Genomic DNA, 65,389 nt, shown 5'->3' on the forward strand with positions numbered 1-65,389 from the left:
ATATTTTTTGGCATAACGAACACGCGATTAAATTAAACGAAAATTCACTGACACAGCTGATGAGCTATCGACGGCATATACAATGCTTTGAGCACGCATGTACACGCGCACACGTATCAACCGAAAGCGACGTTGCCAAATTAGGTACTACTAAGGTCAAATTTTTTTTTGACTAGGTGGGTAGTTGCGGTCCATTCTTAAATGAATATGCATTTTTGAAAAAGTGTAATGGTTACAGGAATTATTTCTATTAGTTTGGCATTGTTTTTGATAATTTGTTATAGATCAATTATTGCAAGACGAACTGGCAACAACGTAAATGAAGTGTTTGTTTCTCGACCGCATGAACATCGATCCGGGAAAAAAAATGTCGTTAAAGTAGGGAGCGTTTGTACCGTCTACGCTGTTGCCGTGATTTCAAAGCCTTGCATTTTGTGTGCTCAAGACGATGGATCAGTCGGTAATCACACCTCGAATTTTTGAAATTGAAACTCTTTGACAACGTTCGTCCGATTAAAATAATAAAAATGTCATCGTACGCAGCACGATCGCAAAAATCCGATGACATTTTTATTTTTTCGATCAGACGAACGATGTGGAAAAATTTCCCTTTCAAAATTTGCAGCTATCTCTCTCGCACTCACGTTTGTGATTACCGACTGATCCATCATCTTAAGAGTATGGATCAATCGACTAACCTCACTTGAAATTTTCGAAATCGAAATTCTTTGACACACAGTTTGATCGATTAAAAAAAGGCTCTGTCAGCCTATGCAGAGCGATGGCAAAAATCGACTGACAGAGCCTTTTTTTAATCGGTCAAACTGTGTCAAAGAATTTCGACTTCGAAATTTGCAACTATCTCTCTCGCACTCACGGTTGCGATATACCGAACGATCCATCCTCTTAATTTTTGGAAAAATCCACGATTATAATCATTAATAACTCTGAATCGGTACTGTAAATGATTATTTTCAAGGCACCAAAAGTTAGTGCGATATTCCATTTAACCTTAGCTGTTTTTTTTTCATATCCGTGTCATCGTTTCCTCGGCGGAAAAATGTTGGAAACATTTCCATAAACATAATGTGATGATCACACCAACTAGTCCAACTTTGCGATTTTTTTCTAAATAACTGTACTACGAATCGTTTTGAAATTTGACCGGTTGATTAGTAAAGGGACCTTCACAAAAAATCTCATCTCAGTGACATCGTTTCGTCCTGACCCCACAACAACTTTAAAAATGAATCTTGCATTATCGACAGTTCCAATTTGTCCGCGCGCATACCTTCCCCATAATCAATTAAATTCTGTCAACTTATATTTGAATATTCAAATTGCAAGCAATCTGAAAGCGATCTCGCATGCGACATTTCGATGGACCTACTTCGATACGGGTACCTGCTGCTGCTTATGTTGCACTACGACTTTCGAATACGCTTCATTTTTTCGATCCTCTCGCTCAATTAAAATGTTCAACTTTATTAGATCTGCGCTTTGATTTTTCTCCTTTTACACGCTGACCTTCAAAACTACGATAACGGTTATTAAACGATCCACTCATGCCGTTCCACTATCAGGCAATATATTCATCGCGTGATCGCAAGGAAACGATGTCGAGTGAGATTTTGCCTCATCAACATATTTACAAAATCATTCGTGGTCTGAATACTCGCTCGTAATCGTTGAGACACTTTCTTTTCTCTCGAATATAAGTAACATGAAATTTGTCAATCCCAGCGAATTTAGATTACGAGCGCATTTTTTCGGCGCCCACGTTAACAGCCATTTTTCGACACGTCAAATTTATATCTCCCCCCGGTAACGAGGGATCAATTCATTAAGAGAAATTAAGTCCTGAGCATCGAGTCGCCCGATGGAGAACTAGCCGGAAAAAACTCGAGTGCAACGAACCCTGCGACGTCCTCGTGCCCGGGGACAGAAAAAACTTGGACGAATAAGGCGATTCGATTATATACAGCGATGCGAAGTTGAGATCGCTATACCGCGAATAGTACATGGGCGCGTCTTCGATCCCATCGCAGACGGCAATATACGCAGGGGAGACCGGGGCAAAACGGGATACCTAATAAGAAAATATTGAACTTTCCCGAAGTTTGGCAAGCTCTGTCTATTTTTTACTCCCAAAAACTAAGAAATGTACTGAAATTCTGTTGAAAAAAAATAAATTCTGAGGCAAAACGGGGTACCCCTCAAAGACTCACGAAATTTTTTTTACCATGATTCTAATCGAATGTACCTTGGTTGCATTTCGCACCCGTAACCGAGTGCTTCCGACTCGCCACTGTAAGCGTTGAAAGATTGCCAATGTTTGTTTTGTAAAAATTTGTATTTTTTATCCACTGAAAATCAAAAGACAAAAAAATTTATCCCATTTTTCGTGTATCCCGTTTTGCCCCGGTCTTCCCTATACATGCGCGAAATACCGCGCACATGAATCTTCCCAGTATGTGACGAGTCTTCTGTGTCGGGCTGAATGAGATTGCGAAGCGAGTGGGGCGTCACTACGAAGACGTGTAATGGCTTTAACGACAGGATCTGTGTGTACCTTGGGCTCCGATACTATCGAAAGATCGCGCGCGCGTTAAGTATCACGCACTCTCAAACGATGAAACCGCATAATTTCGACACTTTTTCCTCTACATTGCGGAGCACACAATCTCGTTTAAAACTGACAATGAGTTTCCGGCGAGATGTGCTTTTCGGTGGAATCAGAGCATCTTTCAATTTCCATTCGATTAATTACTGAGCGGGGCAAGTGGATGAAATTTCGAGATTTGAATTCGAGTTGCTGCGATTTCAGAGCAACGGGACGAATCATCATCCTCGAAGTCAACGAAACTTCACGCAGAGATTTCGCTCGTCAAAATCGGTCACGAACAAGACACTGCTGCGGCCACGTTTATGACGAAGCACGCGAAACAATTGATGGAAATCGTTCTAAAATATCTGAAAGAATCTACAAAAAATAAGATCTTGTATTTATCGTAACTTTCACCGATTTAACGCCCGGTAGACTCAAATTGGTGTTGCCGTTCGAAGAGAAATCTCGCGAGCAGCCTCTGTATCAAAGTCGATCATTCACGTTGGAACAAAGTTTGAAATAAAAATTGCATAATCATTTAATAATGGGTTGTGATCGATCGTATAATGCTTGAGCAAACGGCCCGAGCATGTATACAATTAATTTGATAGATATAGAGGGCGAGGCAACAGCGCTAAGCGGGATATGGCAAAAGCGATCCCATCGCGCGTTGCGAGACCGTACAGAAGATTTCCCGCGAGAAAAACTCGCAGGAATATGGCGAGCAAACTCTTCTCGAGAGCACGTACATGGGCGTTCGAATACCAACGATGCGTAGTGTCCCCTGTGTTGGGACTGTTGTGAAGCGAGCGATATGCCGACCCAGTTCGCGAGCCTCAAAGCTGAGAGAATCTTGCGATCGCGTTCCAGCCTCTCTCTCTCTTTCTCTTCCCGAATTAATCGAATTCCTCATTCCTACTCTGTGGCACATGGCGCGGCACCTTTGAAAATCGTTTTATAATTGTTATTATCGCGGAGCAACTACCCGATGGGTCTCGAAGGGAGGGTCAACTGCGGCTGAAATTGTCGTGACAATCGATGCTCCAAATAATCGCTTTTGGGACTTGGCAGAAAAACGTGATTCTAAATTATAAATACATAATAGTGCGCCTTTTTTTGAAAAACTGTTTTAAATTAATCCTGAGATCGTAATGAACCAGTAGGAATTTTTATTTTCATTTTACTAGACCAAAAAGTGTCTTGAAAACTATTTTTTGTTTATGATTTTGAACTTTCGGGCGGAAACGCCACCGCCATGACGTTTCGGCTCGTGACGTCGCTCCGTTGGTGTCTTGTGCCTGAATGCAATAACACAAGTGTAAAAACACCACAAAAATTGTGGATTCATCGCCACCACCGAGGTATTTATCATTGGTAGAATTGTACTTCCTGCTTTCACAAAACCGTCTTCCACGATGCGATTTTAATAAAATCAATGATAAAAGCCCACAAACGTGATAATAACTTTAAAAAATTCAAAATAACACAGAGCGCACGATAAAAATCTAGATTGTTTACTATCGGAGTGACGTCACGGAATCCAATATGGCGGATGGTGCTTTAGACATTTGAAAAACAGATGAAAAAGAAAGAATTTTTAAAAAAGAGTTATAAAATTAACGTTGCATTTTTATGAATAAATACTGGCTTTCTCGTTTACTTTTTACGAAATCTATCATAAATACGCATTTTTATATTTTTTCTTACACGCTGTAAAAAACCATATTGTCAAATCCAAACGATCGATATAAAATTATCGACTCCAAATCATCGATTTCAAAATACTCACTAAAATGAAACTTCAAAGTGATTTCTTCTCCATTCCACGAGTCGCGATTATTCCCCAAAACTCCTGGGATGTTTGATTAGGATCGTCAACAAGATTGGCACGGGAACCAAGTCGAATGAATGTTACTCTCACCTAAATAAACACTTCGGGAATATCAAAGAGAACGTTGAAGCCTGAAAAATACTCGTTTTTCCAAGCAACCAGCCGGAAAGCTATTCGCAATAGAACGATGTCTAAAGAAACGTACAGGTGCGCTTACCGCGGCACGATACATGACGTTGACACCCGCCTGGGACGGCTAGATTAAGGCAACGGGGTCATGTGTGTACCACCCGGTAGCCACATCCGAACAAACTCGAGAGAAAACTTCATCGACCAACTGCGTTTGCATTATGCGCTTATTACGCTGTATTATCCCTATTATATCTACGTTTTATCCTTGTATTACATTTTTTTTTCATTGAAGCCATTCAAGTGCTCGTGGCCTTTTTTCGAACACGTATGTTGGCCGGTGCACGCAGATCGACGTTGCGTATAAGTGCATGGCTAAAAGAAATTCTCCACGCAGATAAATTACAGGCTGGGAGGAACACTAGCATTTGAGGATTCATGAATTTCTCCGGGAATATGGAGAAAATTTAAATAGAATTTAACTTTGTCATTGGAAACTTCATCTTGTAGACGGATCGAAAAACTTCATATTTTGGAGCTGTATTCAAAAGTTTCTCATACGAACGAAATTTCATTTAATTGGCAAGGGAGCATTGCCTTAAATTTTTCGATTTTTCTTTAAAATAAAAAGTTGTTTCATTCTGAACGAAGAATATTGGGGAACTTGATAAAACGAAGGAAACAACAACGTACAGGCAAATAAAACACATTTTTCCCCTTTCCCGTTCACACTTCAACAAAATAAGATTCCACGACGATAATTAAGCGAATCGAATAACTCAAAGAGTACCGCGTGAACAGTGAACAAACGCAGATCATACGAACACTCTTGGCATCAAGTATTTCTTCACATTCGAAATGACAACGGGAGTCCACGCGAGCACTTGAGAAATCCGGTTTTTTCGTACCCGATGGGGGCTCGTAAATATCGCTTTTGGCAACGGGCACGTCTCCGTGCCACATACCATAGGGTGTCTTCTATTTTCGTCATCGCACACTCCACGAAATTCTTTTTCCACTTGTCGAGTCTTACCGTCAGTCGGTACAACCGTGAAGGCAGTACCCGACCGAGAGAATCGGCGCCTAGAAATATTCACGATGATAAAAGGAAGGCCACGTTGAATTGGAAAATAAGTGCCTCCCTGGACCACTTTACGATCTATTTTTTACGAACATTCCTAAACACATTGAATCAGCAAAATGCGTTCTGCTCCAATTAATTCGGAACCGAACTTACTATTGTCTTTCAAAACGAATCTATTTTTCAGGCGATAATCATTACTTTTCTTTTATTTTCAAATACGAGAATTTATTAAATCAAATACTCAGAAGTTTCGATTGAACATTTTCTTCCTTCCTCAAGCATTGCAATCCCAATTCCATGCTCGATGCGATTCCGTTTGAAATGTAATCGCAAGCAATTCGCATCTCGCTGAATCCATTAAGGTCTTGTCACTATTAAATGATTCGTATTAACGTGATCTATCAGTTGTTCAGTCGGTAAAAATCCTGCTGCACGTTTTATTCCGAGTACGTTGATATTTGAAAGAAAATATGAGTTACACGCTATTCTCATTTTATTAGAGAACAAGGTGTAACTTTTATTTTTCTCAAAAAGTCAAGGATGTCCGAGTAAAACGTGTAACCATTTTGCAGCCATCTCTCTCGCACTCACGCAAGCACCACGCAAGTGATAGATCACCTTAAGGAGTTTCGGTACAGGTGATACAATGTTGCCATGCTAAACCATGCTAAAAACATAAAAAATTTCAAAAAGTTTAGAATTTTATAAAATTTGGTGAACATACTCTTTAGTGCCAAATTTGACAATACAAATTTTTTAAGATTTTTCTTCTACACAGTTATCGAGTAATTGATCACTAAAGTTCACGTGTATAAGCATAGCGTTTCCATATATATAAGTATACATTCCGGGCATAAGAAATCTGCTTTAATGCGTAATTACTTGATAACTAGGTAGAAGAAAATTTTGAAAAAAATTGTGTTTTCGCACTTGATGTTGAAGAACATTATCACCAAATTTGATCAATTTCTTAATATTTAGACTTCTGTACCGAAACTCCTTAAATCTTGTCCCTAATGGGCACAAAATTATTGTCAGTAGTTACGGCAGTGGTGCGCGTCGACGAACGAAAATTGAGCCGCGCGTGCGACGTCCACGTACATCTGCCTCGCGCGTCGCCTGTCACTGTGTAGACAAACGAATTACATGTAAATATGTGTTATTACATATACATCGATGGCACACATCGAAGATAACGAAGGGCTCAGATTGTAACTCACACTCGGAGAGCAGGCTGTGTACAACGAGTGTTTTATTCACGAGTGTATGTCGTAGAAGAGCGTGTAGCGAGAGCCATGCTATGGAATAGAACCGCGAGATCCGCGTTCTCATCAAGCGTCAGCTGGTCCGAATGCTGCTGCAGTATCGGCAGGAAAGCCGGATCGACGATGACCGCGTGTCGGATAGCTCGTCTCAAGAATTCTCGGGATTACGCGTTCGGACTACTGTCCCAAAAATTAGCACCCCAAAGCCCTCCAAATTCGCGTTCGATCAGCACGACATTCGCAAAATTGTTCGCTCGGCATGGATCCGCAGTGCACGTTAACGGACGTAAAATATCGCGGGAAAGAATGCGCGAAAATTACGCCAAGATGAAGGAAAAATGCCAATGTGAGTTCAATCTTTTCGTACTTTTTTTTCACCAGCCGAATTCTCAGTGCATAAATCCTTTTGTTTTTGAACCTTCGAAAAGGCGGCGACCCATTTTCTAACGTTAACTCGTCATTAGAATCTTTCCTCAAATAAATTGAAGTCGTGAAACTGAGATGAGGAAAAATCTCGAAGTTTCTATTCCGCGACCTTCCCTCGACGAGCGCAGTGCCATGTCAATTTTTCAACTTTCATTCAAAATCATTATTTACGATTTAGCGCGCTCTCGTCGTTGTTGCTCCTCGCTTCCAAGGCTCCTGAGACTCCTGCTTACGGCACTGTGACGTTTTCCCCCAGCTGCTTTTCCATCTATCTTTTCTCTATGCACGAACTTGTCCGACTGCTCTTCTCACTCTCCGAGCGCGGTTCACTCTTTGAACCGACCGCGCAGCTACGCTCTGGGCTTGTCCACGTGTGGGACTACGCTGTGTACGAGGATACACAGGCGACTCGTCTCTCGCGCCATGGATGTCGAGCACATGGCCATTGATTTCGTCTTGAAAAATAAAAATGCTGAATTTCAACGACCCTGAAGTTCGCAACTTTGGAGTCCAACGAAATGAACGAAAAAAACATTTGTGATTCACCAATTATTTTTTATTTCACGAAGTATCGGTGCAGCTTGAAATACTGCGAATTGCAAATTCGGCAGGTCCCAAAATTGGAGAATACTGGAATTATTGGAGGTTTCTTTACATCATTTCGTTGGACTCGAACGTTGCAAACTTCATTCATTGAAGGAATCTCAAAGAAGTAGTAACGAAACGAAAAACCGAGTTTAATCGAATAAAATAAAAAGTATCACTCGAATTCGTCTGAGCAACGATGATACACGTTTTAATGCAACAAAACGTCGATTTATAATACCGAGATTATGACACTGCGCGTCGAATAAAACTCGAGGTCGATATTCAATTGAGACTCATTGAGCCAGGAATTAATTTCGACCCTGATGACACGAGGGAATAGCACGTTTATGTATTTCATCCCATAATCCCTCTCGAGCGTTCCGTTTTATCTCCCCCTGATCAGTCATCGCTTCTAGCTTTCTATTAATAAAGCGTATACGAAGCATTAAAATATATTTCATCCCGTGACAAAGCTATCGGATGTGTCGATAAATAATTCCCGTATATAAATAGTATAGCAGGTGAGTTATCCCGTAAATATATGATCGCATTTCGGTATTGAACCTCAATTAATTTAATAAGCGGATCCTTTCGAAGGTCCGCACGAGAGCCTCATAAAATATTACGCCCCGCGTACAGCTCGGGTACAATTTCATCCAGTTTCTGTATCGAACAACATTAATCCAAAAATGAGAGACAACCTAATGAATTGGTGAAGATGCGGGATATGCGGGGGACAAAATAACCATGCTGGGAAACAGTGCCGCGCGAGCGACCGGAAATCATGTCTCATCGCCTCGGTAGAATGTTTCGTACACGAACTCAACTGACAGTTCCGCATACGCAGCTTATTTACAAGGCGAGCAAGATGGAAACACGTGGATGCGGAGAAAGAGGAAAATCTAGAACGGTGAAAATCTTCTCGTGTTCCATTATATGGTACAACGGGCGAAACTAGTCCGCTCCTCTACTTTTTCTCTGAGCTGATCGTACGCGATAGATAAACTCGAGAGATCTATATGTGTATACAGATTTGGAGATGTGATCGCTTTTATATGCCGCGGAAAATCCTTTCGTCTGATGAATTCGCTGCTGTGCATTGTACGGTGAAATATATCTTGTGAGGAGACGAGCAATCGACAGCAGATAGGAACCGCTTTTTCGAGCAATACTTTCGTTAAGGTAGTTCATGCACGAAACGATTTTATTAAGAAAGACTTGGAATTTATACAGAGTTTAAATGGGAAATCGACTGACACGCGTATCAAATTTTAAAGGGTTCGTTTTATTGGTTATTGAGATAAACGTGTTTAAATATGAAAAAAAAAATACACAGGGTTATAGAGACTATGGGTAAAAAATAGTTTATTATTCCATATAACGAATGAACGCTTCTTACGAAGTTTATGAAAAAGTAGACAATAACGAAGGTCTGGGAAAAAATTTGAGACAATTGTCTTTCTAGTATTAAAGATATATTACATTAAGGTCGATCCCCTACGACAGCCCCAACCAAAAGTTATGTACCGTCTGCATATTAAAAGTGTTGATAATTTGTTCGGATCGTAATCGATAACTTTGTAAAGACTTTATATACGTACTCGATGCCAATAGATATAGTACAAATATCATTTGCTTTGGTAAAATTTATTCTGAAAGTATTTTTGATCTGACATCGCGAGTAAATTTTTTGACGGAACTATCCGGGCTACGCTTCAACACACAGAAAAGGTTGTCTATACAGACAACATTCGCTCGTTCGCTTGCAAAATATATCGTATGCAGCCTAAACCTTCGTACTTCTCGAGACTGTATCTGTCAAACTAGATGGTCAATCACCTTGATTTTTTTTCACAATATCTGTGATATCCTGCTCTAGCTCCTCCTCGTTTTTTATAAACTTCCTAATTTTAGTACTAGCGGTAGAATTAATAATGTGCCGTTTGCCTATGCATGGTCCATATGTTACGTGCTTAATTGAGTCAACTTCAATTACATATATCTCGGGTTCGGGATGGTGAAACTTGTTAAAATTTTATAGAGGTGTTGTTCATATGTTAAACAATACGTATGCCAAATTTAAATAATTTCCTAATTTAAGGTATAACTGGATGGACAGGCTCGACCAAAAATTATATCTGATCGGAATTTCCGTACTTCGTGATGCAATAAAAATCTGAAAAAATTCAGCAACATTTGGAAAGTTATGAACTACAATTATCAATAATATTATTGCCCAAAAGTTATTAACAAATTGTTTAAATAAATATTTTTTTAACAATTTTACAGTAAACCCTTGTTTTCTTTTTTACGAATCGAATGTGCGTATTTTTCTAAATGCTTATAATTTTTTTCAGAATTTTCGTGGATTTTTGAAATTCCCTTTTTTAAATTTTTTAAGTGGCTCTATTTGTACATTTTTGATCCAGTAACCTTGAGACTTTTCAAAACTGATGGTAAATATGTCTTCTAAAACATATCCAAAATTCAAATTTTTTAAAATTTTTTTCCAAATTTTTCCAAGAAATTTCAAAAATCCACGAAAATTCTGAAAAAATTCATGAGCATTCGGAAAAATACACACATTTGATTCGTAAAAAAAACAATAGGTCACCGCAAAATTATTGAATAATTAATTGTTTACACAATTTGTTATTAACTTTTGGGCAATATTATTATTGATAATTGTTGTTCATAGCTTTCCAAATGTTGTTGAATTTTTTCAGATTTTTATTGCATCACGAAGTACGGAAATTCCAATCAGATATAATTTTTGGTTGAGCCTATTCATCCAGTTATTAACTGTCTCGTGGAGGAACCGCCTTAAAGATTGAACGAAATTGGTAAAATGAGCACTCGTAATCTTACATTTACTTCCTGTCATATCCTTCTGTCTTTTTATTAACAATTTTTTCTTGACCCATTTCCCTTTGTGTTTTGCCTTTGCGCTCTCTAAAGCGTTTTTTAAATATAAAAATAGTATTTTAGCAACTTGTAATTGAATTCACCAAAAAATACATTGAAAAATTTATTTCCAATTTTGAAATCTGACATTAATTTAGGGTGATAATACCTTTAATTAGGAAGTAAAAATCGACCCAAACTAGACACCCATAAAACACGATCTACCTTAAATGAATTCGCTCCGTTATATCGCATGCAACACGATGATGACGCTGAAGTTTGCAACGATGAAGTCCAACGAAATGATCTAAAAAAACTCTCCAATAATTCTCCAATTTCGTTCACTGCTGAATTTGCAATTCATAGTTTCTCAACCTACAACACCGATGCTTCGTAAAATAAACAATTGGTGAATTACAAATGTTTTTTTTTCTTCCTTCCGTTGGACTCCAACGTTGCACTCTTCAGCGTCGTATATAATGACGTTTTCATCTTTATTTTTTTTTCTTATTTCTTTTTCGCCGCAAGAAAAATCTCCTCCGGGAACACGTCTTCAAAGGATTTTTAGATATGATATAATTTTGCGAATAAACGAGTCGTGAACGATTTTCCATAAAAAATGTATGGGATATATTAGATATTTCTGAAGATTTAATAATCTACTGTTGGTTGATGTATCAACCAATCTCATTTTGGCATCGAGACAGGTCACCTGGATAATAATAGCGACTTTTTTTACCAGACGTGTTCTAATTTGCGCACTTTAAAATAAACATACGCGTCTACGTGCTCACACCTACGTATTTATAACGTCATATATATACAGACTTGGACTATGCTAAAGAGCAGCACTTGGCAATCGATTTAATGTCAAGGACGTTCGTACTTCTACAGCAAATTCTCAGGCACAACAAATGAATGAAATAAAATTAAACCAAGGGTTTCGACAGGAAGAATTGCACTTTATCAATTGTCGTAAGAATCACGGTGACGAGGAGGCGACAAGAAATTTTGAGGAACAGTATGGAATGAAAATCACATTTAAATGGAAATTTCTTGCAACTTTTTCCCGTTAATCATTCATAAAAGTAAAATAAGTTCGGACTTTTCGAGATTTTCCCTGCTCGTGTGCTGTACAAATTTGACAAAGAACCTTAAAAAATCGACAAATAAATTCGAAAATTCTTTCAATGCTGCTTTTGTTGTGATAATTTGAAAGCTTCTCCATCAAGTTTTGGAAGGGCTGCAAGAAAAAGTTGCTTTCATGCAAGAAAGAAAGTATTCGATGCTAATTTGTAAAATAAGGTTCACGAGTCCTTTTTCTGACACGAATTATTCAAGCGTCAAATTCTCCCGGATGACAATGCGTAAATAAATTTTCTTCATTCGGCACGAGGAGACGAAAAACAAAAAGTGAAAAGTCGCGCCATGTACCCGCATCGCTTGGTTACTCATCCAAAGTGAAAGTTGCGTGGGTGACACAATGGTAAAAGAAAAAAAAGCATTTCGACAATTCGTTTCGTCGGTTTTTTTCGGAAGACGAGCACGATCTGTCGCGCGCGCTCACTTTCTCATATCCGGCTAGCAAGGAACGAGAGCGCGTAATAAATATTCAATGTCGTATTCTTCCTCGTTGACTCATGGAGAAAGTTCCGATACGTTCGTACTGAGAATATTAATTTCCACTCGATCGAATCACAACGAAACTTATTTGCTGACGTCGATAATGAAATGTTTATCGTTCGTGCATGAAGAACGAATGAGACGTTCATTTATTAAAGCGTTTTTTTGCGCAGCCAAGAAATTGCCACAGGATGTCGACCCGAAGGGCGTTTTTGCTTGCAACGAGCTCGATCTCAAGGAAGTTCAGGTCTACGGCTTCGATTACGATTACACGTTGGCCTGTTACAAACCATCCTTGGATTTTCTCCTTTACAATCTCGGGCGTGACATGCTCATAAAAAAATACAAGGTGCATCTCTTCCGCCACTTTTGGGCTGCTCTTTTTATCCTCATTTTTGTAATTCCTTGATATTCAATAGCTTCTCATATCGAACGACATTTTTTCCAGTATCCCGAAGGAATAGGAAAACTCGAATACCGGCCAGACTTCGCTGTTCGTGGTCTGCACTACGATATCGAAAAAGGACTTCTCCTGAAGCTCGACACATTTTTACAAATTCAACTCGGAGCCGTTTATCGCGGTCTTCATCCAGTACCGGACGACGAAGTACTCAGAATCTACAAAAATCGCATTATACCATTCGCGTACGTCGAGCCACAGCACAAAAATTCACACGTGAGTTTATGAACCTATTCGCTGAATAAATGCCTCGCCTCATCCCTTCTTTTTTCTGTTATCGATCTCATCACTTTTCATTATTTCCAAATGTTCACCCGCACGCTTCATTTGATTGTAAACGAAAGGGATAAGTGCTGGATTTATTGTCGTGAGTCTAGAAAGAAAACGATGGAATTTAAGGAGTTTCGGTACAAAAGTCGAAATGTTAAGAAATTGATCAAATTTGGTGATAATGTTCTTCAACATCAAGTGCGAAAACACAAATTTTTTCAAAATTTTCTTCTACTTAGTTATCGAGTAATTACGCATTAAAGCAGATTTCTTATGCCCGGAATGTATACCTATATATATGGAAACGCTATGCTTATACACGTGAACTTTAGTGATCAATTACTCGATAACTGTGTAGAAGAAAAATCTTAAAAAATTTGTATAGTCAAATTTGGCACTAAAGAATATGTTCACCAAATTTTATAAAATTCTGAACTTTTTGAATTTTTTAATTTTTTTAGCATGGATTAGCATGGCAACATTGTATCGTCTGTACCGAAACTCCTTAAGGAGGGTGGATCGCGACGATACAATGTTGCCATACTAAAGCATGTTAAAAATATTAAGAATTCCATAAAATTCGGTAAATGTATTCTTTAAAAACATATAAGACGATATAATTTTTTTTAGATTTTTCTACCACATAGCTCTCGAGTAATCGAACACTAAAGTTCACGTGTATAAGCATAGAGTTTACGTATATACAGTTATACACCTCGTGCATAAGAACTTCGATTTAACGTTCAATTATGCGATAACCATGTGGTAAAAAAATTTGAAAAAAATCGTATTTGTACACAAGATGCCAAAGAATGTTATCACCAAATTTGATCAAATTCTGATTATTTTGATTTCGTGATCCACCCTCCTTAATCGAACACTTCCACTGCGGATATTTGTTGCTTTGAGCATTCAAAGAACATTCGAGTGGTTGATATCTTTGGTTCAAGACAAAACGAGATCGATTATTTTCTCTAACAAAGCAAAGTAGTTCGGCTGTTCGATAAAGTCCGGTGAAGGTCCACTTTTTTCGCGGTAAATTATAGTTTAAGGTGCCCTGATAACGATAAGCACAGTCCCGGGCCTCTTACGCGGGGCAAAATTTTGAATTATTTCATTTACAATTTGGAGTCTTTAACACGGTACCTTATGGGAGAACTCACAATAATATTAATTGTGGAAAAGTTGTACGGTGTTCGAGCTTCGAAAAAGTTTATATCGTGAAGAAAATTCATCACAGATTCCATTTCTAAAAACATTACCTTACCGGGGCTTTTAAGAAAGAAAACATGAAAAAACTTAAGTTTTCGACGTGTGTCGAAAGCGAATGTCAGTCATTACGTTGGACTGCTGGTAACAGCTGATTGAACTTTAGACAAAGTCGAAAATCGTCAGAATTTCACCAAATTTATTTTTCAGACTGACTCACGTGCTTTGATTCGTCTAGTAACTACGTTTTTTGCTACGAATTGAACATTCTTTTTTCTCGGCGTCATATAACACTGATATAAACTTTCTTTCGCACAAAATGTTGCCCAAGTTGTGTGTATTTAAAGTGTCGGACTCGATCATTAACCAGTCAATTTGAAGTATAAATTTTATCTTTGATGATATTTTTATAGCATTTTATTACATTCTTGTGACAAAAATATTCTCAATGCAAGTGTTTATTAATTTTATTCATAATTTAGACTTGAATTAAATCAACGTAATTTAGTTGCTAACTCGACTCGTCGTAGAAAGGCCGAACTACTTAACAGCAAAAGGAATAAATTTTCTTTTGTTCTAACCGTTGTTTCCTCGTAATGAATTCTCTCTCTTTCTTTGCACGATCACTACACTCTGTTTGGTTTGTCTATTTCTTCCCTCACTCCATGCACCGGGATTGGTTAAAGCAGAAGGTCAGTGTCTTTCGGTTGGTATGAAACAAAATAAATGGCATGAAATTCCTTCTGAAAACTCTCATTCGTTGGTGTTAAAGAAACGTTTGTTTCGTAGGATGGACCTCACCGCACGAAAATGGTCCAACTCGCCGATCTCTTCTCGGTACCAGAAATGGGACTTTTGTGCAACGTAACCGAATACTTTTTGCGCAATCACATTGATTATCATCCGGAGATACTCTTCAGAGATGTGAAGGTTTGAAAGTTTACATAGCGAGAGATTCACTGACTCGTTTGCTCGATAAATCGTCACTAAAATCTGCTCTTCAGAATTCCGTCCAAAGCTGTCATCCAATAATGCATCAGATGGTGGTCAACAACGTCTCGGAATATTTGGAATTGAACAAAGATTTGACGAAATTCTTTGATCGCCTAAAATCCATCGACAAGAAGTTGTTCCTCGTCACGAACAGCCCATTCCATTTCGTGTGAGTTTGGCTAACGTCACTAATATATGTAAATGAAAAATAAAAAAATTCCATGAAACCGAAAATTTGGCTAAACGAGACTCGGCAAATCTTTCCTCCAGGGACAAAGGAATGAAATACCTCGTGGGCGAAGATTGGAGAGATTACTTCGATGTCGTTATCGTACAGGCGAGGAAGCCAAAATTCTTCACCGACGAAACAAGGCCTTTGAGAATTTACGACGTGGCTACAAAAACGCAGCTTTGGGATCGTGTTACGAAGCTCGAAAAGGGCGTAATTTATCAAGAGGTGGGAAAAAATTACTTTGAAATCGTTCATCTTTTGAACTCATTGCCATTAACCCTACACCTCATGTGCCTTTTTTCATACCCTCAACCTCATGACCGGGGTTTGAACGCACCCCACTCTTTTTTTGTTTATAAATCCGGTCCTACGATGCTAAACTGACTTTATCCTACACCATTTTCTTCGTTTTTTTATAACGAAAAGAATGATGTACGATAAAACTAATTTCAATTGAATTTATATATAAAAAAATCCGTCGATAATCAGGCGATAATGTGACTTGTTAGGACGGGAGCGTAGTTTGAAGTTCGCGTGGGGTGTGCTCACACCCCAGTCATACGTTCTAGGGTTAAGGATAGGCTCGACCAAAAATTATATCTGATTGGAATTTCCGTACTTCGTGATGCAATAAAAATCTGAAAAAATTCAACAACATTTGGAAAGCTATGAACAACAATTATCAATAATAATATTGCCCAAAAGTTAATAACAAATTGTTTAAACAATTAATTATTCAATAATTTTGCGGTGACCTATTGTTTTTTTTTTACGAATCAAATGTGTATATTTTTCCGAATGCTCATGAATTTTTTCAGAGTTTTCGTGAATTTTTGAAATTTCTTGAAAAAATTTGGAAAAAAATTTTCAAAAATTTGAATTTTGGATATGTTTTAGAAGACATATTTACCATCAGTTTTGAAAAGTCTTAAGGTTACTGGATCAAAAATGTACAAATAGAGCCACTTAAAAAATTTAAGAAAGGGAATTTCAAAAATCCACGAAAATTCTGAAAAAAATCATGAGCATTCGGAAAAATGCGTACATTCGATTCGTAAAAAAAACAATAAGTCACCGCATAATTATTGAATAATTAATTGATTAAACTATTTGTTATTAACTTTTGGGCAATATTATTATTGATAATTGTTGTTCATAGCTTTCCAAATGTTGTTGAATTTTTTCAGATTTTTATTGCATCACGAAGTAAGGAAATTCCGATCAAGATATAATTTTTGGTCGAGCCTGTCCATCCAGTTATACCTTAAATAAACTAATCTGCTATCGTCTCGACCGAGAGTAAAAAACTTTTTCAAACTCATTTCTCAAAATTCGATTTTTGATGCAAGCTTCGAAAGCCTCTGATGAAGATTACAAGCTTTTTCACCGAAACACACGGTTTGCAGGGCACTGTAAAACAGCTCCAGGACATGACAGGCTGGAGAGGACATCAAGTTCTCTACTTCGGTGATCATCCTTACAGTGATTTAGCTGACGTCACGTTGGAGCATGGTTGGAGGACTGGCGCCATAATCAAAGAATTGACGGTAAAAAAAGAATTTATTCCCGACAATTACAGATCAGATTGATTTCTATCTTGGTTCCTCTAATGACTCAAAAGTCATGGATTCTTTTTAGTTATTGCTGCGAAATGCAAAATCATTTTTTATTCAAACATTTTAGCACGAAATAGCGAATTTAAACGATCGAAGATTCAAGGAGAATGCAAATTGGCTGCAAATGTTGACGACGCTTATCGAGGATCACCAAGATTACGAGGGTGCCGAAGTGCAAAGTCAACTTGACGAATGGATGGAAGAGAGGGACAAACTACGAAACGAAATAAAACGCGTTTTCAACCAACAATTTGGTTCGGTGTTCCGAACGTATCACAATCCTTCGTACTTCTCGAGACGCCTCTTTCGCTTTGCTGACATTTACATGAGCTCGATCACGAATCTTCTCGGTTATTCGACTTCTCACACTTTTTATCCGAGACGAGGAGTAATGCCTCACGAGTATATAAGTTACTTTATGTAAATACAACACTGGAAAAAGGTTTTTTTGATCCTTATCAAGTGTTGAGAGCGTCGCAAACCGAAGTAGAGACACGGAATCCAAACTTTTGATGTTTTTTTACCACCAAAAAGAGATTTGCCACAACAGTTTCATTTCCAAATGGAAATTGTTTCATTTGGAAGTTTCAGGAAACTCAACTTGTTTCACTCATATTACAAAAGTATTCGACTCTTTCGACTAAATTTCTTTTTTGTTACCAGAGGAAAATAAAGTCAGAACATCATCTGCCACCTTTTTCCCACGCAAATGGAGCGTGAAATTGATTGAACAAAAAGATTTTCTCTATGGGAAAATGTAGATAGAAAATGTAGATGTCGGAAATCTGATTTTCGTCAAAAACGAGAAAACCCTTGTAAATAGATGTCAAGTCGTCGAAGAAAAATCGTTGCGAGTATAAAAAGCATCGATTGTGCGCATGATTGATTCGATTTGGAAGGACCGAGGTGGGCAATGCGAGGGATGCTTTTTTTCGGACGATGTGTCCAAAAAATAGTCTAGAAGTACAAACGTCTAAACTTGTTGACGACAAACGAGATTATTAAATATAATTAATAGGAGGAAAATGTAAACGGATGTATCGAGTTGATACGAAGGCGTGATTCAAAGCAACCCAGCAACTGTCATTTACGAAAATTCCGTTCGTAAAATGCGATTCGATGAAATTTATCTCATCAGTTGGATCTGATATAAAGAAACGTTCAATCCTGGTCTCGCTTACTTCAGAAATAAGTAGAAATTGCTTTTAACCCGCCTCAAGTGCCATTTTGACGAGACCCAGGTTCAAAACATTTTCGCATTGACATCCGAAAATAAAAGTTTCATTTTCGACTTCTTCCATGGAGTAAAACGAATTGTTTTTTGGAATTGAGCAAAGTGAGTGTTAACTCGCTTAGCAAAGAAGTAGTATCGACGTGCTTATAGATACAAAAGTGTTCATTAGGTTCTAGCCTCGGCGCCACAAACGTGTATTTTCATTTTTTTTTCTTCCAATGCGGCGATCGATAAAATAGCTTGCTGTTCAATTGTTTAGAGCCATGTCGAATGTTGAGGTGATGAAATAAATTGTTTTTTTTTTCGAATTGATAACTTGTTTTTGTACTGATGATGATAAGAGTGCGTTCGGGGAATCATTATCAACGCTAAAAACCCAAACGCTGCCAATGCTGTTCGTCGAGCCAATCGCGTGTCAGCGATAGCAAGCTCCACGAACGCTTTTTGCGTTCGTATTCATCCGCCATTTTCTATCAGACCCGCGCAAAACTTGTGCTGGATCAATATAGGTTAAGAGTGTGGATCAGTCACATAACACTTGGAATTTTCAAAATGGAAATTCTTCGACACGGTTTGACCGATTAAAAAAAGGCTCTGTCAGCCTGCGCAGAACGATGGCAAAAATCGACTGACAGAGCCTTTTTTTAATTGGTCAAACTGTGTCAAAGAATTCCGATTTCGAAATTTGCAACTTTGTCACACTCACGCTTGCGATATACCGGCTGATCCATCCTCTTAAGATGATGGATCAGTCGGTAATCACAACCGTGAGTGCGAGAGAGGTAGCTGCAAATTTTGAAAAGGAAATTTTTCCACATCGTTTGTCTGATCGAAAAAATAAAAATGTCATCGGATTTTTGCGATCGTGCTGCGTACGATGACATTTTTATTATTTTAATCGGACGAACGATGTCAAAGAGTTTCAATTTCAAAAATTCGAGGTGTGATTACCGACTGATCCGTCATCTTAAGGTAACTCCTGTACTGCATACTAGTCAAATGAGTGCAAAATTTTCAAAACGCTTTTAGAACAAGTTTAACGTACCGATTACATGTATTGTTAGTGAATTTGTATTACAACATATCTCATTAAGATGCAAAAATATTAAAAACGCTAGTTTTGCAAAACCATCAACTGATAAATGCAAATTTCCACGCTGACACATTTTCACTGGTATTTTTCAAAGAATTATCTGCGTTTTTTTATCGATTTTATTGCAACAAGTCTCATTTTGTTCGTCAACCGGTCCTCTATGAATCCAACATGTAGTTGTTATTTTAACTTGATCGTTTCACTGTTGCAGCTAATTGTTCATTAAATAAAAAAACTTTTTCATTCATAATTTCTGAAGGAATGAGTTTAAAGGAAAATCTACGTGGTGAATTCTCAGAGGATCAGTTGAGGAACAAAATGAGACTTGGTGCAATAAAATCGGTTAAAAAATACAGATGATTCTTTGAAAAATGCCTGTGAAAATGTGTCGTCATGGAAATTTGCATCGATCAGTTGATAGTTTTGCAAAACTATCATTTTAAATATTTTTTCACGTTAATAAGATATGCTTGAATACATATCTACTAACAATAAGTTTAATCGGTACGTTGAACTTGGTCTAAAAGCTTTTTGAAAATTTAGCACTCATTTGACTAGCATGCAGTACAGGAGTTACTTTAAGGAAGTTGAGGCTGTACAGTCATTTTTTTTTACCCAAAAGTGATGACCTGTACCTTTCAAAAGTTATAGGCCAGTTTACAGTTTGGCAATGTTGCATACACTTTAAAGAAAAGTTGGGGAAAAAAAGACGAAAAACTGGTGAAAGCTCAGTCGAAAACACGAACAGTGACGATCCTAGCCTCAAAAAACTGCACGGAAAATAGATTATTATTAATATAATCTCAGCAAATCTCCTAATAAATCTGAAAAAAATTGACATTATTCGGCAAGCCTTGCTCATGTTGCCCAAATTGTTATTGATTTTTCTCAGCAACGACGCTCCTAAACTGTCTGAAAATTTAACTGATTTTTTTTACACTTCACTTTATAAGATGCAATCGGTTTAAAAGCGGTGACATCATTTTCATTCTAATGCCTCAACTTCCTTAATGTTCTTACTACTATACCGAATCGGTCTTGCAGCTCGCTTCAAGCGGCGAATTTCGATGACAGAACATCGAAAACGTAAACTCTCGTTTCAACACCAAATGAACATTATAAATAATCATGGAAGCCGAAAAAACAGTTCGTCGAATAAATTTATTGAGGATAATTAAACGAGAATATCAGTGATCGACAATTTATTTATCATTGGATATTAATCATGAATTTTGTGAAGGTGACCCTTCCTGGCGATGCTGAAACGCCTTACGAAATAGAAGAGGAAAAATTAACATCTGAAATATTGAAAGGGGCCAGCTCTCGGAAAAATGTAAGCATAATGGTGTCAGAGTCAAAGAGAAATCGGAGAAAAACGTCCGAAGGTCCGAGAGTGGTATTCGCCGATCAGGAACGTGAGTAACCAATGAAAGGACACCCAACCGCGGTGAGTGTTTCATTCGTGTAGAGTCTAGAGAGCTCTCCGGAAACACCAGAAATCCCTTCGTGCGAGCGAATTTACCGGAACGAATCGATAAAACGTTGACAGTAGCGGTGAGCGTATCGTCGGAGGAAGAATTGCTCCAAGAAACCAACGATTCGGAGCTCAAAGCTGTTGCAACGATATCCACGTCACAAGTCGATGATGAAATTTGGGCAAGTTTCTATTCAATATTTATCAACTCGAAAACCACCCAAATTTTTTATCGAAAACCTCGTTCTTTACCTTTTTCCAAACGTTTTTTAACTTTATATAGGATTTCAGTTGTCAAGCATCGACCGAACATGCAAGGCAATGTCAATCATTCTATTCGTAGCGAAAAAATAAAGAGTGTACGCAATTGCACCTGATTAACGCGTACAATGTACGGTTTAACGACTCTAGAGAAAATTGGGAAGATTTTCGATCTCCTTATTAAGGATATTTGGTACAGGCTCACAATGTCGCCATGCTAAACCATGCTAAAAACATAAAAAATTTGAAAATGATCAGAATTTTATAAAATTTGATGAAAATATTCTTTAGTGCCAAATTTGACAATACAATTTTTTTTAATTTTTCTTCTGTACAGTTATCGAGTAATTGATCACTAAAGTTCACGTGTATAAGCATATCGTTTCCAGGTATACATTCCGGGCATAAGAAATCTGCTTTGATGCGTAATTACTCGATAACTAAGCAGAAGAAAATTTTGAAAAAAATTGTGTTTTCGCACTTGATGTTGAAGAACATTATCACGAAATTTGATAAATTTCTAATTATTTAGACTTTTGTACCATACGTCGTTTATACATTTAGTTAACCGGTTGACTGGTGAGCCAGTCAACCAGTTTTTGTGCCAAAACTGGGACGAGCCAATATGTTACCGAAAATCACGATAATTTATTTCTGAGGGTTTTCAAGGTTGCTGATTCCATTTCCATGTGATAAAGCATGAAATTTTCGCAGTGAAAAATTACCAAATTTCACCCTGAACCCTTATTTTTCACACTTTTCGGGGGTAGCGAATTTTGTTTGATTTCGATGAAAGAGTCGAGTGTGATAAAAAACTAAAAATTTTCATGTCATATAGCATGAAAATCCATTGAAAAAACGAAAAATTTCACCCTCGACCTTCGATTTTCCCCATTTCCAAGGGTAGTGAGGTGAAAATTAAGTTCAAAAATCGACTCAGCGACCCAAAAAACCATTGTATACCAATTTTTGTCCAAATCGGTTGAAAATTGAAAAAGTTATTTCAGTATGTACACATACGATACAAAACCAGAACGGGCCCGACTTTTTTTGTACATATATGATCCAATACCAGTCAACCGGTTAAGAGGATGGATCAGTCGGTATATCGCAACCGTAAGTGTGAGAGAGATATAGCTGCAAATTTCGAAATCGAAATTCGTTGACACACAGTTTGACCGATTAAAAAAAGGCTCTGTCAATCGATTTTTGCCATCGTCCTGCGCAGGCTGACAGAGCCTTTTTTTAATCGGTCAAACCGTGTCGAAGAATTTCGATTTCGAAAATTCCAAGTGAGGTTAGTCGACTGATCCATATTAAATATAGTTTGTGTTGAGAAGAGTAGGTCGCCCGTACTCAAGGTTAAGTAGAGTCAAAAAAAATGGAGTCTTTGGCTCGACTTGTAACTATTTATAATGAACAGACGACGGACAGCCATGACGCTTTGCGCGAAATTCAAGTCCGAACGAAAAAGCATTTGGACTCGCAGCCAGAGATGTCCGGTGGTTCCTTGGCCGTTCCATCGAAAGCCGACGAGAGCGAAGGTTTCGCAAGCCGGAGACGCAGTACGATTTTTCTCGGTTACACGATCGACGAAATGTTTGCCCAGCATGCTCAAACTCCTCGGAACAGCGTAAAATACAAAGCAAATAAAAATAATGAGCCTCGTTCAAGGACGATGTTGGAATCGTGGAAATGGAAGAATTGCGTAAATGCGATAGGTTTTCTATGGGCAAGACGAGTCCGAGTCCTTTTCCTCAATGACTACGGAAATAGGGTCTCCGGTAATGCCTGGTGGACGCGCAAGATTCTCCGAAAACGTTGGAGTCAGAAGCATGATTTTTGACGTTCCATCAACGGACTCCCTCCCCCACATCGAAGCCAGAGCTTTTGCGGTCGTCCTTCAGGAAGCTTTGGACCGATTGGGGATTCTCGAACGAGTCATTCCTGCCAAGGTAGATCCGCGATGGGACGAGAGCTACAAAACCATCGATGAAAAGTACGGAATCCCCGAGGAACCCCAAATAATGTTCAGAAGTGATATGGGATTGTTGCCACTCGTTCCTACGGTTTCTGAAAAACTTCAACGTGACAGGCAAGTCTTACTTTTTTCGTAATTTTTTTTATTGTCATTTTTTAACCCTTTGATGAGCAAAACGACCATTTTGGACACGCTATTTCAAGTACACAGTTTTAACTGAGGAACAAAAGAGAAATTATTCAAAATCTCATGTAGGGGGTTTTTGAGGGTGCTCTTTCATAATCTGGCATTTATTTTGTAAAATCAAATCAAAATCTTTATTGTTTTTGCGTTTTGAATGAAAAATTCAAGAATTTTTCACGTTTTTTTCCTTTCAAATCGATTTTCGTTATTGTTGCTGCACTTAAATAACCGTATTATCATTAGCAAAGGGGTCCTCAATGTCTGATCTTTCCAGAACACTGGTTATGAACTCTTTTTTCCCTCCCAGTTTTTTCAGGATGGCGGTTTTTGTAAAACAGCATGATGTAAACCTTCATGTTTTTTTTTCTCGAAAAGTATCAACTTAACAAAAAATTTTATGCAACATAAAGTGTTCAGAATCATGCAAAGAATACGTGTGATTTTTTTCAAAAATTTTCTAGCCATTTTTGAATGTTTCAAATTTGTCAATTTTTTGAAACATTTCAAAAACTCTGAAAAAATTAATCGTGCAACATTGTCCAATTATAAATACTTTCCCGTAACTTCGAGGTGTCTCCATTTTTTCCATAAATGAAAAATTAAAACTTCATCAGTAGATAGAAGCCTTCGAATCTTGAAAATTAGTTCGACGCCGTTTTTTGAAAAGTTGTTAAGGTATTACTGGATGGACAGCCCAGCCGATAAATTGTACCTGATTGGAATTTCCGTACTTCGTGATGCAATAAAAATCTGAAAAAATTCAGCAACATTTGGAAAGTTATGAACTACAATTATCAACAATAATATTGCCCAAAGGTTATTAATAAATTGTTCAAATAAATAATTTTTTAACAATTTTACAGTAAACCCTTGTTTTTTTTTACGAATCGAATGTGCGCATTTTTCTGAATGCTCATGATTTTTTTCAGAATTTTCGTGGATTTTTGAAATTCCCTTTTTTAAATTTTTTAAGTGGCTCTATTTGTACATTTTTGATCCAGTAACCTTGAGACTTTTCAAAACTGATGGTAAATATGAATTCTAAAACATCTCTAAAATTCAAATTTTTGAAAATTTTTTCAAGAAATTTCAAAAATCCATGATAATTCTGAAAAAATTCATGAGCATTCGGAAAAATACACAAATTTGATTCGTAAAAAAAAAACAATAGCTCACCGCACAATTATTCAATAATTATTTGTTTAAACAATTTGTTATTAACTTTTGGGCAATATTATTATTGATAATTGTTGTTCACAGCTTTCCAAATGTTGTTGAATTTTTTCAGATTTTTATTCCATCACGAAGTACGGAAATTCCAATCAGATATAATTTTTGGTCGAGCTATCCATCCAGTTATACCTTAAAAACCCTTTCAACCTTTTTCCGGAGTATAGTTTCCGTCGGAACCAGTAAAAAAAATAATCATTTTCGCTGAAAAAACCTCAGTTTGCAAATGTTTGACAAAATCGCAACAAAAAAAGTGCGCAACCAGGAGACAACCCTTGTTTCACCAAGAAAATGGTTAATGTAGCACTCCCTTGACTCGCAGAACTTACATGTACAATGTCCTGAAGAGCACGATTCGAGACATTCAATGTGTGCGACGATACGATCGCTTGGAAACAGAGGTCGACGACATAACTCGAACCCTCGAAGGTGAACACAATCTCGAAGTCAATAACGAAATTTGGACCAATCAAGTGACGCAACTTCGGGAACTCATCGAATCTGAGCGATTAAAAAACGACGAAGAAGTTAAAAATCTGCTCCTCATGGCTCAAGACATGAACGCCGAAATCGACAATGCCATTTTTTCCAATAAATCGAAACTGGGTATGAAAATTCATTGATTATTTTATCACTACCGTTTCCATTCATTATTATTATTATTATTATTATTATTATAAAAGATGAAATATAAATAAACTTCATTTGTGCACGAGAATAAAATTTTATGTCGTAGAGAGAAAACTCGAGTTTTTCGAGCTCGGTGCAGCCTTTGGGTTTTTATTCAATCAAATAATTGAATGGTAATTTACTAGAAATAAAATGAATTATTAGAATACGTTGAACGCTGGGAAGCAGCGCGTCTTGATCAGCAAAAATTACGGCTTGAGATAAAAGAGCAAGAAATTAACGATGCCCTCGAAAAATTGGCGACGTTGGAAAGAGACGATCAAATAATATCGAACGAGGTGAGTACTTTTCTGGAGTCAAATACGCTTGACCTTGAAGAGAGCATAACCGCGTGGAGCACTCGATACAATGAGGAGACCGAGCGTCTCGTACGTCAAATGAACGATACTAAGGTTCGTCTCCTAAACAATTTATTTATTTAAATTATCACGCTCAATTCTAAATCAAATTTCAAAAGCGATTTCGTTTTGTGGATCTAAATTTGTTAGGAAAAAATTGAACTACAAAAAATACAGCTGGTGAATCTTCGAGAATTGAAGGATGAGCAGCAAATATTTCTCCACAAATGTTACGAGGCACGAAGACAGGCTGAACGAGAGGTGGCGTATTGGGAAGCCGTAAACGGCGCTGCTACTTTGATACAAAGCCTGTGGCGAGGCTACATGGTTAGACACAAATTGGGCAAATACGAAAAACTCTGGGCGAGTCTCAGGAAACGAAAGAATAAAAAGAAGAAGAAAAAGAAAGGAAAAAAATGAATAAGAAATAATTGTAGAGAAATTCAATAAATGCCTGTTTTTATATAATCAGTAGTTGTAGAGTCGATCAATCCATCTTTCGAAACCTATAATGAAACGAAGCATTATGAAACTGGAAAATTCAATTCCGAATCATTTTTGAACTTTAGAGAGGTCAACTGTAAAGTGCTTTCAGAAAACTTCAGTTTTGAGAACATCAAGTTTTAAACCAGTTTACATCAAGCTTGTTCGAAAACTCGAAAATTCTGTGATATTTATTCAAAATCTCGTAACAACTCAACCGAAAAGATTGGAAAAGTTTCAAAGAAAAGGTGTGGTCAGTGTCGCCATTTACGGTCGACCAGTGAACTATTTTTCTACATCGTCGGAGTTCCAAAGTTCCGGAATCAGTCGCGCATTCCACATTCCACGTTCGTCATTTCAGTAGCCAGCTTTGAGAACGAATCCGACACGGCAACAACGGCAATCCAGTTGCCAGTTGACCCTACAGACTTTGTAACGACTTGTCACAAACATTCTGGACCACAAAATTCGGATTAAACGCATAAATCTCTCGCAACAAATTTGTCTCAAAAATGGTAAGAGCTTCCAAAAATAAATCTTCATAAAAAAGCTAATATTACATCAAAACCTTATGAAAACCCGCACTTTTTTGCTCATCGTCATTGTCGTTCGTTATCAATATAACCTACGGTTGACCTTCAATCTACAAATCAGTTAATAAATGCTCGCAATTCTGATCTTTTAGGACGACCACTTGTTCTTATGCTGCCGTTTCATATATTATCTATTTTCACACCAAAATTAGACGATGACATTCTAACCTATATTTTCCACTATTTCTATTATTTTTAATCATAATTGCGTTGCGATTTATATACGTGGCGGAGACTTCGATATTTAGCATTTTTTTCCCAAGGCGTCTTCTAAAATCATGACAAAAAAAAATTGCATCATTGATTCGTGCCTGTTAAGAATACTTCGAAATTATTTTTACCTCTGGCTTTTTTTGTAGATGGTGAATATTGCAGTGATAGAGTTATCAGAAGATAACACTTTTTCACTGGTTCCAAATTTTCCATGATTATTACTATATTACTCCTCTCTTAAGAGCATGGATCAGTCGACGAACCTCACTTGAAATTTTCGAAATCGAAATTCTTTGACACAGTTTGATCGATGAAAAAAAGGCTCTGTCAGCCTACGCAGAACGATGGCAAAAATCTACTGACAGAGCCTTTTTTTAATCGGTCAAACTGTCTCAAAGAATTTCGATTTCGAAATTTGCAGCTATCTCTCTCGCACTCACGGTTGCGATATACCGACTGATCCATCCTCTTAAAATATACTTTTCAATATTTCTTCAAAGCTTGGATATTCATTTGTCCTAGATAAATTATTCAATCTACCAAATATTTTGGGGGTCACATATATCCCAGGCAAACTTATACTTTTTTCCTGCACTATGATCATTTCATTTATGAATACATATAAACAAATTGTTCTCATAGAAATTCCCTTAGAGGAAAAATATACAAACTTTTCAAGCTTTATTTTATAAAAGCTGTTTATAAACGATGTTGAAGTTTGCAACGCTGGAGTCCAACGAATTTAACAAAAAAAACGTTTGTAATTCACTAGTTTTTTATTTCACAAAATCATTGGTGCGGGTTGAAAAACTACAAATTACAAATTCAATAGGTAACAAAATTGGAGAAATGCTGAAATTGTTGGGAAGTTTTTTTTAGATCATTTCGTTGGACTCCAACGTTGCAAACTTTCAACATCATGTTTGTAATGTTCCAAAAAACATTTTTAGTGACTGAAGATACTGCCAGGCAACCCACAATTTTTATTGTTAATATACAACAATGTATTTTCTGTAGGTTGAAAGATATTTTTGGAAAGATAAAAACTGTAAAAATTATCAAAATTCTCACAACTCCGAATCTTCAGTCCTAGAAATTTTTATCCTATTCTTTTCCATATTTTTGTAATAACCCAAGAATGAAGCATTCTATAGATTATGAGTAACTTGGGTATTTCAATTTTGATGAGAATATCTAGTTTAAAAAAAGATTTGGCTTTTCAGGCTCAACCCATAAACGTTGTAGTAACCGGAGCAGCTGGTCAAATTGCGTATTCTCTTCTGTACCAACTTGCAGCTGGCAGTGTATTTGGACCTGACCAGCCGATTAATCTGAGACTTCTTGACATTCCACCCATGATGGGTGTTCTCAAAGGTGTATTAATGGAACTTGAGGATTTGGCTCTACCCCTTCTCCGAGGTAAACAAAATACAATATGAAGTCTATGTTCTTCATGTGCACCCCATATTTTATTAATTCAGATAGTTTGAAAAATTGGGTAAATAAACGAGACAATAAAGGATAAAAATAAGAATATTAAACCTTTATCACCTATTCGAAAACCTTTTTGAAACAAAAAAACCATTAGTTATTTTCTTCAATGAGTACTTTAAGGCGTATATTTTGTTTCCATTTCGGCACTGCTCTGTGACCATCATTATCACTATCTAAATTCAATTTAAATTTCTAAGTGCATACAATCTACTCTTGTATAATATGAAAATGACAAGTTTCTGAAACGAAAAATAAAATTTAACAACGATCTTCCATCTGCCCAGAAATTCTTCCAACCGCCGACCCAGCAATCGCGTTCGAAGACGCAGCTTCCGTATTTCTCGTTGGAGCGATGCCCAGGAAACAAGGAATGGAGCGAAAAGATCTTCTTGCTGCGAACGTGAAAATCTTCAAAGTTCAGGGAGAAGCGATTGATAAATACGCTCGTAAAGACGTGAAAGTTTTGGTTGTCGGAAATCCAGCGAATACCAATGCTCTGATTTGCTCTCATTATGCACCTTCAATTCCAAAGGAAAATTTTACGGCAATGACGAGACTCGATCAGAATCGTGCGCAAGCAGCCTTGGCTTCTCGGTTAGGCGTCCAGGCAAGGATTTAAAATCATTTTAATCAAGCTTGAAAAAGTTTCTAACCATTTTCATTTTAACTGTTGTAAATTGTTCCCATTGAACGTATGTATTTCAAGAAGCGTTTCACATTCTTGGACCAATTTGTTGACCTTCACCTAGTTTGAAACGCTCTACAAATGTACCTCATATCAATTATTTTTGGAAGCTAACGAGTAACATGTACAGTAGTTTGGCTAACTAAACATTTTACGAGTATTTTCTGTGAACGCAAACATTTTCTCCAATTTAAAAATTTTCCAAGAAATATTCAAATTTATTTGCAAAAGTGCAGTGAAATTAAAAAATTGGATTTCTTTTTAATTTTCTCTCGTTAATATTTTTTATTATAACATTTTATCTCTTGTTGTCACCAGGTCGATAAAGTTCGGAACGTGATAATCTGGGGCAATCACAGTTCCACCCAATATCCGGATGCAGCTCATGCAAAGGTCAATCTTCCAAGTGGTGAAAAACCTGTGCCAGCTGCAGTCAACGACGAAGGTTGGTTGAATGGATCATTCTTGGAAACGATCCAAAAACGTGGAGCTGCTGTTATAGCTGCGAGACAAATGTCCTCGGCAATGTCAGCCGCGAAAGCGGCCGGAGACCATATGAGAGATTGGTGGGTCGGTACAAAGCCTGGTCAATGGGTCAGCATGGGGGTCGTGTCCGACGGGAGTTATGGCATTCCGAACGATATCGTTTTTTCATTCCCCGTAACCATAAAAGACAAGCAGTTCAAGATTGTTCAGGTAATGTACCAATTTTCCCTCGAAACGTAATAAAATAAAAAGCGAAAGATGTTTCGGGGTTTTTTTCCAATTATAGAAAACGTGTGAAAACTCTTATCGTCGTTCGACTAATGAAATGTGAAATTATCCTCTCTGCAGGGTCTTTCGATAAACGATTTTGCAAGAAGTAAACTGAAGGTAACTGCGAGCGAATTAGAGGAAGAACGTGCTGAGGCAAATTCGGTTCTTCAGCAGTGACTAGACAGCGACAGAAATTATAATCGTCGTAACCGACCAAACATTTCAGCTAGGCTGTAAATGCACTTGTTACATACATTATCGGGGGGGTCTTTTTGGACGTAGGCACACCTGTATATAGCACGACCGAATTGTGTCGTTTTGTTATCCCAAATAATAAGATCATGTACACAACATGTAAATTACAACGACAACTTGTGGCTATTGATACATGAAAAAAAATAAACTTCTCCATCCCTAAATGGGCATCTAGAATGAGTACATTTTTTTCAATCTTTTTATTCTTCTCCCCAAGAATCAATAATAATTTATAATACAGTAATAGTAACTATTCTTCGTTATTTTTTTCCTTTTTTCGATATCATTAATCTTTTCTCACATTTATATTATCTTTTATATCTCTCGTCTAAACACTATTACAGGTATACTTTTTTTTTTCCATGTTTCTATAATTATAATTATCTTGTGAGCATTAAGTAGCGTATCGTACAAATATGCATAGTGCCGGACTCACCAATTTTTCTTTATTATTTTTGTTCTCTCTTCTTTTCTCCGTTAGAGCAAAATAAAATCATGTTTTGGTTTCGATTCTTTGCCAAACCCGATTACACACATTTCTTCCTTCCACTACTGAACCGCAAGTGCGTAAGGACACTCGAACGAACGGTAATTTTTAATCTTAATCAGTTTTTGCTATGTCAAAAGTACGACGGGTGATTGGTCATAGAAGCATTTTTCATCATTGTTTACGAAGAATACAAATTTTATGGCGTTTTACGGTGGACGCCCAACTGTTTAATTGATCATAATTCTTGAAAATTTAAATCACTCGTCGCGTCTACTTTTTATGATGAAATAACATCATTACGATGGAGGTATCCCTGTCGTTAAAAATATAATTATTCATCGATCTCCGTTTCTCAGTCGCTCGTTATACATCGCGATGAACAATTTCTAAGCAGCCGGTACTCAGATTTTTTCCTTTATTTATAAAAAGTCAATCGTTGAACGAGGGGAGATCCTCGAATTTCTATTGACTTTTGGATTAGAGAGAAAACGCGTGGATCTTTGACATACCGAATCTCGAAAGTAATGCGACATTTATATTCATTTTTTTTCGTTTAATCTCTGCCACAAAGATTGACTGTTGTAACGTAGACAAAAAGTTTCCAACTGGAATGAGCAGTACTTGAATGTCTCACGAAGATACGACGAAGTAATTATGAAAAGACAAATAAAATATTTCAGTTTTCGTTTCAACAATTATTAATCGTTATTATAATTCAAACAATATTCACAATGATTATTTCACGACGATTATCGAATATACATTCTGAATTATTTCGTTAAGTATCGCGAATGATTTCCGCTCGCAAATGCCATCATCATGCGAAAAATTATTCTTTTCTTTTAATAGACCATCCACCGTGTTTGTTCCTTCATCAATCCTTGAACATCTGACCGGAGATTGAAAAAAAAATAGATGACATATAGAACATCATACGATTGACTTCTGGAGCGATGAAAAAAAAAAACAAAACAAAACAAAAGACAAATAGTTTTACAAAGTACCAGCAACGCCGTAGCAGGAAAATAAATGTGCATCGTGAGTAAAGAAAAGTCTGGTCGCAGAAACAAAGTGGCAGAGAGATCTTATAGGTAGAGAAAAAAATAGAATTGGAAAGAGAGGAAGAGAAAGAGAGTGACGAGAGAGCCTGTGAAATTCATGTCAAGCACCTACGAAGGATTGAAGCTGAACTTACGATTATCTCTCCTGAATAAATTTAGGAAAGACACGCGAAATTGTATTTCGCCGTACATGAATAGCGTTTAATTTTTTTGCCCTTCATCCTTGTCTTTGCATGTAGTAGTATGCATATCGCGAGTCTCTAAATTCTAAAGTTCCCGGAACTCGTAAAACAGGGATTTTCTCAGCTTCAAGCTAAACCAGAACATTGTTGTTTTTTAGCCCTTGTACTCTCTCGATTGCTTCAATGTTAATTGATTTCTCCTAATAAAACATACGGATTCGTAGGAGTTTGGTCGTCTAGTGCCCGGTTACCACTGTGAGTCATGTCAGAGTAAATTCCTTCGCAGATCCTCGAATTCTTAAAAATTAGAGCACTGAAGGCCGTGTACTAAACTTCTTACGTGGATTAATATCGTTCGCTCCTCTTCGTCAAGCAACGATTCTTTCATTCCCGTTAACCATGATTTCGTTGCGGGATTTATATCGACGTGCTTGAATTATTATTATTATTCATGTATTTTCCGTTCCTCCTCTTTTTCCCTTTCAACGGTTACCGTAAATGAACTTTTCTATTTTTCGATTTCTCTTCTGTCTACGATCAAAGGAGACCTTAGTTCAGATGAAAACCTCTTTCTCGCGTCGCAGCCAAGAGTCTCTCTTTTAAAATATCTTCGGTAGGATACTCTGGTAGCTTCAAATAATGAACGCATGTATTCACAGACGGATAACCACCTGAGCCCGCATCGACTTTACGCACAACCGTCAGTCTTGGATGCAAATTACATAAGCCACCGGGTGGCAGGGCCGAACAACCAGTGGCAAATTGTAGAAAAGCCTTACGCTCGGGTCCCGTGAGTGATACGAGAACGTTGACGAATCTCTGGAATCCGGGACTGTAAAAAGAAAAACACATTGTTAGAGTCACAAGAAAATATATTATATTATTGGATCAGTCAAAATTTACATCACGGCTTTGAAAATAGACGAGAAGAAAATATCGTTTCATTGGTAAATGATAAAAGTAAAGATAACTGAAATGTACATACCTCTCTCTCGTATAACCGAGTTTCGGCTCGGTATAATTGAGCAAATCCTCTCTGGTCCACTGTGGGTTTTGTTCGCCGCAGAGCATAGCCCTAATCTCTTCGGGACTGAACGCATGTAGTTTTTCCATAGGGAAAACTTTGGAGAAACCTGCACGAAAAGCTTCCATCTGTTTGGCTATACCGCGATCGAGGCAATAACTAATAGTTGATTCGGCATATTCTCGGGCATTTTCGATCGTGACGGGAATATCAGCACCGTCTTCAAGAAGCTCAATGTGCTCGTGATCGAAAATCTTTGAGCCTGGTGAATAGGTCATCGTTAGAGCCAAATCTTCGATCGTAACTTGGGCACCGGACGGATGGTTTATGAGAAGAAGATTGCTGTCCTCTTGATCGATGTTACAACCATCGGAGAGAGTTCTGTCACGTCGATTTGTAAGAGCTTGTATTTCACGAAGGAATTCGCCCCTTACGTTGTCAACTTGAACAAGATCATCCAGATCCAATATACCCTCGTACCACGGACTTGGTTCTAGAGAAGAATAAGTTCCTTCGGTTTCACCCTCTTCGGAAATAAAACTACTAGCCATACTCGATGATATACTCTCTTGAGTCACGCCCGTTAAGCCGATACGTTCATTCACATTGTTCGTGATATCACCTCTGCACATGAGCTTGAGGAAAGGTCGTGACAGCGGCAAATCAACAAGTCTATTATCTTGCAAAACTTTGGCAAGAAAAACGCCCAAGAACCAAAAGTATTTGACAGCGCGAGCGCAAGCTGCCGACTCCTGGGGTAATGGTGCCGGGAATAAACCCGAAGGACGGTTCACGTAGTAACCCGGTGGACGTACTTGCTCGTCCGATGGACAAGAGTGTGTATGATCGGTCGGATCTTCGTCGTCGCACAGCCATAGACCCAAATCTTTTCGCTGTAGCTCCGCTGCTACGAGTGCGAAAAATTCAAGGGTCGGCCCGAGACCGGTGCCTTCTTCACCAACAAACTCAACCTCCAGTATACTTTTTCGACTCGCGTGTACCTGAAACAATTAACGCTTCTTGGTTATTTCTACTCTTTCGTTCACCAAATTTTACCTATACACGTACACACACAATCCAAGGATGGAAAAATATGCAAGTCTTGTCTCACGTTAAATCAATCAATCGTGTTTCACTGCAACTCCCGAGAAATTTTTGAAAAAAACTAATTTCGCCACTTTTTTCAACTTTGCGTTAAGGGTAACGTGTTAAGGGCAACGCTTTCGGCTGCATCAACAATAAGAGCAGATAAGAAAAAAAAAGAAACAAATATTACCTTCAATACTTGTTCCGCCCAATCCAACAATTTATCTCCCCTCGGAACACTGACTCTCTCATGTTTCAGTCTGCCAACGCGGAATTCGTGACTGTCATCGCGTCTAGGACTAAGACCCGGTGCTCTCTGTCTCTCTAGTACGGCATCACGCTGCGTCTGCAGCCAAACGATGGAGCGGGAAGCTCCAAAAGCGGTGCAACTGAAGTATAATCGTCGAGTCTCGAAGGGCAATAGGAAAGGACAACTTCGGGCAAGTTCTTCGCACCATGTAGGCAATGCACCGGCCGCCAATGCTAACGGATCCTGAATCTGTTGTACGACTTTGTTCGTTATTTTTTTCGACGTAAAATCGTCCGGATTGACCCAACACGCTTCGCTCTCCTCATCTTCGTTGAAACTGTCGTTTCGATCATCACGCGATGTGCTCAATACAAATACATGTCGCAATAATTGCAATACATCCTCAACCGTACAGACGTTTGTGTTTGGCGCTGAATTCCTCGAGTACAGCGTGACGATCGGGGTTGCACGACCCGAAGATTCCTCATCTTTGGCCTCTTTGTAAATTATTCTGTCAACACAAGAATTCATTATGTTTACGTCATAGCGGAAGTCCGTTGGATGGTAAAAATATCTCGAATACATGTTATCCGTTTAAGGTGATCTATCACTTGCGTGAGTGCGAGAGAGATAGCTGCAGAATGGTTGCACGGTTTACTCTAACATGCTTGATTTTTTGAGAAAAATAAAAGTTACACCTCGCTCTCTGATAAAGTGAGAATAGCGTGTAACTCATTTTTTTTTCAAACTCGAAATAAACCATCCAACAGGATTTTTACCGACTGAACAAGTGATAGATCACCTTAAGAGATCATGTATTTTAGATTCACAATTGAGAAGCTTTAAGGCGATGGAGCAGTCGCTATCTCGTCACCGTGAGTGCAAAAGAGATAGCTGCAATTTTCGAAATTGAATATGTTCGATACGGTTTGATCAATAAAAAAAAGTCCCTGTCAGCGTATTTTTGCCATCTTTCCGCGTCCGCTGACAGAGCCTTTTTTTGATTAGTCAAATGACAGCGGAGAATTTTCATTTCGAAAATTCGAGGTGAGGTTAGGTGACTGATCCTTTACCTTAAAAGCAAGCATCGATTAAAAATATCTTTGATATATATTATTAAGGAGGGTGGCTACATTCGTCAAAATGATAAGAAATTGATCAAATTTGGTGATAATGTTCTTCAACATCAAGTGCGAAGACACAATTTTTTTCAAAATTTTCTTCTGCTTAGTTATCGAGTAATTACGCATTAAAGCAGATTTCTTATGCCCGGAATGTATACCTGGAAACGCTATGCTTATACACGTGAACTTTAGTGATCAATTACTCGATAACTGTACAGAAGAAAAATCTTAAAAAATTTGTATTGTCAAATTTGGCACTAAAGAATATGTTCACCAAATTTTATTAAATTCTTATCATTTTGAAATTTTTCATGTATTTAACATGGTTTAGCATGGCAAGATTGTATCGTCGCTATCCACCCTCCTTAATAACTCTTTCTAGACACACTGGATACTAATGATCTGGACTTATTTTTCCGAGTCACAAAGCCCTACGATTCCTCGTATGAAATATTTTGAAAACTACAATTTTTTATAATTACATTTACGATTACAGGTCTCAACTATATTGGAAATATGAAAAATTATGTTTTCCTCAGTAAAATACTCCATATTCCAGAAATCAAAATTTTTTATATATTTTTGTTCAATAACTCAATCAAGTATTTTCCAAATATTTGATCTTTAGACGCCACAACAAATGAAGATACACATTGAAAAATCAATTTAAATGTCACTCACGTATATGTAGGTTCCCATATTCTTCTTAGTTTTTCCTGTCTGCTACCGAGCTCCGTCATTTGCATAAGCTCCTGTACGGCTTGGAAAATACTCGAATGTGGATCGGAAAGTGGTAATTCAACGTCCGGCACTTCCGGCAGTCCTGGTCCTTTTAGCGAGAGTGAGAGTCTTGGCATTGATGTCGCACCAACTCGGGTACTAGATTGCGTTTCGCTACCTGGTGGCGGAACTTCAAGATCCGTGGTCTAATATTTAATAAATATTTTTAAGGTTAGCTGACATCAAATTTCCATATGGGGGACAAATTAATATTGAAACAAAAATGTATTGAAACGACAATTTGAACGCTGAGGTCGATTTCAAGGCTCAACAATACTGAAATCTAAGGAAACGTACTTGATTGATGTTCGTTCGACCTGGACGTGGATCAAAGGCTGGTATGAGTGCTGAGAATTGACGCTTCAATACAAACTCATCGTCCCATGCTCGTCTTTTGCTACTCTGTGGTGCTTCTTCGTCCATGAAAGTTGTGAGAAGATTTTGACTAACCATGACTTCTTCATACTCGCCCTCACCACCTTCGCCTTCTTCCTCATTCTCCTCATCCTCTTCCTGCAATTAGAAGCCACAAGAATCAGTAAAAACTATTTCATATTTTTCCACCGTATCATAACTCTTACTCAATATTTATGAAAGTGTAATCGCCATTTCTTTTTGCGCGTTACAAACGTCGATAAAATATTTCTGTCAAACTGGATAACATCAAGAATTTACGTACTTCTTGATCGTTTTCATCGTTATCGTCATCTTCCTCCGCCAATACACCATCTTCGTCATCTTCAAGTTCACCAAGAAGTGTAGGCCCACCAGCTGCACGAACTCCACCGACTGAGGAGCCAGCCACTCCCCCGCAAGACTCCAAAAAGTCTTCGAGACTAATCTGCAGCCACAACTTCTCATTACATTAAAATGAAGCCTCTACGTCGACTAATAATTCAGGCTCGCTTAATTTTTCTTCTTTTGCTCTCATTCGAACAACTCTATACCTCTATAGTCAAAAACATTCGTCGACGGCCAATAGAGGCGAAACGCTCTATCGGTAATATATATATTTTCAAACCATATTCGTTCGACACTATAATTTTTTGATAATTTTTTGACATCAAAATTAAAACTATATATTGCTCGATTAAGCTTCCTCAATGAACGTGGGTTAATAGAATATAAATAACAATTTTCTCACCTGTTCGCTGTCACTACTAGTGCTCGTTAGTGACATTGTTAACGCTTGTCCCAGTCCGGCTCCGGTAGTGGTTGTTACACCGCTTCCAGCGACTTGGCCGCTACTCGTCAAACTAGGGTAGCTCTGAGCGGTACTTAGCAAGCCACCAGGAAAGTTGGAACTAAGTGCTAACCTGACAAGGCTGGAGACAGAATTTGGTCCCCTCGAATTCGAGCCTGAATTCGAATTTGGTGCAATGTGCTGACCACCGGACGGTCCTAAAAATGATTATATCGTCCACTGAGTTAATATGGAAACATGAGGAATGGAGTAGGAAAAGAGCGACGAATCCACACCGTCGCCTTTGGGAAAAATTTAATGAGAAAATAGTGAAAATTAGAGACTCTTAGAAGGATTTTTTGAAGACTGACCTAAAGTGCGTCTTCGAGCCATTGCAGCAAAAGTTTCCAGCAAACCCGTTGCGGTTGCCGGTTCCGAGGTCTGATTAGCGTCGGAACAAGCAAGGTTGGGCACGGACACTGACATGGGATTTGTTACGACAACGGGACATCCTCCGCTTGGATTTTGAGAGGATGAACTGGCCTCTTTGTCCCGTCCGCATTCTTTAGTCGCTGGGGTTTTTACGGGGGAAGGAAAAACAATTAGTTCCATTTTCAATAAAAAATGACTTTCTGCTTTTGTGAGGTGTTTGTTCGAGATGAATCCGTTGGTCGTTTTATATTGTTAGATCCGAGTAAAGATCAAATCAAATAAGAGACGAAAGGCGAAAGAACACGAAAACATAAAAACGTACCATCGGTCGTTGTTGGGTGATGTCTCGGTACCGGTCGTATTCTCAAAGAGCTTTCTTCGCTCTCGCCAGAAACGCTGATTCTAACAGGTACCAAACCGAGTAATTCACCGCTTAAGAAACTGTTAGTATTATTACGTAATCTGTCGGCACCCTCGCGTAAACGATCAATGACCTCGGCGGCCTCGAGACTCAACAAGCCGCTGGCAGACTGCAAGAAACAAAATGTTAGATAACAAACATTGAAAAAGTAACTCTCCCCCAAATCTCTCGGCCTCGTCGACGTCTTTTGCGGAAGAAGAGGGTGGTGGTGGGAAGGATGAAACCCGGGCGTTTCCACAGTCAGCAATCTTTTTCTATCTTATTCTTCTATGTGTTACCTTGTTTCCTCGCGCTGTGGTGAAAAATGGCTTTGAACTGCTCGAAGCTCGGTTGCTATTGCTGTTCGCCGAACAATCTGTATTCAGAGCGAGACTCTCGACGATCGTAGCGAGATCGCTGGTTACCGTAGTTTCCGGTCGAGGATGTAAAACGACCGATAATTCACCGGTACTGGACGCACCACCTTCACCGGTTACCGCAACAACGGCTTCGGCACGTGCCACTGACAACACGCTCTCGGCTATCGATTCCGCTGCCTGCTGCATTTATAACGCCTCAGTATCTCTATTTTTTACCGTTTATATGTTACGCGACCCTGGCATCTGGTATTCTTTCACGTCGCAACATGCGTTATCGTTCATAAAATTAGCGCCCATATTCTTACCGACGATAAAGTAATTTTATCAAAAAAACATTACAATTTCATTGATATTTTACGCAAAAATCAAGATTTTATTGGAAGGTATTTTCGAAAGTTGCTTTCTCTTTACATCCTCAATACGAAATCCCCGAAACGTCGTGATTTTGAATCTGTGCACTAATTTTATTTTTTAGTATGGAGGAAAACAGTTGGAAACTTTAGAAAAATGTTTTTTTTTTCTCGAAAATATATCCTGATATCCTTCGAAAAAATATTCTCCGTGTGATCTAACTGTTTTCATTTGCGTAAACGAATTTTGGGATTGTTATTACCTTGGCTGCAAGATTGTCAGCGCTGGCTGCTTGATCTGTCGAAGCAACGGATCCCCGCATTCCAACATCCGTACAATCAGGCAAACTTGGAGTACTGCTGGACTTTCTTCCTGTAAGTACACCAGAACCGTTCTTGTTTTTAGACGAGCTCTCAGAATCAATACCCGTGCCTACGAGCCTCAAATCGTATTTTCCTTCAGCCCCCATGCGATAAGAGTTTGAGCCGCCATGATCCCATGTTACATCAATCCATCCGTTGTGAAGATCTCCGGTTACGGAGCCTTCGCCTGGAAAAGTTAAATAAGTGTTTACAAATAAATGTTTGTTGACACACCAAAATTTGACCACTACCTTGCCTCAACATTCTTGGAATGGCGTTTTATTGAAAAAATGACCATCTGAATTAGAAAAACGTAGAAATAAATTCTTCGAAAGAGTAATTAAAAACTTTTGGAGCCAAAATAAAAATTTTCTTCAATTTTTAACGTATTAGGTGTATGACTCAATTTTCACAGATTTTTTCTTAACCTTAAGACTATATTAAAAAAAAAAGAAATTTCGCGGTCTTTTGTGATTTTTTAAGGATCGGACACAAGAGCTTAGAACACCAAACGATAAGGCTATGCAAGTTACATAACCTCTCAGAATCGTAAAGTTTGCGATGGAGACTGATAAACAGCACATTCGTCACTACATTTTATACGAATTACAACAAGGAAAAAATGCTTCTCAAGGATGGGAATCAATTTGTAGTGTTCTTGGTGACGACGTTGTATCTTATGAAACATGTAATTATTGGTACAAACGTTTTAGAAGTGGTAATTTTGATCTTAGTGACCAGCCACGCCCTGGGCAGCCTCGAAAGTTTGAAGATGCGGAATTGCAAGCTTTACTAGATGAGGACTCGACGCAAACACAAAAAGAGCTTGCAGCTTAATTAGGAGTCACCCAAACAGCTATTTCCAAGCGTTTGCACCAAATGGCAAAAATTCATGAACTTGGAAGATGGGTCCCACATGTGTTGACCGAACACAATCTAGGTCAACGTATGAACACGTGTCTTTTACTACTTGCCCGGCAACAAAAAAAGGACTTCTTGTGAAAAATTGTGACGGGTGATGAGAAGTACATCTTTTACGAGAATTCCAAACGTAAAAAGTCGTGGGTAGATTCCGGGCAACCCTCTACATCGACGCCGAAACCGAACAGCCACTTAAAGAACGTTCTTCTGTGTATCTGGTGAGACATGAAGGGTGTGCCTTACTATGAACTTCTGGAAACTGGTCAGACGGTGACAGCGGAGCGCTACAGTCGACAGTTGAACAAATTGAGCGAAGGATCAGAAAAGGCCATTTAGTGGGCAAGAAAGCCGGCAAGTCATACTGTTGCATGACAACGCTCGACCTCACGTTGCTCGCGCGACTCAAAAAACCCTTTTGGATTTGGGATGGGAAGTTCTCCCGCACGCGGCATATTCACCAGACTTGGCACCATCTGATTTTCATTTGTTCCGTTCAATGCAGCACGGCTTAGAGGATAAACAGTTCAAAACGTTGGATGATGTGCGGAAATTCGTCGATGATTTTATCGCTTCGAAGCCTGCAAGTTTCTTTCGCGATGGCATCCGTATGCTACTTGATAGATGGCGCAAGGTCATAGAGCACGGTGGACAATATATTCAAGACTAAGTTCGTTGTTTGCTATTTTTTTATAATTAAAAAAACTACTTATGAATCTGTAAAAATTGAGTCATACACCTAATTTCAAGCGAACGTTATGAGTTTTCAGATATAAATTTGCAATAGAAAACCGATGATAATTATAAACTCAACGAAAAGACTGATTCAGTTGTAAGAAATTTTTTCTCCGATATCAAAAATTGAACGTTTCTAACCTGGCGGTACACCATCTTGATCTTTCCATTTCCAATCGAGACCTCTCGCAACTCGAGCCCCAGCAACTAAATGTCTGAGAACTTGAGTTCTGATCAATCTTCGTTGACGTCGAACACCAGCTTCGGCTTCGCGGGCCGCACGTCCAAGATCCTCGCAAACCCCAGTCACTTCTCCGTAAACCTCGAAACCCGAGACTGACAAATAATGCGTTTGACCCGAGGCATTCTTTCCTGTTTGTTGTAAGCGCAAATGTCGCCAGCCCTGTGTCTCGTCACCGGGTGGTTCGAGCGTCCACGTCGCTGTACTTCCGGGCTCGTTCAATGAACAATCATCAACATGCGTGTTCAACGTTGTCCAATTTATTCCATCTTTTGAAGCCTACGGAAGTTAACGATTTTTAAATAAAAAATATATTTGTGATTGGATGATATCCAATAAGATCTCATTATTAGGAATTTCGGGAGCACTTATTTCAAGTAGCTATCTTTTTTTGAAACTTTCGATCAATCATATTTTAAAAAATGGAATGTAAACATGCGCACTATTTGAAACTTCCCGAAGTAATTTTTTTTTTTCTTTCATATCGATAGGCCCGTAGAATAGATTTTTGGTTAAGAATCCATTTCATTATTTTTAATTTCTTTTTAACATATTGTGAAGAGAATACGCTTTTTATGAATTACATTTCTCGAGACCGGATGTCAAAACCGTCATGTTTAAGTGCAATTTTTGTAACAGGTGAAATGAATTTTTTCAAAGCAATTCCTGATTCAGAAGTAAAATAAAAGCGAATTTATATTGTAGAATACGAATTCAAAATGAAGAAAATTGGCAATTTTTTCATTTTCGTTCGTGCATACCTGAAACAACCAATTCCTCAGTGCACTTCGACCATATCCTCTCGCGTGTCTCAGTGAATAAGCGCTTGGGATGAGCCAAACTCCCAAATCGATCGAAAACCAAGCTCTTTTGTCGTCATTCGTATGACAATTAAGTGCAGACGGATCGCGACTCAAAATATCTTCGAGATGACCGTACGGCAAACTACGACCATCACTTGAAGTTACGACTACCAGACCGTACTGCCCTGGGTTAACCCACTCCGCAGAAGTTCTGGAAAAAATGGCTCATAAATATAATCCAATTGGAAAAAAATCACGAACGCATCGCACGAAAATTTAACTTACTTTGCATTCGTTCCGATCCAATAAATAACACCATTTTCATCAAAATCATGTTGATATTGGAAAGTCGTTTTGTTACCCTCCTTCAATTTTTTGACGAAGGTGAACGTGGATCTATCGTGATCGTGCCACTGTTTTGCGATCATTTTCAGCAAGTGATTTTCCAGCTGTTGAATTGTACTCAGAGGCTCAATTTTTAAACTTCTTCCGGATCTGTCGATCAAAGCACTCTCCCCAGGAGCTTTCTCTAAACGGAAACGCAATCTTCTTGTGAGAATCTGGAAAAGAGAGCAGAAGGTTAAAAAATCTGTGGTATCATATTGAATACAAAGTTAGTACACAAGAAACTGAATTAAGCAAAAGCGAAAACTAATTTGTGCGTTGTGCGTACTTTATGGGAATTGAAAAATATTAAACTGGATATTAGAGTTCCTCGTATCCGGTAATTGCAAATGGAGAATTCAATGGAGGAAATCTTTGTTCTACATTGGAATAAATTAATTCTGTATGATTTGGTTGAAAAACTTGCCTGTAGTCCGTATCCCGAACCAGGTGTATCGTAAAGGTAAACAGGCAATTTTTCTATTGATTCCAGCACGGAAACGAGCTTTTGTACCAATATTTTGGCAGAGCTACCGTGATTAGCCGTGTCCTTGGATTTGAAGCAATTTTTGAAAACCGCTATTCTCTGCATTCTTAATTTAGTAGCGCGAAGCGAAGGTGGCTGTGAATTTGGCGGACCAGCCAAAAGTGCGAGCAATGCTTGAACGAGACCGCTCGAGTGCAACTCGTACGCGGACACTCGTCCTTCCTCGTTCAACAAGGCTTTTAATTCCTCCAAAGCACTCTGTAACACTGATCGCCATTCTCGATTGCCCGATTGTTGCTTTTGACACGCTTTTTCAACTTGATTCACTATGGCGCTTAATTTTGCGACAACACCGCGCGGTTGTGCCTGGGCCGCTTTGAAATAACTTTCATATATCTCTTGAGCTTGTGCCTTTACTTTTTGCTTTATAGCCTCAATCTTTGATCTCAATCGTTTGCCGCGCTTTCCTGCCCACCCTGCTGCAAAATCGGGACCTAAAACCAAAAAAATAACATTTTTACATGCTGAAATCAGTAATGTTGATCATCCTCACGATTTTGATTTCGGCTTAATCGAATAATATCCAAAGGAAGAAAATGAAAAAAATGAAGAATAACGGCGTAGTCATAGAAACGGAATCGTACTTGATTCTTTTCTTAGTGTTAACTGAAAAAAAATGGAGATTGCCGTTTTCACCTCAGTTTTATTCTATATATATTCAATAACCACCGAAATTTACTTCATTCACTGATAATATACTCGGCGAGCCTCAAGCCAACAGACGACAAACACGAGTGTCAATATACTTATCCCGAAACTCTACCGAATCTCTTGATAATTCTATTTTGACACAATGATTCGAAAATTCGACAAACAGATGTAGCACCAAAACCTCCGTTTCATCAGAATTCTGTTAGATCAATCATAACGGTATTTTACTCAAGTAACAAATCATTTTATTCGTAGCACAGAACGCATTAGTTAACTTGGACGAAGTTTTGAGAGTTTTCAAGATGGTCCTAATAAAAAATTTCACTGAATGCTTTCAGAAGATTTTTATCCAAATTTCCACAATTCATGTTAGTTCGTAAGTACGTATCATCTGGAAAACGGCGAGTTTTGGAAAGATTCATCTTTTTCTGTATTTTCGAATGTACAAAAAATTCTCATACGTAAAAAAATTCAGCAGCAGATAAATATTGCGTTTACTATTATTTTCGACATTCATATTTGATAGGAGAAAGAAATAATCGAATATGAGGCATCTTTTGAAGTGCGTGCATTTTCGTTACACCGAAAGAAACTTATCATCAGAGTTCCGTAGTTCCGAATAAACATACCCAAGCTCGTTTCCGCCGTGAAAGAGTGTTTCGTTCCGCGATTTGATTCGAAGATAAATCCAGGCAAGTCTTCCCTGAGTATGGTCGCTTGTTGCTGACCGTCGCTGTTGTGAATGCATAATTCGCTCTCCTTTCGACTCGAAAGCGCCCAATTTCCTACAACGAGTCTAGTCGTGCCTGGTCGGGAAAGTACGGGTTGACTCACCGAATTGGGTTTCACTTGGCCACGCGCTCGTTGCAATTTTTCCAAAAACTCGCCTCTGTTTTCTGCAATGTAGGAATCAACTTGTTTGTTATAAAATATCAAAATTTTAGTGCTTTTGCTATTTTGTTTCACAGTACAACTACGTCACAAGTTCAAGGTTGCTTGGCAGGTGCGTTAAAAAATAGCAATGAATTCGAAAACATCGCCATCGACTTGATACTCCGAATTATACCGCAATAATAATTATATCTGCTATAGCAACAACAATTCTAATACCGTATCAAGTAAACAGACAAAAAAATACTCGGACAAGGCTTCAGTGAATAAAAATTGGACGATTTTATTCATCATCCTTCAACTTTCGATATGTGGACTTTTCACAATGAAGAAAAGCATGAGTTAGTTATTATTAGCACACATGGTAGAAACATTACGAAATTGTTACGAGGTTTCTATTACTAAATGTGTTGTATATTCTCATAACATAAAATATACGGATACGTAATCGATAATTCGATACTCTCGTTTGACGAGCGACCTACCTTCGGTAGTGAGCGATTCTGTGTTCCTCCCCTTTCCTGTAGGCAGTTAGTAAAAACCAGTTATTGTCTAAACTAATCCCCACCCTTTCGTTAATCACAGATGAACGTGACAAATGAAATAAGAAATATTTTAAAAACGAGCTGGAAATCGAGTTTGAAGACAGGAACTTTTCGGTATTTCGAATCATATTGACATTTGAATTGACGATTGAAATATGGAGCAAAAATCTTTCGAGGGGAGAATCTGAATTAGAATTCTGAGAACGCATCGTTGTCACGAGTTTCTTTTCTAAATGAAACGGGCCGTATAAAAACTCTTATAATGTTTCATAAATAACATTGAAAGTTTTCTTGCTGAAATTACATGAATATGACATTATAAGTCATTATTTTAATTGACAAGATTTATGCCTTCACCTCAAGATATGCACCCATAAAAATACAATTAAGCTATCATGAACTTTTATTATTGCTCAAATCTGAAATGAAACTTCCCAAAAGTGTGGAAACAATCTTTCAACTTGGGTATCACTTTCAACATGCTAACTTCGCACCAAGTCCTAGCAGAAAACTGCCAAATTATTGTAGCGTAGAACAACTTCAAATAAATTTTACGCTCTACAACAGAGACAAAGAATATCTACTCCAGATTTGCCCCTGCACAAATTTCATCCATTCGACAAACATGGACGAATGCTCGCTTCAAACTAACCCAAAATACGACCTCTTCTCAGCATGAACATTGTAAAAAAAAAATAATGCCCAACTCTATTGATGTCCGTATCGATAAATGAATGAACTTGGAAAACAAATCTCATATTGTTCTTATCATTAATGACTTATCTGCAGTAAATTCGTCAAAAAAGAAAAAGTCACGTAAAAATCTTACCTGTCGAATCGCTTCCGCCTTCAGGGCTACCGCTTGAGTACATTGTCGCCAATTTACCATCGAGAATGAATCTGAACCATCCGTTACTTCCATTGGACAATTCTAGCGCTGCAGCGTCCGACCAAACGTACAAACAATCGCGTCCACGACAAATGCACCAATCGCGCCAATGATACGCTCTTCCGACCAACAATTCCCGAGCGTCTTCCATGCGATGTTCCTCGCCTGTTTGAGTCGGTTCGTTTTCTGGTTCTGGAACAGTTTCTTGAGGTCCAGCAAGAGCTGCCACTTTCGAAAAAACTCCCAAACGTGCGAAATGCTCCAAAAACTCGTCCTTTCCCTTCACCATCAGATCCTGTATCATCTGTAGAACGATCAAATGGCCGTCCTCGTCCTCCTGTTCATATGAAATAACAAAAAGAGAGCCACATCGTTTTAAACAAGTTCGGACGGTCGTTGAGAAGCAGATTTGTAACAAACGCGTCGCGTAAGCAAGTCGGAGCAAATCTAAAGAAAAAAAAAACAATAAATTATCCCCGGAGCGTCCTGCTCAATTGATGTGCTATACAAAATAGTTATTGATTTTCCACGATCGAGTTTACACAGAACCAACATTCTCTAAGAATGGATAACACATGTTATAAATATCAAAAATTAAGGAAATGATTAATAGACTGTTTAAACAAAAACTTGAACAAATAAAGACAGTTTATCGTTGTATGAAATGAATTTGTTATTTTTTTTTTATAAAACTATCCGTTCGGTGCCTCAGAAATCACGTCTTTGTGATATGGAATCTTTTTAAAAAAACACGAGGACACTAAAGATTTATTTTTCATGTCCAACATTGTTATCGGGAATCGATGTAAAATTTCAAAGCTGGCTGAATTTGAAGAGATTTTTGTAAGACAGTGCGTCGTGACTTCCAAAATTCGGATCCAATGGGAATTCTGACTAAGAAATATTTAAGAAACTCATCACGTATTTCTGGTGATATTAATGATTACGGAAGCAGTCGTGTCATTTCCGGTCGCTCAGACGCCAGACAAGATTCACGCCCTTCCTGGTTGCTCAGGCCTTTAATTAACAGTTACAATCTAAACAAAAACAATAAAAATCACTATTTGCAGGCAGACATTTTATGAGTAGCACAATCCAAACCAGGATGAAACATTTCCATACTGCCCAACAAAATAATTGGGTAAGTAAAATTTTTTTTCGTTGTTCTCGGACAGGCTCTCAGGATCAACATGTTATTGCGTATATTAACGAATTAAAAGTTATTCAACGTGTATACACGTTTTTTTTGGTTCTATCTATTCCCAAGTCAACTTTTCTTCGTGCCTGATCCACCTCCGGCTTTCAAGTATGAAGAGTCGTGTCAATTTTCAGGGTCGTAAGCGCGGGCAGCGTTATTAACTGTTTTATTGTCTCAATCGATTTTTCTTTCAACCCTCAAAGGATGTTTGTGGCTCTGGCGTAGTTTAAAATGCGAGAAAAACGATTTTAGTATGTTTTCTACGAGGTGGAAATACTGTCTTCGTAGGAGCTAAAAAAGTGATCCTGCCTCCTTGCGTGGAGAAGTAAAAAAGAAAATGTAATCAGTAAAAACTGGGAAATTGCTTCGACGGTAAGGCTGTTAAAGAATACATGCGAATAGGGTTTAATTTTACGTTAGATCACACGCTTCGTGACAATGATGGATAAATAAATAGAATAAAAACATAATGAGAGTAGTGGAATTAGCTCACTTTTGTGTTAATAAATTCGTAAGAGTTCAATACGTTGAAACTATGAATAAATTCGTCATACAGAACGCGTAATAGATATAACGAACGGTCCCGAGGGTCCGGAAGGACGATACAGGATTTTAATTAATTTAATATCGAGTAAGCTAAGGGCTCCACGCTCTTTCCAACAACGGTTCAAATACGATCGTTCCCTGAATTAGAATCTTCATTCGTATGGTCTATTATTGAGGATTTTCAACCACATTTTCTGTTTAAAGAAGAACAAGGTCGAAATATTTTTGCATTGCGTGGAGCTCTCTACGAAAAAAAAAAAAAAAAAAAAAAAAAAAAAAACAGAATAAAATATGATTTTGGGGATTTGAGCTAGCGAAGTGCAAATAGAAAGAACAACGGATTTTACCGTTTTCTCGATAATGTAGTTCTGGGAACTGGAAGACTTGCGAGACGTAAGGCAGGGCAATTTGGGGCCAACGATCGACTTGAGAGGCGGAGGCGGTGGTGGCGATGCCTTTATCTCAATTTCCTGTGAACAATCTTGGGCTAAGTCATAAAAAGCACTGTCTGCCTGCTCATAATCAGCCTGATTTTCCACTCTTTTTCCTTTCATTTAACCATTGTGTCCGGTAAAGTGTCCTTAAGGATCGAAGATTTTGTTGAGAAAAGTGAAAGAAACTCGGGAAAAGAGTTCTACTGAGGCTTTCAGGGATAAGCTATAATTATCAGGATTCCCAGGTTCACTGAACAGCTCCTTTGAAAAATTTCGTCTCGTTTTTTATCGAACGATGGAACGACGAAAGGAAAGAAAAAAGAAATGATCGTCGTTCTTAAGAGAACGAAAAGCAGGGCGTCATTCCGTACTCACCTCGTTGTCGAGTACGTTGGCAATTACTTCGACGAGCATAGCTCCGCATCCGGAAGTTTTGTCGGACCCACAAGTCTCAACGAGTAGTTCAGGTTGTATGTAATGTACCATTTTCCGTATCAAGCTTAAGCTTGCTTTTCTCACGCTGGATAACATGGTAGATTGGAAAGTGGTGCAGAAAACAGGAAGCAATCTTCGTAGATAAACCGGCGCCATTTCGGGGTCACCTTTCGGTTCGGTGAAATCTTCGACTTCGGTATCAGGTTTTCTGTGTTCTTGGTTGGGAGGCAACATCCATTCGCCGGGTGATTGTAAAATGGCGGCAACTTCGCGATGCCCTTCGTCAACGCGTTCGCGAGCTTTGTCGAGAGGTGTTTTACCGTCTTCGTCACGCAAATCAGGATTAGCACCGTGTCTCAATAAAACTTTAGCGATCGCTGGACGCCCGAAACAAGCGGCGTAATGTAAACTCGATGAACGTTGACCCTTGTTGACGTCGGCGCCACGGTCGCACAAAAATTCTACCATCTCTTGAGTGCCAAAAGCAGATGCCCAATTCAACAAGGTCTGACCTACGTCGTCCATGAAATTCACTTCTATTCCACCAGAATCGATCGCTTCGATCAAAGCATCTGTGTCCTTCGATCGTATACAATCGATCAATTGTCTGTGCGATTTTTCACCGGCGCTATCGAGGCGCCTTAATCTTGGTAACAACGGTCCCGCGGCTCCTCCCCCTCCTGTGCCACGGCCTAACGCCGATCTACCTTCGAACAAGAGAACCAAAAGCAGATCCACCAGTCTCATCGAATCGAGAGCGCATCTCTCGTCACCCTTAAGTGCTTTCTCTATCGCATCCGGTAATTCGGATCGAAGAAGATTATGCGTTATCGATGGTGATCCCCGGCAGAGAGTTGACAATAAACTTATTATCGTTGATACTGAGGCGCATGATTTTGGCTCGGGTACCGGCATCGTTGACGAAGCACTCGAAGGCGGCGGGGTTTTCGGATTCCCCGAGGAAGTCGATACCGCCGTTCCTGGTCCAGCGGCGTTTGATAACCTGGTAATCATGTTCAGTTTGTATTTAAATAAATATCAAATATTTCATTTGTTTTATTCCGATCTAAAAAGCGTCCTCTTCATCGATATTTTGAAAGAAAAAAAAAACAGGTATCAAATTATATTCTCGATCCGGATTTTTGCATGGTAGTAAAATTCGCCTCCATTTTTATCTTTCGCAATTTTTACATTTCTTGGGGACATTATCGTTTTTCAAGTCATCCGGAAGGGGTAACAAATTCTGAACAATTTTTGACGCAAAATATAAAAACTTTACGAACATCGGAAAAACACAAAATCGTTACGTTTTAAGGGCGTGAACTTGAACATCGTTCTCCATATCGATCCATATTGAATACAACGTGAACGTAACAGGAGTTACACGTAGGTGTAGATATGAATATTTCATTTGATCCATCAAAATCGATTGTGGAGTTTATTCATTTCTGAAAAACGTACTTAACTATATGTGAAATCAATCATGTTACAATTGATAATCGTTTTACCGCCATTTCCCTAATTCTTTCTAATAGGCGCTTTTAATTGTCGTCGAAAACAAAAAATCTTCAGCAAATTACAATTTCGGTTCGTTTTTGTTACCGAAAATTTCCTTCTATCGAATTCCCCCAAATTTGAAAAAGAAAATTCCGAAAAAATCACTAATATTTATATGCTGTTGTGAAAGAATTACCATCACACACGCGATATTTCATGAACATTCCAACCATCAGTTTTTCAAATAACGTCTTCAAAAAAAGCCACAAATAAGAAGAAATCCAGAAAAATATTTCAAAGTGTGTGAAAAATCGATAAGTTTATTTGAAATTTCAAATGAAAAAAATTAGCTTGATTATTTGTTAATATTTTTTACAACTATATTTCAATTTTTTTTGTATGATTCCATTATCGTCTCTCGATATTTCGTAACTCCTTTCTGCAATGTTCTGAAATTTTTAAGAAATGAAAGTATGACTAGGAATAAATATAAACGAATCATGCTCGTTCTTTCATTATAGCTCTCATTTTGGAGGCATAAAACTTTTCATTTCCCCTTGTCCCTCATATAAATATCATAAATGATTCATAAAATTGAAGTTTTGTTATCGCATTTCCGCCAAGCTCTCTAATAAGCTTCCACGTAGCTTGCGTCTTGTTATAAATTGCAAATAAAATTATTACCCCTGGTTTATCTTCAAAATCATCTATTGCAAATTCGTTTCTGAGAAACAGCCAACAGAAAACATCAACAGCGATCTACAATTATAATTATATTCCTCAAAGGCCACTTTTTATGAGAACTCAAAGAAATGATAAATATTGATCCTTTACCGACAAATCATATTTTTTATTTCATCTTATTGCATCCAATTCACTAATGTTAAAGTTTGTTTCGTCATTAAAAATAACGTTATGGAAAAAGTCTAAATCTAAGTTAAAGGTTCAATTGCTTTGTGTTTAAAAAATTTTTTCCGAGGTATTCAGATTAGGGCGCTGATCGACGATGTGCAATATCTCTCTTTCAAGGATTAAATCTTCATATTTATTTGATATCTATCGAGAATATATTAAAATCGTGTTTGAACTTTAGTGTCGAATATTATACGAAAATCTGCATGTACCTGTATAAGAGTTCAGCGACCAATCCATTGAAAGCGAGAGGAGCAGGATCTGTGCCACGACGTGAAAATCTATCTGCCAACGATGCGAAACAGCGAAGTGCTCCATCGGCAACGTGAGCGTCCTCGTGTCTTAATAACGTCGACAATGCCTCAACGCAATCGGGCAAAGCTTTGTCCTGAGGCTCAACCTTTCCGCACAGACGTGATACGACAGCCATTGCTGAGTGCAATGTATCACGATGAACCCTCGCCCCGTGTTCTCGAATAAAACAAAGAGCGCACGGTAAGCCACCGGCCTCGAATACAGCGCCGGCTTCTCTCGCGCAGACCAGCTCCAAAACCTGAAAAAATCGATTGCGATATTGCCTTTCATTAATTTCTATAAATTTTATTAATTATTGTGAATTTTCAAGCGAATAAAAATAAAAATCACAATGACGTTGAAGTTTATAATTGTCGTTTCCACTACTGATTACCTAATTAATATTAAGTTCGAACCTCAAATTATAATAACTGTGTACTAGATATTTTCTGAATTTAAGGTAACTCCTGTACTGCATGCTAGTCAAATGAGTGCTAAATTTTCAAAACGCTTTTAGACCAAGTTTAATGTACTGATTAAATGTATTGTTAGTGGATTTTTATTACAGCATATCTTATTAAAATGTAAAAATATTAAAAACGCTAGTTTTGCAAAAGCATCAACTGATAAATGCAAATTTTCACGCTGACACATTTTCACTGGTATTTTTCAAAGAATTATCTGCGTTTTTTCATCGATTTTATTGCACCAAGTCTCATTTTGTTCCTCAACCGATCTTCTACGAATTCACCACGTAGATTTTCCTTTAAACTCATTCCTTCAGAAATTATGAATGAAAAAGTTTTTTCATTTAATGAACAATTAGATGCAACAGTGAAACGATCAAGTTAAAAAAACAACTACATGGTGGATTCATAGAGGACCAGTTAACGAACAAAATGAGACTTGTTGCAATAAAATCGATCAAAAAACGAAGATAATTCTTTGAAAAATACCAGTGAAAATGTGTCAGCGTGGAAATTTGCATTTATCAGTTGATGCTTTTGCAAAACTAGCGTTTTTAATATTTTTACATCTTAATGAGATATGCTGTAATACAAATCCACTAACAATACATTTAATCGGTACGTTAAACTTGGTCTAAAAACGTTTTGAAAATTTAGCACTAATTTGACTAGCATACAGTACATGAGTTACCTTAATTGCCCTTTAAAAGAACATTCTGTGACTAATAAGATTTGGCATAAACTGGATTCATTTAGTTTGCATCGGCACAGTAGAGTATCGTGTACGTGGGTCAGCATTGTTCAATTATTGGGACCACTAAAGCACCATCATTTTTTCTTGATTCACTGCCCATAAAAACTTATAGTGATGAATATATTTATTGAGATCAATATATAGAATATATTTATATGTTTTCCCAATGTTTCCCTGTATAGGCTCCCGCGATTTGTGGGTCCGCTGCTTCCTTTTTTCCCCCACTTTACTTCCTTTTTCTAGTTTCTGAGAAGCCCTTAAAAGTGTTGCCTGCCAGCAGTCATTCCAAGACTCGGTTGTCTACTCGCTCAGCAGCACGAGACAGCCCGTCAGCGATTGCTCCATCTCACGTGTACAAAAGGTGAGAATATCATGGAAAACCAGAACCGATGAACGCACCCAAATTTTTTAAGGACCTTCGTTTTTTCATTTTTTTAAAGGTATGCATATTGAGAACGAAAAATGAAAATTTCAAATCGTAATAGAAAGAATAACGAATGGTACGATGCAGAAAAAAAAATTACAAACGTCTTTGCGACGTACTATAATTGACTCAATAAGCGATACGAAATTTCCATAAGTTTCCAATTCTTATGAACGAACATCGCTTCTGAAGGCGCTTTATAGGTCATTCTGTCAGTAAAAGTCTTGTCATAAATTTTTCTCCGACACAATTCCGAAGCTGCTGCTTTCAGCAATCTTTCTCGCACTCACGCAGTTGATTAAGTGCGGATCAACAGAATGCGAAGGTGCGAAAGACTGCTCCTCGCTCAACAATCGATGCGCAAGCAGTGCATGACTCTAAACCATCCAAATACTGACCTTGCCTCAAATTCATTAAGCTGAAATGACGCTATGTATACGAGAAAAATAACCGTTTTGACGGTCATAAATGTTTTTCCGAACAATCGAATTAGTGAGAAAGGAAATAATCATATTTTTTCTGTCAAAGCCAGCAAAGCAAGTCCTCGTGTTTCCTCGGAATACTATAAATCAGTCAGAAGACATGAACACGAAATTTTTACAAAATATTCGCTCACGCTCAAAATCGCAAATGCGAATTTTTCGACGATGATAATAAACATGAATAATAACGAACCTTAATACACTGTTCTGCGAGGTCTCTGCTAGCTCTCGAACCAAGTCCAGCTCCAGAAAGACGACCGCAAATCGCTTTTACAGCTCCATCCATTGCGACGACTCGTCTCGTACATTCGGCCGAAACATCGAGGTAATAAGTAATCGCTCGGGCTGTGACTTCCAAAACGCTATCTGGTGCATGCTCATCCAAGAAAATTCGACACAATGCCGGCAGAAATGTACGAGGTGGACATCTGGAATAAAATAACAAATTCGATTAGTAGATTCCTTACTAATTTACTGATTCGAATTATCCTTTCCTTGAAGTGAGTAATAACGAATTTTTTTTAATCGCTAATTTTCAGTGGTTCATAGTAATAACTGCAATAATTCACAAATATCTCATGATTTTGGGGTGCATGAGTTACTCCAATAATATTTTATCCTGGATTCGAAATAAATTTTTCTAAGCAGTTACTTTCATGAGTGACACAGTTCACAAAAATAACATTTCAACATCACATAAAAGAGAGTTAACTATTTAAACTATCTGGAATACTTGTCTTTGAACCAATATTATTGACACTCATAAGCTAATAAGTGAATGATTCTGTCAGCTAAATTATTTGATACATTTTTTGAAAAATTGATTGATAAAATGAATTTTTGCATCCAATATGGCAAATTGGAATGAGTGACACGTTATCATATCACATGAATAGCTTTTCAAAACGATGCTGAAATTTGCAACGTTGGAGTCCAACGAAATCAATGAAAAAAATATCTGCACTTTACCAATTTTTTATTTCACGAAGTATCGGTGCAGGTTGAAAAACTACGAATTGCAAATTTAGCAGGGAACATAACTGGGGAATTACCGGAATTATTGGAGGATTTTTTTACATCATTTCATTGGACTCCAACGTTGCAAACATTTTTGAAAAATTATGAGTTTCATATTAAATCGAATATTTTGTACATTCGGGACAACTGAGTAAAATGATTTCATTTTGTGATGTTCTGACATAATGGGTTTTTTCCTTCAACTTTCAATTATAGCGAATTTTGAAAAAATGATTTTCTAGGTTCTTAAATTTTCTGAGAATATGATTTTGTTTGAGTAAAAAAGTAAAAATATTGAAGAATATTTTTCTCAAAACTGTATTCATAAAATGGAAGAGGAAAATATTTCAAAACCTATTACAAGTTTTATAGGTTATTATACTTAAAGTAAAGCTTAAAGTAAATCCGAAATGATTTTGTTTTGAGACTGCCGAACAAAATTTATCCATTTTATATTATTTTTTCCAAATAATAGAAATTATTCCTAGTATTGTCATCTTTGTCAATTTGTAAATTGCTAGCGCTTATTACACCGAGTCTGACAATAATGAAAAAATTGATATCATAGCGTAACAAGAATGTGAATTTCATCATCACGAACAAATTCATCATCGAAATTATCAAGCAAAAATGAAAAGCACAGAATCGACTGGATTTGTAATACCCAAATTCCAGAAAAATGAATGAAGATACTTACATTTCGAAGCATCGATCTACGTTGTCCGACATAAGAAGCAGCATGCAAAGTTGTTCTAGCGCGATAAGCTGCATATCGCGTTCGTCTCCTTGTCCCATACTCAGCCATTCTAACAATGTTTCCGGGTCAACGTCCGCCATCTAAATATTGGAAACCACAATTAAATTCACATCCACTAAAGAGTCTTTGGTAATTGCAAGAACTATTGCAATCGAATACTTACTTTAATTCTCTTAGCTCTTAGCACCGCAGAGTCTGATCTCAAATTGATACTCTGCAAAAATTCATAGAACAAAGTCATAATCTATCACATGGCAAAAAAAATAATAATTTATTTGAAAAGCCGAAAGGCATGTCACAAAGAGGATGATAAGTGATAAAGTAGCAGGGCAAGTACCGGGCATATTTTTTTTCTTTTGGATGCGGCAAGCTTGTAACCGTGTGTTGCAACAAACTGTCCACAATGGTGAGTACTATTTCAGTGACGTTTTTAAGCAACGTTTCGTGGGTCTTTGTCAATGCACGTGCAAATAGAATCACGATTGCATTTGCGATCGTCGGATAACAAGTATCGCGCCAACTTGGCGAATTGAGGAGGGGAAACAGAAATGAGAAAAATGAAAATAACAGAGAATAATTTTATTTCGCGTCAAGAAGACACGATGTTTTTGCGCGTGTAAAGCACACTCTAATATCGCGATTGAAATGTAACGTTAAACAAACTGTCGAAAAACTCGGAAGTTTCAGAACAATCTTGAATTATTGAAACTGCGAGATTTTAATTTTCGTTGGAATGATTCATATTTTTCCCTAAATGCAACGCAACGTAAAATTTACGAGAGCAAGAAAGAGGGAGAGAGAGAGAGAGGGAAAGAGATAGATGGACAGATTAAAAAAAAAAACGAGTTACCGTTGAGCACAGTGTTCCATTCTTTGTGGGGTCAGGTCGCCATCCTTCTCTTCGTACACACGTCCTCCTCGTAGTTTTTTCCACTGAGACAACGTTATAACGTGCCAATCGAAGCTCGTAGCGTCGCGAAAAAGAATCCTCGATACGATCACCTCTTTTTTTTATTGTCCTAACTATTACTATTCCCTCCCCAAGCACATCGAAAGAGCACACACCGAAAACAACAACAGCGTTAGAAAACTGCTCCGAATAAGAGAGGGCTCTTTCGGGCTTTCGACAAAACGTTAATTTTTCCTTCCCCACTCGGTTCACGTCGTACGATACTTTTTACGTGACGTGCCCGCGCCGAACCGAACCTGCAGCCTTTAGTTTTCTCGACGTCTCTCTACCATCTGTACTCGAGCAATGCAGATATATCTATAACACTCAGGTACATCATACACGTCTCACTCATTCTACAGACGCCCTGCTGCCTGCTCTTTCACCTTTTTTATTCTTTACTTCACCATCAGTCTCTGGGAAATCCTTAAGGTGATTTATCAGTTGTTCAGTCGGTAAAAATCCTGCTGCATGGTTTATTCCAGGTAGCTTAATATTTAAAAGAAAATATAAGTTACACGCTAGTCTCATTTTATCCAAAAACAAGGTGTAACTCATATTTTTTTAAAAAAATCAAGGATGTCCGAATAAACCGTGCAACCAATTGCAGCTATCTCTCTCGCACTCACCCAACTGATGATCACTTTGAAGTGATTTTTACCGACTGAACAACTGATGCATCACCTTAAGCCGTGTTTTCATCAGAGAATCGGTTGGTAATATGACAAATTACATTATTTGATGCTCCCATTTATCAACTTAACGAGGCCATAGAACAATTATTATCAAGAGACTCGGTAGAGTCTCGCAACAAGTACATTGACAGCCCTGTTGTCTGCTGGTTCTGTTTTCGGAGTGAAAAAGTCTACATCTATTAGAAATAAAGAATACTAAGTTGAAGTTGTGGGTTGACATTATTATATTTTTCAAACCAAAATCGCTCAAAGATATTTTCAATTATTTTTTCACCCTCGTAAATTTTGCTTGATTATCACCGACAAGTTCAAAATCTATAACACCCGTTTCTTTAGTGACGAGTGACAGGGCTCGCTCGCACTATAGCTTTTTTTCAATGCCTGGTACTGTATGCTGTGCCTTAACCTCGACTCTCGATCATATTATTCGTTTACTATAATGAATTAATCGAGTGTATATTTTTTTTTATTTTGGTAACTTTAATCAGCAGGACGACGTAGGCAGTCATGTAAAATATTTTCATGTTTCCGACGTTTTTGTTTCATGATCATGCAACGCCTTTGGTTGCAGTTTGATAAAATAGAATTTTATTGGGATGTTCTCTAATTACATGTGATTTCGGATTAATGTTTGCTCACATAATAAAGGATGGAGTGAAGTGATATCGCTGATAAAGTAAAATCGTGCTTACAACGTACGAATTCTTGTATATATAAGGGGATAATATAACCCTTAGGGGAAAAAAGATTGGGACAAGTACATTGATGCTTCCGTGTTTCCTGATGATATCACGAAAAATGTAATAAAAATTCCCTCTGCATGAATACTTGTGCTCCATCAGTTCTAGAAAAGCCCTGATTTTTATTTGAATAAACAATTTAAATGAATAGTGATGGGCCGGACAAGTACTTTTAACTTCGATTTTCTTATATGTCTCTGCCATTATAGAGTAACAGATAATTTTAGCTTTCATGTGATTTTTTTCTGGATTTAAAAGCTTCTTAGAACACTTAGAAATACTTGTCCTCCGATTGATATCATAAATTTTAGTGCTGCACGTAACTCAAGTGGTAACTTTTTTCAATTTATTAGAAAATACTTGGCCTCGAAGTGATATCATTAATTTTTAATGCTGTAAGTAACTTAGATAGATTTTTTTTTATAAATTGATTTAGTTGTTAGAATAAGATAAGAGAAATGGGGCATCGTTTTTCAAAATGTTTTCAAGCGTGATATTTCGGTTTTTTATTTCTCATGTTTTATTTGAATTTTTTTCACTTTACAAAAGAATCACAGATTTGTATTTTTTTTTTAATGTAATGTTTTTTTCAAAATTTGTGAAATTTTTTTCCAATTGTTCTGTTGAAATTATTTACAGTTGGCTTCATAATTTTTTTTATGGAATTTTTATTACATTTTTTGTGATATGATCAGGAAACACGGAAGCATCAATGTACTTGTCCCCAACCTTTTTTCCCTAAGGGAATTTTGGCGGTTTTATATCACGACTTTTTTCTCTAAAGTTCCTCAATCTTGTTTCGTTGGCTAGCGGATTTTGATTTTAATTTTACAATTACCAATAAAAACTTGGCCTGAAAGCGATATCATAAATTTTAGTGCTCTATGTAACGTAGATGAAAACTGTTCCAATTCATTTTTTAGTCATTATTTCTCTGTCAGAATAAAATTAGGAGGATGGGGCATCAGCTTCTAAAATGTTTACAAGTAAGGTCTTCGGGTGCTATAGAATGGTAATATATTTGATATTTTTTCACGGTTTTAAATAGTTTTCATTGCGAAGTTTGAGAATTTTAGTTCACATTTTTTGAGGTTTCATGCGAAAGCGGGCGATCATCAATGTACTCGTCCGAATTTTTTTTCATCGAGAAGGGATTTTCATAGTTTGATATCAAATTTTTTTTCTGCCGTAGTTTTAATCGATATGGAATGTTTTTCAATAAGGTTTCTTAAAGTTTTTGAATGTTTTGATATCGATGTTCAAAAATAATTTCTCCAATGATTTTCGTCAAGTTTTATGCATTTTATAACGATTTTGATATTCTCTGTATATTTGAAGTGAACCCCTCAATTTTTCATCAATTTCGAATGTTTCCACAATTTTGTGAAGTTGAAATTATTCTCTATAAGGTTCATGATTTTTGTCCATCATCGTTGAATTTATGCCCCTTATTGATAAATTATGTTTTTAATTTTTTTGTTGAAATAATTGTTAATAAAAAAGAACATGAAGACTTTTCAGTAAAACCAATTTTTTTGATTGATTTTTTCCAAAGTTTGACAGAAAGAGAGAGAGAGAAAGAGAGATAACACATATAATGCTCACCAAATCCAACAAAATTGACAGTTTTTAGATATACATATATTGCATTCTGAATCTAGACATTTTTATTTCATTTTAAAATGTGCTTTCAATGTCTTTTCGAAGCATTTTTTTCTCTTCATATTACCATACTCAGAGATGCACATATGTCGATGCACAAAATTTTCAATGTCTGCATGTAGCCACCAAGGTTCAACTGGAGAAAGAAAAAGTATAAAACCCGTCAACACCAACATAATTGCATATTTTTCAATATATGCATTGCATTCTGAAACCATAAATTCTTTCCAGATAGAAATTTTGCGTTAGCACCACGGCAACAGCGCGGCATCAAATTGCATTTTGAAACACAAATATTGCATCTTTTGCCGACAACACGCCTACACGACGTGCAAAATTCGTAACAGCAAGGGAACGGCAACAGAACAGCACGTCGTGCTGCTGTATCGGCCGAACGAGCGTGAGTAACGCAACAGCAACAGAACGGCAACATAACAGCACGTCGTGCTCTTCGCGGCACAAGGTGCCACGCTGCTTTTGCGTATTGCGTACAATATCGCGAGCTGCTTTATCGACAGCACACGGTACTCCGAAACCACCTGAAGAGAGCAGAATTGATGCAAATAAGTGGGTTCGTTGATTCGAAAGCAGATCCTGCTGCCGCGTGGTTGTAGTCGCTAGTGTCTCTATTCAAATTCGTATCGGAGGTTTCCGTTAACCTTCGCGTAGAAGTCGCATATCCGCGACTTTTGCTATATCTCCTAATTATTCCTTGTTACAAAAATAAAATATATATATAAATAATAATCATAATAATAACAATAATAAAGACCTTTAATCCTAACACATAATAAATTCCGAAACATTAAAACAAATAAATACAAACAATTATCATACGCATAGTCGAAATAAATCGTAATATAGTGTCCAAGCCGGCCCGCAGCCCAGCGTGGATCTTCATCATCGTGTTTCTTGGAACGTCTTACGCCTTAGCTCCTGCCCTTAAAGCGTACTCAGCGATCCTCTCCCAGGGAAAGAAATAATAAAAACAAAAAGTAAGATCTTTCCTTTTCTTTACTTTAGATTATCATCCATTTACAATTTAAGTCTATACAATCTTTGAGATATCTTCGATTATATCGCCTTATAGTGTCTATGCTTGCTACTCTCTCTCTGGCTTGATCTTCTTACGAGGCCTGTAAAACAGCCTTTTTAGTCCGCCTAAGCCAATTCCTTAATAGTAGTAAAAGAAGTACTCAGCACTCTGAGATTAATATCTTAGTTAATACTTAAGCCTTTTATACAATAAAGTTAATACTTTATAATATTAGCATTTTCGTTAATTCTTTTTCCTCTCCTTTCTTTTCGGTGCTTTTCTTTTGGTTTTTCTGTTCTTTCTTCTTGGTGTTTTTTTTTTATCCCTTTTTCTTTCTCTTTCCTTCCTTTGAGAGTTTTCTCTGAAGGAGGGGGGGGGGGGGGAGGTATGACGGATCAGAGAGGGGAGAATAGTCGAAGAAAGCAAAATAATCCCTCGGAATTATTAACGTTCTATCGGTGATCCATACATTTACAATCCTTTTCACAACATATATTGTGTCCTTGAAGGAAGGAACAACAGTTACAGATCAAGAATATTTTCGTAATAATAAAAGTAAACACAGGGGATTAACTCGCTCTACGGAGTCCCCGATCTAGTTTTTATATTGGGTCACTCTCATCAGAAGGCATATATCCATACCTCAATTTCAATAATATTGGCATCAGCCACTTATTATAGAAAAAGTCGCATCTCACGCATAAGCCGGTGCACATCACAGTGACTTGCTTGGGATTAACTATCCAATCTTGGCCTATCTCCAGCTTTTCACATATAATTATTCCGACGAGGTATTTGGCCCTTTCTGGCAGCATAAAAGATTTGTCGCAGTTAATAATCCCTTTCTTTCGGCCTTCGACCGCTCTTCTGAGAAGCCTCAGGCATTCATAACAATCTTTCCGCTATGTCGTCCCCTTCTAATCGAAAAAAAAGAGATGGTGAATCGTCCTTGTCACCTGATAACCCTGCTTCCGCCCCTGGTGATACAGGCTTCAAAAGGCCAGCTTTAAACGTTCCCCAGGTTTCGGACAATATTTACAGACAAATTAATAACCGATATCACTCGGACTCAGCTGCTCCTTTTCTCGTCCAGGTAATGGACACCACTCCTGGTGCCAATCTAGGAAATCTTCACCGTATGAGAATTGGAAAATCCTTTAATAAATTCAATAACGATTTGCTAGAAATCAGACCGTCGAGGAAGGATCGTATCAATTTGGTTTTTGCTGATCACGCATCTGCTAATTTGCTGATTACTTCGGAAATTAAGAAGATTAACCCCAACTGGATCGCATTTATCCCAGATCATAGAATTTCGTCTCCCGGATTAATTAGAGGAATTGATCTGGATCTCTCTGTGGAAGAAATTGAGGAGGGATTAAAGGTCTTTCCTCCGGAAATAAAAGTGGCGCATATTGAACGCCTTACAAAAAAAGTGGATGAGATAGACTTTCAGTCCTCCCCGGCCTCCTCTCCACCCCGTATCCCAATTAATTCTTTAAAAATCTACTTTGAAGGTCCTGAACTGCCTAAATGGATTTCCATATGGTTCGTCAAAAGAAAAGTCGTCCCTTTTATTCCATATCCAAAAATATGCTTCAACTGCTTTATTTTTGGTCACACCAAGGAGCAGTGTAGATCTAAATCTGAAAGATGCACTAAGTGCTCAGGTTCCCACAATTTGTCAGAATGCAGGAAACAAAATTCTTCTGCCGTAATTGCCTACAAGATCACTCTCCACTTTTCAAGCAATGCCCGGCGTTCCAGGCATACAAAAAAATCAGCGATTATAAATTCGCTAACAAACTATCCTTTAAAGAAGCTAAGCGCCAGGTGTCAGAGCGCGAAGAGGCAAACCTAGCTTCCCAAACATTTCGATATTCAAAGAGATTTCCCCGCATTGAAGTCCAACTACCCGTCCTCAAGGTCTGAATCTATCAATCCCTTGGTTTCTGCTACAGCTCAGAAAAATCTAAATAGTCAGAATTGGAGCTCCTCTCACCATCCTTCCATAGGTCTCACTCCAAGTGGAAATAGCTCTTTAAAAAATAAAATAATACATAAAAATCATAGTCAACTAAGCCCAAATCATTGCAACTTGGGCATGTCGACAGCGCTCCCTCGGACTCAATTTAACGTGATCTATCAGTTGTTCAGTCGGTAAAAATCCTGCTGCACGTTTTATTCCGAGTAGGTTGATATTTGAAAGAAAATATGAGTTACACGCTATTCTCATTTTATTAGAGAACAAGGTGTAACTTTTATTTTTCTCAAAAAGTCAAGGATGTTCGAGTAAAACGTGTAACCATTTTGCAGCCATCTCTCTCGCACTCACGCAAGCACCACGCAAGTGATAGATCACCTTAACTCCCCTGAAAATGCTCTCTTTCCAATTTGAATTCTGTTTGTTTTCTTTCAACTCAAGTAGAAGAATCCCAATCACAAATTGATCAAATAAACCAAAACTCGGATCAAGAGGATCTCGAGGACGCTTCGGTTCAAAGCGCTTCAGAATTCACACCTCAAGTCATAAATATCTAGGATATCGTACATTCAGAGATCTCAAGGTTCATGGCTATGTTCAATCATACTATCAATATATCATCCTCCTCAAGTTTCCTGAATCTCACGATATTATAGACAGCATCGTTGCTATGGGAGAGCAATTCCTCACCTCTCTTAAATAATGGCCATGGGCCCTAAATCCCCTTTGCTGGCTCAATGGAATTGCAGAAGCATAATATCCAAAATCAATGACCTGAAAAACTTTCTCTCCCAAAATAAGATCGATATACTAGCCTTACAGGAGACATGGCTCAAGCAAAACAGCCCTTTTGCTATTCCTAAATACAACACTATTCGGCAAGACAGAGTCTCTAACGCTGGTGGTGGTGTGGCTACCCTACTAAGAAACAATATACCCTTTCACCAAATACACAACTTAAAGTGCAATAGTAAATTCGAATACGTTTTTATCGCCTTTTTCATTGATCAAAAAAAATTCCACTTCCTAAATATTTATAACCCCCCTAATAATTATGTTTCCTGCAGTCACTGAACAAATTTATTCAATCAATTGTCGGATGAGTATCAGAATTTACTTATTTGCGGAGATTTCAATGCAAAACATTGCGATTGGGGCAGTGATTTGTGGAACCATACGGGACGTCGCTCGTAGAGGCTCTGGAATCCTCCCCATTATCTATTATCAATGATGGCTCTTCGACCAGGATCCACGTCGACCCACTTATTAAGAGTACCCCGGATTTAACTCTACTCTCTCCTGAAATGTTAACAAGCGTTACTTGGTCCATTTCTGACGACGCTATGGGAAGTGACCACCTACAAATTCTAATTTCCATCTCAGACTCCTCTTTCCATTTTGAGAAAGCCCGGCCCAGATTTTCATTCAATATAATTGACTAGATCTCATTCCGTTCGCTATTAAAGGAATCCCCCTCTCTCCTGGAGATTTCTCAATTGTCTAACTCTCTCCTGCAATATGACCAATTGATTTACCTAATTAAAGATTGCTTGATAAAAGCGGGAGCCAAAGCGCCTGCAGAAAAAGCGGACTATAAAGCACCATGGTGGTCTCCGATTTGCTCCGAAGCGATAAACTATAGAAGATCCTGTCAAAAAAACTACCTCTTCCACCCATCCGAGACTTCATACGCCAAGTATTTGGAGGCATGCCATAATGCAAAAAAAATTCTGACCAAAGAGAAATCCAAAAGCTACAAATCCTTTTGCTCCTCTATCAATCTTCAACTAGACGTGAAAAAAACATGGTCAATAATCAAGGCGTTCAAACAGAGATATAACTCTGACAACTCTTGCCCAAACTTTTCGAAAAATGACCCCAACATAATAGAAGCTATCAATGAAATAACCTCTTCATCTCCCTCTACTCCTTTTCTCGAGCCTTGTCCGGAACGTCACTCCCTACAATTCTCAGAGTTATCTTGCCAAATCACTCTTCCTGAACTTGATTTTGCTCTACTTAAAATAAAAAAAAAAAACTAAAACTTCAGCCCCAGGAACGGACCTCATTACTAACGAGGTCCTCTTAAATCTTCCCCCCTCAGTCAAAGTGATATTCATAAATATCTTCAATGAATTTCTTCGCCAAGGAACTATTCCACCCCAATGGTCGGAATACTACGTTTGCTTAATACCAAAAACCAACTTTACTAAATTTCGCCCAATTTCCATCTCCTCTGTCGTTCTTAAAATAATGGAAAGTATCATTAACACGAGACTCCAACGTTGGTCAGAAACGAATAAAATCCTCCCGAATCAATTCTTTGGCTTCAGAAAGAGAAAGTCATGCATGGATAGCATCACTACATTAGTGCTGGATATTAACATTAACTTTATCAGAAAACAATTTCTGTCAGCACTTTTCATAGATATTGAAGGCGCTTATGACAACGTGAACGTCGAACATCTCATTCGTACTCTTTACACTCTAAAGCTCCCGTTTATGATTATAACCTTTATTGAGAATATAATTACGAGACGCAAGATATTCCCCTCGGTTAAAAATCTCTCGTTAGGTCCAATTGTTGCTCACAAGGGTCTCCCTCAGGGCTCTGTCTTGAGTCCTTTATTATTCAACCTATATAAATATATGAAATATTAAACCATATAGGGCCAAATACCAAGCTCCTAGCCTTTGCCGATGATATCGTGATTTATTCTTCCAACAGATCTTTGATCAATTCTCTCTCGGAGGTTTCTTCGTCTTTATCTTCGCTAAACGAGTGGTTTCTACAGCTAGGACTAAAAGTTTCAGAGCAAAAATCCTAATTGGTAATCTTCACAAAGAAAATTCTACCCCCCATCCCTCCTTCAATACGCTTGAATAATCTTACGATTCATAATTCCAACGCGCTGCCAAATACTTGGGAGTGTGGCTAGTCCGAAAACTTTCGTGGAGACAACACGTAAACTTTATCAATCAAAGAACTAGATCATCTACAAAAATATTGAAAGCCATTGCCGGTCTATCCTGGGGAGCTCACCCCGCAACCCTATTATTAATTTACAAATCCCTCATTCGGGCAACTCTCGATTGGGGTTCCCAACTATATAATGATTCCTCCCATTCGGCCCTACTTTCAGTTGATAGGTCTCAATTTGCGGCTTTAAGAATTTGTTTAGGAACTATAAGTACC

General features: G+C 37.9%; 4 protein-coding genes and 1 long non-coding RNA gene across 13 annotated transcripts; 4 read left to right on the forward strand and 1 right to left on the reverse strand.

The window, feature by feature from the left end:
- The first annotated feature begins 6,822 nt into the window (after window positions 1-6,822).
- Window positions 6,823-18,775, forward strand: Nt5c (5' nucleotidase C). 3 transcript variants are annotated; one of them, XM_043414052.1, is made up of 9 exons: window positions 6,823-7,263; window positions 12,632-12,807; window positions 12,907-13,134; window positions 15,084-15,089; window positions 15,187-15,327; window positions 15,402-15,559; window positions 15,661-15,847; window positions 17,029-17,169; window positions 17,306-18,775. In XM_043414052.1, the coding sequence occupies exons 1-9, from the start codon at window positions 6,948-6,950 to the stop codon at window positions 17,660-17,662; spliced, it is 1,710 nt and encodes a 569-aa protein (XP_043269987.1). In that variant the 5' UTR covers window positions 6,823-6,947; the 3' UTR covers window positions 17,663-18,775. The 3 variants fall into 3 exon arrangements, with proteins under 3 accessions (XP_043269987.1, XP_043269988.1, XP_043269989.1); XM_043414053.1 differs by having other exon boundaries at window positions 6,824-7,263; window positions 15,087-15,089; XM_043414054.1 differs by lacking the exon at window positions 15,084-15,089 and having other exon boundaries at window positions 6,824-7,263.
- Window positions 18,776-22,607: 3,832 nt separating this feature from the next.
- On the forward strand, window positions 22,608-26,190 carry LOC122407423 (dynein regulatory complex protein 10-like). The gene is made up of 4 exons (XM_043413614.1): window positions 22,608-23,395; window positions 25,017-25,300; window positions 25,529-25,776; window positions 25,873-26,190. Exons 1-4 carry the CDS (start codon window positions 23,061-23,063, stop codon window positions 26,140-26,142), a joined length of 1,137 nt encoding a protein of 378 aa, XP_043269549.1. The 5' UTR covers window positions 22,608-23,060; the 3' UTR covers window positions 26,143-26,190.
- Window positions 26,191-26,543: 353 nt separating this feature from the next.
- Mdh1 (malate dehydrogenase 1) lies at window positions 26,544-30,375 on the forward strand. The gene is made up of 5 exons (XM_043413616.1): window positions 26,544-26,720; window positions 28,235-28,430; window positions 28,790-29,112; window positions 29,509-29,886; window positions 30,025-30,375. Exons 1-5 carry the CDS (start codon window positions 26,718-26,720, stop codon window positions 30,121-30,123), a joined length of 999 nt encoding a protein of 332 aa, XP_043269551.1. The 5' UTR covers window positions 26,544-26,717; the 3' UTR covers window positions 30,124-30,375.
- Window positions 30,376-30,382: 7 nt separating this feature from the next.
- Window positions 30,383-56,372, reverse strand: Ufd4 (ubiquitin fusion-degradation 4-like). 7 transcript variants are annotated; one of them, XM_043413609.1, is made up of 24 exons: window positions 55,978-56,372; window positions 55,291-55,341; window positions 55,068-55,207; window positions 53,547-53,781; window positions 51,145-51,485; window positions 48,464-49,526; window positions 45,851-46,244; window positions 44,962-44,997; window positions 44,215-44,481; window positions 42,815-43,368; window positions 42,289-42,563; window positions 41,962-42,214; window positions 41,101-41,479; window positions 39,207-39,493; window positions 38,513-38,773; window positions 38,136-38,343; window positions 37,753-37,953; window positions 37,343-37,599; window positions 36,878-37,051; window positions 36,496-36,711; window positions 36,100-36,344; window positions 34,235-34,805; window positions 32,920-33,959; window positions 30,383-32,766 (listed from the first exon to the last, which is right to left on the reverse strand). In XM_043413609.1, the coding sequence occupies exons 3-24, from the start codon at window positions 55,205-55,207 to the stop codon at window positions 32,484-32,486; spliced, it is 7,680 nt and encodes a 2,559-aa protein (XP_043269544.1). In that variant the 5' UTR covers window positions 55,291-55,341; window positions 55,978-56,372; the 3' UTR covers window positions 30,383-32,483. The 7 variants fall into 7 exon arrangements, with proteins under 7 accessions (XP_043269544.1, XP_043269545.1, XP_043269546.1 ...); XM_043413610.1 differs by having other exon boundaries at window positions 38,513-38,770; window positions 45,851-46,247; XM_043413611.1 differs by having other exon boundaries at window positions 36,878-37,039; window positions 45,851-46,247.
- Window positions 56,303-60,443, forward strand: LOC122407425 (uncharacterized). The gene is made up of 2 exons (XR_006260197.1): window positions 56,303-56,407; window positions 59,405-60,443. It is a non-coding gene; the product is annotated as an uncharacterized lncRNA (long non-coding RNA).
- The last annotated feature ends 4,946 nt before the right edge of the window (window positions 60,444-65,389 follow it).

This window comes from Venturia canescens, chromosome 3 (genome assembly GCF_019457755.1).
Source record: "Venturia canescens isolate UGA chromosome 3, ASM1945775v1, whole genome shotgun sequence".
In the NCBI taxonomy this organism is placed as follows: domain Eukaryota; kingdom Metazoa; phylum Arthropoda; class Insecta; order Hymenoptera; family Ichneumonidae; genus Venturia; species Venturia canescens.

Excerpts from the sequence above, each read along its gene's own strand:
- Nt5c (XM_043414052.1), top strand. The coding sequence starts at position 6,948 with ATGCTATGGAATAGAACCGCGAGATCCGCGTTCTCATCAAGCGTCAGC. Across the intron at positions 7,264-12,631 it reads GATGAAGGAAAAATGCCAAT|CCAAGAAATTGCCACAGGAT; the intron begins GTGAGTTCAATC and ends TTTTTTGCGCAG. Across the intron at positions 15,848-17,028 it reads AGGGCGTAATTTATCAAGAG|GGCACTGTAAAACAGCTCCA; the intron begins GTGGGAAAAAAT and ends CACGGTTTGCAG.
- LOC122407423 (XM_043413614.1), top strand. The coding sequence starts at position 23,061 with ATGACTACGGAAATAGGGTCTCCGGTAATGCCTGGTGGACGCGCAAGA. Across the intron at positions 23,396-25,016 it reads GAAAAACTTCAACGTGACAG|AACTTACATGTACAATGTCC; the intron begins GCAAGTCTTACT and ends CTTGACTCGCAG. Across the intron at positions 25,301-25,528 it reads TTCCAATAAATCGAAACTGG|AATACGTTGAACGCTGGGAA; the intron begins GTATGAAAATTC and ends ATGAATTATTAG.
- Mdh1 (XM_043413616.1), top strand. Across the intron at positions 29,113-29,508 it reads CTTCTCGGTTAGGCGTCCAG|GTCGATAAAGTTCGGAACGT; the intron begins GCAAGGATTTAA and ends TGTTGTCACCAG. Across the intron at positions 29,887-30,024 it reads AGCAGTTCAAGATTGTTCAG|GGTCTTTCGATAAACGATTT; the intron begins GTAATGTACCAA and ends TCCTCTCTGCAG.
- Ufd4 (XM_043413607.1), bottom strand. The coding sequence starts at position 55,207 with ATGGCGGACGTTGACCCGGAAACATTGTTAGAATGGCTGAGTATGGGA. Across the intron at positions 42,215-42,288 it reads TGGATCGGAACGAATGCAAA|AACTTCTGCGGAGTGGGTTA; the intron begins GTAAGTTAAATT and ends CATTTTTTCCAG. Across the intron at positions 36,712-36,877 it reads ACGATGAAAACGATCAAGAA|GAAGAGGATGAGGAGAATGA; the intron begins GTACGTAAATTC and ends TTCTAATTGCAG.